At 48.8% G+C, this 72,089-nt stretch overlaps 1 protein-coding gene across 1 annotated transcript; it reads left to right on the forward strand.

Moving 5' to 3' along the window:
• The first annotated feature begins 20,390 nt into the window (after nt 1–20,390).
• LOC141058145 (uncharacterized) lies at nt 20,391–50,105 on the forward strand. Its single transcript, XM_073554300.1, has 3 exons — nt 20,391–20,560; nt 20,671–21,723; nt 50,060–50,105. Exons 2-3 carry the CDS (start codon nt 20,906–20,908, stop codon nt 50,103–50,105), a joined length of 864 nt encoding a protein of 287 aa, XP_073410401.1. The 5' UTR covers nt 20,391–20,560; nt 20,671–20,905.
• The last annotated feature ends 21,984 nt before the right edge of the window (nt 50,106–72,089 follow it).

A 72,089-nucleotide genomic window follows, 5' to 3' on the forward strand; every position in this document is an offset into this window, starting at 1 on the left:
TGTTCAGCCAGCCCTGGTTGGGACTGGCTAAACTCCATTTTTTATTTCTGATCAGTTGATCTCTTTGCTCTGTTTTCAGAATATACCTGAGTGCTGATATAGTGATTTTGAAGTCTAGTGACTTCAGGGCCTTTTCTATCAGACGTGTTGGACATTATTTTTGGCAGGGTTTTTGCGTGATTGCAGACAGTTGCTATTCTTTCCTGTCCTATCTAGTTAGTGAGGCCTCCATCGTTTGCTCAGCCTGTCTTTCTGTCTGTGTTTGTGTTTTCATCTGTTTTCACCGTCAATACATGTTGGGGGCTGTCTATTGCTTTGGGGTCTGCTCTGGGGCAGTTTAGATTTCCTCTTTCTTTCTTTAGGTTTATTTAGTTCTCCGGCTGTGAATGAGGTGTCTAGGTCCACCGTAGGAACACCCCATGGCTACTGTTAGTTGTTGTGAATAGGATCAGGGGTCTGCAATCCGCTAGCTACCAACCTCTCCGGTTTTCTGAACTTAGCTTGTATTTTTGTTTTTTCTCCTCCAGTGACTCATTCATAACACCGTCGCACGCGACTATCTTCTGATAACGTCGACCGGCTTACTTTTCTGAAAATGAACAAGGCCTGGATCTCTCCAGAATTTGCCAGTCCTCTTCCCGACTAAATAATTGGTTGGCAACTTTATCCAGGTCTCCTGGTTTGTTCATATTTCTACCACCTGAACTATAATCCCTGGGCTTCAACACAGCCAGTTGTCGCTCAGATGTATCATCTGCACAGAGAAAAAACACACTAGCTCCTGTGTTAGTGGGGATCAGTAACGACAGCTGCTCCCCTGCTGTGTGGACAGCAAAGTCTTCTGCTCCATCCACATTAAAACTCCTACTGATTTTTAACCGTGCTCCACTTAGGCCTCTGGCTCCACTGTCTCTAGTATTTCCCCTGGCCTCCAACCCCACCTGTTACAGCTCTGAAGTGGCGTCTGCACAATCCACACTTGTTCCTGTGTTACTTGGGCTCAGTCACGTCAGTTGATCCCCTGATGTGTGTCCGGCAAGGTCTTCTGCTCTGTCCACAATCCCACTAGTAGTGTAAATGAGGACAGAGCAGGAGACCTTGCCAGACACACATCAGGGAATCATCTGACGGGACTGAGCCCCAGTAACACAGGGACAAGTGTGGATTGTGCTGACGCCACTTCAGAGCTGTAACTGGCGGGGTTGGAGGCCAGGGGAAATACTAGAGACAGTGGAGCCAGAGGTCTAAGTGGAGCACGGTTACAATCAGTTGTAGACTACAACCTCTAGAAAACCAGCTGCAAGTTGGCCTCCGCCTGCTGGATGCCTCATGCTGAGCTCCAACAACGCCTGTTGGTGTTCAGAAGTGCCATCTTCACAGAGAAAAACACACTAGCTCCTGTGTTAGTGGGGTTCAGTAATGCCAGCTGTTCCCCTGCTGTGTAGACGGCAATGTCTCCTGCTGCCTCCACATGCCAACAACATCAGGCCTCAGCCTGCTCCATGCCTCATCCTGGGCTCCAACAACGCCAGTTCATGTTCAGAAGTGCCGTCTTCACAGAGAAAAACACAGTAGCTCATGTGTTAGTGGGGTTCAGTAACGCCAGCTGCTCCCCTGCTGTGTAGACGGCAATGTCTCATGCTGACTCCACATGCCCAAAACATCAGGCCTCAGCCTGCTCCCTGCCTCAACCTGGGCCCCAACAATGCCAGTTGGTGTTCAGAAGTGTCATCTTCCCAGAGAAAAACACACTAGCTCCTGTGTTAGTGGGGTTCAGTAACACCAGCTGTTCCCCTGCTGTGTAGACGGCAATGTCTCCTGCTGACTCCACATGCCCAAAACATCAGGCCTCAGGCTGCTCCATGCTTCAACTTGGGCTTCAGCAACGCCAGTTGGTGTTCAGAAGTGTCGTCTTCCCAGAGAAAAACACACTAGCTCCTGTCTTAATGGGGTTCAGTAATGCCAGCTGTTCCCCTGCTGTGTAGATGGCAAAGTCTCCTGCTGCCTCCACATGCCAACAACATCAGGCCTCAGCCTGCTCCATGATTCATCCTGGGCTCCAACAACACCAGTTGGTGTTCAGAAGTGCCGTCTTCACAGAGAAAAACACACTAGCTCCTGTGTTAGTGGGGTTCAGTAATGCCAGCTGTTCCCCTGCTGTGTAGAAGGCAAAGTCTCCTGCTGCCTCCACATGCCAACAACATCAGGCCTCAGCCTGCTCCATGTCTCATACTGGGCTCCAACAACGCCAGTTGGTGTTCAGAAGTGCCATCTTCACAGAGAACAACACACTAGCTCTTGTGTAAGTGGGGTTCAGTAATGCCAGCTGTTCCCCTGCTGTGTAGACGGCAATGTCTCCTGTTGCCTCCACATGCCAACAACATCAGGCCTCAGCCTGCTCCATGCCTCATCCTGGGCTCCAACAATGTCAATTGGTGTTCAGAAGTGCCGTCTTCACAGAGAAAAACACACTAGCTCCTGTGTTAGTGGGGTTCAGTAACGCCAGCTGCTCCCCTGCTGTGTAGATGGCAAAGTCTCCTGCTGCCTCCACATGCCAACAACATCAGGCCTCAGCCTGCTCCATGATTCATCCTGGGCTCCAACAACGCCAGTTGGTGTTCAGAAGTGCCGTCTTCCCAGAGAAAACCACACTAGCTCCTGTGTTAGTGGGGTTTAGTAACGCCAGCTGCTCCCCTGCTGTGTAGACGGAAATGTCTCATGCTGACTCCACATGCCCAAAAAATCAGGCCTCAGCCTGCTCCCTGCCTCAACCTGGGCCCCAACAACGCCAGTTGGTGTTCAGAAGTGTCATCTTCCCAGAGACAAACACACTAGCTCCTGTGTTAGTGGGGTTCAGTAACACCAGCTGTTCCCCTGCTGTGTAGACGGCAATGTCTCCTGCTGACTCCACATGCCCAAAACATCAGGCCTCAGCCTGCTCCATGCCTCAACCTGGGATTCAGCAACGCCAGTTGGTGTTCAGAAGTGTCGTCTTCCCAGAGAAAAACACACTAGCTCCTGTCTTAGTGGGGTTCAGTAATGCCAGCTGTTCCCCTGCTGTGTAGACGGCAAAGTCTCCTGCTGCCTCCACATGCCAACAACATCAGGCCTCAGCCTGCTCCATGATTCATCCTGGGCTCCAACAACGCCAGTTGGTGTTCAGAAGTGCCATCTTCACAGAGAAAAACACACTAGCTCCTGTGTTAGTGGGGTTCAGTAATGCCAGCTGTTCCCCTGCTGTGTAGACGGCAAAGTCTCCTGCTGCCTCCACATGCCAACAACATCAGGCCTCAGCCTGCTCCATGTCTCATACTGGGCTCCAACAACGCCTGTTGGTGTTCAGAAGTGCCATCTTCACAGAGAACAACACACTAGCTCCTGTGTAAGTGGGGTTCAGTAATGCCAGCTGTTCCCCTGCTGTGTAGACGGCAATGTCTCCTGTTGCCTCCACATGCCAACAACATCAGGCCTCAGCCTGCTCCATGCCTCATCCTGGGCTCCAACAACGCCAGTTGGTGTTCAGAAGTGCCGTCTTCCCAGAGAAAAACACACTAGCTCCTGTGTTAGTGGGGTTCAGTAACGCCAGCTGCTCCCCTGCTGTGTAGACGGCAATGTCTCATGCTGACTCCACATGCCCAAAACATCAGGCCTCAGCCTGCTCCCTGCCTCAACCTGGGCCACAACAACGCCAGTTGGTGTTCAGAAGTGTCATTTTCCCAGAGAAAAACACACTAGCTCCTGTGTTAGTGGGGTTCAGTAACACCAGCTGTTCCCCTGCTGTGTAGACGGAAAAGTCTCCTGCTGCCTCCACATGCCAACAACATCAGGCCTCAGCCTGCTCCATGTCTCATACTGGGCTCCAACAACGCCAGTTGGTGTTCAGAAGTGCCATCTTCACAGAGAACAACACACTAGCTCCTGTGTAAGTGGGGTTCAGTAATGCCAGCTGTTCCCCTGCTGTGTAGACGGCAAAGTCTCCTGCTGCCTCCACATGCCAACAACATCAGGCCTCAGCCTGCTCCATGTCTCATACTGGGCTCCAACAACGCCAGTTGGTGTTCAGAAGTGCCATCTTCACAGAGAACAACACACTAGCTCCTGTGTAAGTGGGGTTCAGTAATGCCAGCTGTTCCCCTGCTGTGTAGACGGCAATGTCTCCTGTTGCCTCCACATGCCAACAACATCAGGCCTCAGCCTGCTCCATGCCTCATCCTGGGCTCCAACAACGCCAGTTGGTGTTCAGAAGTGCAGTCTTCCCAGAGAAAAACACACTAGCTCCTGTGTTAGTGGGGTTTAGTAACGCCAGCTGCTCCCCTGCTGTGTAGACGGCAATGTCTAATGCTGACTCCACATGCCCAAAACATCAGGCCTCAGCCTGCTCCCTGCCTCAACCTGTGCCCCAACAACGCCAGTTGGTGTTCAGAAGTGTCATCTTCCCAGAGAAAAACACACTAGCTCCTGTGTTAGTGGGGTTCAGTAACACCAGCTGTTCCCCTGCTGTGTAGACGGAAAAGTCTCCTGCTGCCTCCACATGCCAACAACATCAGGCCTCAGCCTGCTCCATGTCTCATACTGGGCTCCAACAACGCCAGTTGGTGTTCAGAAGTGCCATCTTCACAGAGAACAACACACTAGCTCCTGTGTAAGTGGGGCTCAGTAATGCCAGCTGTTCCCCTGCTGTGTAGACGGCAATGTCTCCTGTTGCCTCCACATGCCAACAACATCAGGCCTCAGCCTGCTCCATGCCTCATCCTGGGCTCCAACAACGCCAGTTGGTGTTCAGAAGTGCAGTCTTCCCAGAGAAAAACACACTAGCTCCTGTGTTAGTGGGGTTTAGTAACGCCAGCTGCTCCCCTGCTGTGTAGACGGCAATGTCTCATGCTGACTCCACATGCCCAAAACATCAGGCCTCAGCCTGCTCCCTGCCTCAACCTGTGCCCCAACAACGCCAGTTGGTGTTCAGAAGTGTCATCTTCCCAGAGAAAAACACACTAGCTCCTGTGTTAGTGGGGTTCAGTAACACCAGCTGTTCCCCTGCTGTGTAGACGGAAAAGTCTCCTGCTGCCTCCACATGCCAACAACATCAGGCCTCAGCCTGCTCCATGTCTCATACTGGGCTCCAACAACGCCAGTTGGTGTTCAGAAGTGCCATCTTCACAGAGAACAACACACTAGCCCCTGTGTAAGTGGGGTTCAGTAATGCCAGCTGTTCCCCTGCTGTGTAGACGGCAAAGTCTCCTGCTGCCTCCACATGCCAACAACATCAGGCCTCAGCCTGCTCCATGTCTCATACTGGGCTCCAACAACGCCAGTTGGTGTTCAGAAGTGCCATCTTCACAGAGAACAACACACTAGCTCCTGTGTAAGTGGGGCTCAGTAATGCCAGCTGTTCCCCTGCTGTGTAGACGGCAATGTCTCCTGTTGCCTCCACATGCCAACAACATCAGGCCTCAGCCTGCTCCATGCCTCATCCTGGGCTCCAACAACGCCAGTTGGTGTTCAGAAGTGCAGTCTTCCCAGAGAAAAACACACTAGCTCCTGTGTTAGTGGGGTTTAGTAACGCCAGCTGCTCCCCTGCTGTGTAGACGGCAATGTCTCATGCTGACTCCACATGCCCAAAACATCAGGCCTCAGCCTGCTCCCTGCCTCAACCTGTGCCCCAACAACGCCAGTTGGTGTTCAGAAGTGTCATCTTCCCAGAGAAAAACACACTAGCTCCTGTGTTAGTGGGGTTCAGTAACACCAGCTGTTCCCCTGCTGTGTAGACGGCAATGTCTCCTGCTGACTCCACATGCCCAAAACATCAGGCCTCAGCCTGCTCCATGCTTCAACCTGGGCTTCAGCAACGCCAGTTGGTGTTCAGAAGTGTCGTCTTCACAGAGAAAAACACACTAGCTCCTGTCTTAGTGGGGTTCAGTAATGCCAGCTGTTCCCCTGCTGTGTAGATGGCAAAGTCTCCTGCTGCCTCCACATGCCAACAACATCAGGCCTCAGCCTGCTCCATGATTCATCCTGGGCTCCAACAACGCCAGTTGGTGTTCAGAAGTGCCGTCTTCCCAGAGAAAAACACACTAGCTCCTGTGTTAGTGGGGTTTAGTAACGCCAGCTGCTCCCCTGCTGTGTAGACGGAAATGTCTCATGCTGACTCCACATGCCCAAAAAATCAGGCCTCAGCCTGTTCCCTGCCTCAACCTGGGCCCCAACAACGCCAGTTGGTGTTCAGAAGTGTCATCTTCCCAGAGAAAAACACACTAGCTCCTGTGTTAGTGGGGTTCAGTAACACCAGCTGTTCCCCTGCTGTGTAGACGGCAATGTCTCCTGCTGACTCCACATGCCCAAAACATCAGGCCTCAGCCTGCTCCATGCCTCAACCTGGGCTTCAGCAACGCCAGTTGGTGTTCAGAAGTGTCGTCTTCCCAGAGAAAAACACACTAGCTCCTGTCTTAGTGGGGTTCAGTAATGCCAGCTGTTCCCCTGCTGTGTAGACGGCAAAGTCTCCTGCTGCCTCCACATGCCAACAACATCAGGCCTCAGCCTGCTCCATGATTCATCCTGGGCTCCAACAACGCCAGTTGGTGTTCAGAAGTGCCGTCTTCACAGAGAAAAACACACTAGCTCCTGTTAGTGGGGTTCAGTAATGCCAGCTGTTCCCCTGCTGTGTAGACGGCAAAGTCTCCTGCTGCCTCCACATGCCAACAACATCAGGCCTCAGCCTGCTCCATGTCTCATACTGGGCTCCAACAACGCCTGTTGGTGTTCAGAAGTGCCATCTTCACAGAGAACAACACACTAGCTCCTGTGTAAGTGGGGTTCAGTAATGCCAGCTGTTCCCCTGCTGTGTAGACGGCAATGTCTCCTGTTGCCTCCACATGCCAACAACATCAGGCCTCAGCCTGCTCCATGCCTCATCCTGGGCTCCAACAACGCCAGTTGGTGTTCAGAAGTGCCGTCTTCCCAGAGAAAAACACACTAGCTCCTGTGTTAGTGGGGTTCAGTAACGCCAGCTGCTCCCCTGCTGTGTAGACGGCAATGTCTCATGCTGACTCCACATGCCCAAAACATCAGGCCTCAGCCTGCTCCCTGCCTCAACCTGGGCCCCAACAACGCCAGTTGGTGTTCAGAAGTGTCATCTTCCCAGAGAAAAACACACTAGCTCCTGTGTTAGTGGGGTTCAGTAACACCAGCTGTTCCCCTGCTGTGTAGACGTAAAAGTCTCCTGCTGCCTCCACATGCCAACAACATCAGGCCTCAGCCTGCTCCATGTCTCATACTGGGCTCCAACAACGCCAGTTGGTGTTCAGAAGTGCCATCTTCACAGAGAACAACACACTAGCTCCTGTGTAAGTGGGGTTCAGTAATGCCAGCTGTTCCCCTGCTGTGTAGACGGCAAAGTCTCCTGCTGCCTCCACATGCCAACAACATCAGGCCTCAGCCTGCTCCATGTCTCATACTGGGCTCCAACAACGCCAGTTGGTGTTCAGAAGTGCCATCTTCACAGAGAACAACACACTAGCTCCTGTGTAAGTGGGGTTCAGTAATGCCAGCTGTTCCCCTGCTGTGTAGACGCCAATGTCTCCTGTTGCCTCCACATGCCAACAACATCAGGCCTCAGCCTGCTCCATGCCTCATCCTGGGCTCCAACAATGCCAGTTGGTGTTCAGAAGTGCAGTCTTCCCAGAGAAAAACACACTAGCTCCTGTGTTAGTGGGGTTCAGTAACGCCAGCTGCTCCCCTGCTGTGTAGACGGCAATGTCTCCTGCTGACTCCACATGCCCAAAACATCAGGCCTCAGCCTGCTCCCTGCCTCAACCTGGGCTCCAACAACGCCAGTTGGTGTTTAGAAGTGCCGTCTTCACAGAGAAAAACACACTAGCTCCTGTGTTAGTGGGGTTCAGTAATGCCAGCTGTTCCCCTGCTGTGTAGACGGCAAAGTCTCTTGCTGCCTCCACATGCCAACAACATCAGGCCTCAACCTGCTCCATGCCTCATCCTGGGCTCCAACAACGCCAGTTGGTGTTCAGAAGTGCCGTCTTCCCAGAGAAAAACACACTAGCTCCTGTGTTAGTGGGGTTCAGTAACGCCAGCTGGTCCCCTGCTGTGTAGACGGCAAAGTCTCCTGCTCCATCCACATTCAAACTACTATTGATTTTTAACCATGCTCCACTTAGGCCTCTGGCTCCACTGTCTCTAGTTTTTCCCCCGGCCTCCAACCCCGCCAGTTGCTGCTCTGAAGTGGCGCCTGCACAATCCACACTTGTTCCTGAGTTACTGGAGCTCAGTCACGTCAGTTGATCCCCTGATGTGTGTCTGGCAAGGTCTCCTGCTCTGTCCATATTCCCATTACTAGTAGTGTGAATGAGGACTGAGCTGGAAACCTTGCCAGACACACATCAGGGGATCAACTGACGTGACTGAGCCACAGTAACACAAAAGCAAGTGTGGATTGTGCAGACGCCACTTCAGAGCTGTAACTGGCGGGGTTTGAGGCCAGGGGAAATACTAGAGACAGTGGAGCCAGAGGCCATAGTGGAGCAAGGTTACAATCAGTAGTAGTCTACAACCTCTATAAAACCAGCTGCAAGTTGGCCTCTGCCTGCTGCATGCTTCATCCTGGGCTCCAACACAGCCAGTTGTAGCTTGGAAGTGTCGTCTGCACAGATAGAAACGCTCGCTCCTGTGTCTGTGGGGTTCAGTAACGCCAGCTGTTCCCCTGCTGTGTGGATGGCAAAGTCTCCTGCTGCCTCCAAAATCACGCAACATCTTATTTTCTACTTGCTCCAAGTATGCCTCAGCCTGCTCGGAGCATTGATCCTGGGCTCCAACACAGCCAGTTGTAGCTTGGAAGTGCTGTCCGCACAGACAGAAACACTCGCTCCTGTGTCTGTGGGGTTCAGTAACGCCAGCTGTTCCCCTGCTGTGCGGATGGCAAAGTCTCCTGCTGCCTCCAAAATCACGCAACATCTTACTTTCTACTTGCTCCAAGTAGGCCTCAGCCTGCTCGGAGCATTGATCCTGGGCTCCAACACAGCCAGTTGTAGCTTGGAAGTGCCGTTCGCACAGATAGAAACACTCGCTCCTGTGTCTGTGGGGTTCAGTAACGCCAGCTGTTCCCCTGCTGTGCGGATGGCAAAGTCTCCTGCTGCCTCCAAAATCACGCAACATCTTACTTTCTACTTGCTCCAAGTAGGCCTCAGCCTGCTCGGAGCATTGATCCTGGGCTCCAACACAGCCAGTTGTAGATTGGAAGTGCCGTCCGCACAGATAGAAACACTCGCTCCAGTGTCTGTGGGGTTCAGTAACGCCAGCTGCTCCCCTGCTGTGTGAATGGCCAAGTCTCCGCTGATTTTTAACCATGGTCCACTTCGGCCTCTTGCTCTACTGTCTCTAGTATTTCCCCTGGCCTTCAACCCCGCCAGTCGCTGCTCTGAAGTGTCGTCTGCACAATCCACAGTTGTTCCTGTGTTACTGGGGCTCAGTCACGTCAGTTGATCCCCTGATTTGTGTCCAGCAATGTCTCCTGCTCTGTCCCCATTCCCATTACTAGTAGTGGGAATGTGGACAGAGCAGGAGACCTTGCCGGACACACATCATGGAATCAACTGACGTGACTGAACCCCTGTAACCCAGGAACAAGTGTGGATTGTGCAGATGACACTTCAGAGCAGCAACTGGCGGGGTTGGAGGCCAGGGGAAATACTAGAGACAGTAGAGCCAAAGGCCGAAGTGGAGCACGGTTACAATCAGTAGTTGTGTACAACCAATATAAAACTCGCTCCAAGTATGCCTCACCCTGCTGCATGATTGACCCCTGGGCTCCAACATCGCCAGTTGCTGCTCTGAAGTGTCTTTGGCACGGGTACTCCCTCCTGCCCAGCCTGTTTCCAGCACGCCTGCTGTTTCCGGGTAGTGTCAACGTCACTTTGCCACCGATACGTTGTCCTGTCGTGTTGCGGTCGGGTTAGCCGAGTCTATGGTGCCTGTAGATTCGGTGCTTCCTATGTGGGCTGCGGGTTCTGGTACTAAAGGCTGGTTCCATAGTGCCAATAGGACAAGCACCCCCTGTTGGACTATGGGATTCGGTAACTGCGTCCTGCTCGCGGCCTTGCAACTGTCACGTCCGCCATGTCTGTTTGTCTCAAGAACTCCTGGAGCGATGTGCATGCGCATGTTTTGTCTGCTGTCCTGCATGTTCCCTAGAGCAGTGTGCAGACTCACCTCATGTCTGAGCTGCAGGATGCCTGCGTTTCTGCTCTGCCTTCTGTGATCTTCTCGTCATGTCTGGAGTCCTTGATCATGTGACGTTTCTTAAGATCCTGCACTGTCTGGTTCTGCAATCATCTCGTCATGTCTAGAATCCCGGATCATGTGTTCTTCCTAGGATCCTGCACTGGTTGGTTCGGTGATCATCTCGTCATGTCTGAAACCCTGATCATGTGATGTTTCCTAAGATCCTGCACTGTCTGGTTCTGCTATCATCTCATCATGTCTAGAATCCCGGAAGTGCTCCCCTGGTCCTGACCTGGAGGAGGAGGTGCTATGCCCTATATCAGGCCGCCTCTTCCTATGCTCAGGGCCTGATTATTGTGTTGCTTCCCTGCAAGGCTCTGGGTCTGTGGGGTTGCTCCCTCTATTCTGTGCCCTTGCACTTTGCTCTGTAGTGCGTCTCTGCACACGCTCCGTGCTCGTATTCCGCCTCTTGTCTTGTGTTGTCTCTCGTGCCATGTTTGTCTTTGCCTTGCTTTGCCTTGTAGTCCTTCTGCTGTTCTTTGTCTTAGTCTGTTTTGCTATGTCTCGCCTTAGCTATGCTTTGACTTGTAGTCCTTCCTGTGTTCTCTGCCTCGCCTGTTTTGCCATGTCTTGCTTTTGCTATGCTTTGACTTGTAGTCCTCCCTGTGTTCTCTTCCTTGCTATTCCTTGCTTTGTGTTTCTCCCTATGGTCTCAGTCTTTGCTTGCTCTGCTTCGCTCTCTCCTATGGTGCTCTGTAGTGCTCCCTGGCACACGCACCATTTCTCCTCTCCTTAGTGCTCGTTTCTATGTCTAGTCCCAAGGTCTTCCCTTGGCCCGGCTTTGGGCTTCTGCCTACGCTCCGCTGCTAGACTCTGTCCTCGCTCTGACCTGGCTCTGTTTCTGCTTGTGTTCCTTGCCTTGCTCAATTGGTGTTCAGAAGTGCTGTCTTCCCAGAGAAAAACACACTAGCTCCTGTGTTAGTGGGGTTTAGTAACGCCAGCTGCTCCCCTGCTGTGTAGACGGAAATGTCTCATGCTGACTCCACATGCCCAAAAAATCAGGCCTCAGCCTGCTCCCTGCCTCAACCTGGGCCCCAACAACGCCAGTTGGTGTTCAGAAGTGTCATCTTCCCAGAGAAAAACACACTAGCTCCTGTGTTAGTGGGGTTCAGTAACACCAGCTGTTCCCCTGCTGTGTAGACTGCAATGTCTCCTGCTGACTCCACATGCCCAAAACATCAGGCCTCAGCCTGCTCCATGCCTCAACCTGGGCTTCAGCAACGCCAGTTGGTGTTCAGAAGTGTCGTCTTCCCAGAGAAAAACACACTAGCTCCTGTCTTAGTGGGGTTCAGTAATGCCAGCTGTTCCCCTGCTGTGTAGACGGCAAAGTCTCCTGCTGCTCCACATGCCAACAACATCAGGCCTCAGTCTGCTCCATGATTCATCCTGGGCTCCAACAACGCCAGTTGGTGTTCAGAAGTGCCGTCTTCACAGAGAAAAACACACTAGCTCCTGTGTTAGTGGGGTTCAGTAATGCCAGCTGTTCCCCTGCTGTGTAGACGGCAAAGTCTCCTGCTGCCTCCACATGCCAACAACATCAGGCCTCAGCCTGCTCCATGTCTCATACTGGGCTCCAACAACGCCTGTTGGTGTTCAGAAGTGCCATCTTCACAGAGAAAAACACACTAGCTCCTGTGTTAGTGGGGTTCAGTAACACCAGCTGTTCCCCTGCTGTGTAGACGGAAAAGTCTCCTGCTGCCTCCACATGCCAACAACATCAGGCCTCAGCCTGCTCCATGTCTCATACTGGGCTCCAACAACGCCAGTTGGTGTTCAGAAGTGCCATCTTCACAGAGAACAACACACTAGCTCCTGTGTAAGTGGGGTTCAGTAATGCCAGCTGTTCCCCTGCTGTGTAGACGGCAAAGTCTCCTGCTGCCTCCACATGCCAACAACATCAGGCCTCAGCCTGCTCCATGTCTCATACTGGGCTCCAACAACGCCAGTTGATGTTCAGAAGTGCCATCTTCACAGAGAACAACACACTAGCTCCTGTGTAAGTGGGGTTCAGTAATGCCAGCTGTTCCCCTGCTGTGTAGACGGCAATGTCTCCTGTTGCCTCCACATGCCAACAACATCAGGCCTCAGCCTGCTCCATGCCTCATCCTGGGCTCCAACAACGCCAGTTGGTGTTCAGAAGTGCAGTCTTCCCAGAGAAAAACACACTAGCTCCTGTGTTAGTGGGGTTCAGTAACGCCAGCTGCTCCCCTGCTGTGTAGACGGCAATGTCTCATGCTGACTCCACATGCCCAAAACATCAGGCCTCAGCCTGCTCCCTGCCTCAACCTGGGCCCCAACAACGCCAGTTGGTGTTCAGAAGTGTCATCTTCCCAGAGAAAAACACACTAGCTCCTGTGTTAGTGGGGTTCAGTAACACCAGCTGTACCCCTGCTGTGTAGACGGCAATGTCTCCTGCTGACTCCACATGCCCAAAACATCAGGCCTCAGCCTGCTCCATGCCTCAACCTGGGCTTCAGCAACGCCAGTTGGTGTTCAGAAGTGTCGTCTTCACAGAGAAAAACACACTAGCTCCTGTCTTAGTGGGGTTCAGTAATGCCAGCTGTTCCCCTGCTGTGTAGATGGCAAAGTCTCCTGCTGCCTCCACATGCCAACAACATCAGGCCTCAGCCTGCTCCATGATTCATCCTGGGCTCCAACAACGCCAGTTGGTGTTCAGAAGTGCCGTCTTCCCAGAGAAAAACACACTAGCTCCTGTGTTAGTGGGGTTTAGTAACGCCAGCTGGTCCCCTGCTGTGTAGACGGAAATGTCTCATGCTGACTCCACATGCCCAAAAAATCAGGCCTCAGCCTGCTCCCTGCCTCAACCTGGGCCCCAACAACGCCAGTTGGTGTTCAGAAGTGTCATCTTCCCAGAGAAAAACACACTAGCTCCTGTGTTAGTGGGGTTCAGTAACACCAGCTGTTCCCCTGCTGTGTAGACGGCAATGTCTCCTGCTGACTCCACATGCCCAAAACATCAGGCCTCAGCCAGCTCCATGCCTCAACCTGGGCTTCAGCAACGCCAGTTGGTGTTCAGAAGTGTCGTCTTCCCAGAGAAAAACACACTAGCTCCTGTCTTAGTGGGGTTCAGTAATGCCAGCTGTTCCCCTGCTGTGTAGACGGCAAAGTCTCCTGCTGCCTCCACATGCCAACAACATCAGGCCTCAGCCTGCTCCATGATTCATCCTGGGCTCCAACAACGCCAGTTGGTGTTCAGAAGTGCCGTCTTCACAGAGAAAAACACACTAGCTCCTGTGTTAGTGGGGTTCAGTAATGCCAGCTGTTCCCCTGCTGTGTAGACGGCAAAGTCTCCTGCTGCCTCCACATGCCAACAACATCAGGCCTCAGCCTGCTCCATGTCTCATACTGGGCTCCAACAATGCCTGTTGGTGTTCAGAAGTGCCATCTTCACAGAGAACAACACACTAGCTCCTGTGTAAGTGGGGTTCAGTAATGCCAGCTGTTCCCCTGCTGTGTAGACGGCAATGTCTCATGCTGACTCCACATGCCCAAAACATCAGGCCTCAGCCTGCTCCCTGCCTCAACCTGGGCCCCAACAACGCCAGTTGGTGTTCAGAAGTGTCATCTTCCCAGAGAAAAACACACTAGCTCCTGTGTTAGTGGGGTTCAGTAACACCAGCTGTTCCCCTGCTGTGTAGACGGCAAAGTCTCCTGCTGCCTCCACATGCCAACAACATCAGGCCTCAGCCTGCTCCATGTCTTATACTGGGCTCCAACAACGCCAGTTGGTGTTCAGAAGTGCCATCTTCACAGAGAACAACACACTAGCTCCTGTGTGAGTGGGGTTCAGTAATGCCAGCTGTTCCCCTGCTGTGTAGACGGCAAAGTCTCCTGCTGCCTCCACATGCCAACAACATCAGGCCTCAGCCTGCTCCATGTCTCATACTGGGCTCCAACAACGCCAGTTGGTGTTCAGAAGTGCCATCTTCACAGAGAACAACACACTAGCTCCTGTGTAAGTGGGGTTCAGTAATGCCAGCTGTTCCCCTGCTGTGTAGACGCCAATGTCTCCTGTTGCCTCCACATGCCAACAACATCAGGCCTCAGCCTGCTCCATGCCTCATCCTGGGCTCCAACAATGCCAGTTGGTGTTCAGAAGTGCAGTCTTCCCAGAGAAAAACACACTAGCTCCTGTGTTAGTGGGGTTCAGTAACGCCAGCTGCTCCCCTGCTGTGTAGACGGCAATGTCTCCTGCTGACTCCACATGTCCAAAACATCAGGCCTCAGCCTGCTCCATGCCTCAACCTGGGCTCCAACAATGCCAGTTGGTGTTCAGTAGTGTCGTCTTCCCAGAGAAAAACACACTAGCTCCTGTGTTAGTGGGGTTCAGTAATGCCAGCTGTTCCCCTGCTGTGTAGACGGCAAAGTCTCCTGCTGCCTCCACATGCCAACAACATCAGGCCTCAGCCTGCTCCATGATTCATCCTGGGCTCCAACAACGCCAGTTGGTGTTCCGAAGTGCCGTCTTCACAGAGAAAAACACACTAGCTCCTGTGTTAGTGGGGTTCAGTAATGCCAGCTGTTCCCCTGCTGTGTAGACGGCAAAGTCTCCTGCTGCCTCCACATGCCAACAACATCAGGCCTCAGCCTGCTCCATGCCTCATACTGGGCTCCAACAACGCCAGTTGGTGTTCAGAAGTGCCATCTTCACAGAGAAAAACACACTAGCTCCTGTGTAAGTGGGGTTCAGTAATGCCAGCTGTTCCCCTGCTGTGTAGACGGCAATGTCTCTTGCTGCCTCCACATGCCAACAACATCAGGCCTCAGCCTGCTCGATGAATCATCCTGGGCTCCAACAACGCCAGTTGGTGTTCAGAAGTGCCGTCTTCTCAGAGAAAAACACACTAGCTCCTGTGTTAGTGGGGTTCAGTAACGCCAGCTGCTCCCCTGCTGTGTAGACGGCAATGTCTCCTGCTGACTCCACATGCCCAAAACATCAGGCCTCAGCCTGCTCCCTGCCTCAACCTGGGCCCCAACAACGCCAGTTGGTGTTCAGAAGTGCCGTCTTCCCAGAGAAAAACACACTAGCTCCTGTGTTAGTGGGGTTCAGTAACGCCAGCTGGTCCCCTGGTGTGTAGACGGCAAAGTCTCCTGCTCCATCCACATTCAAACTACTATTGATTTTTAACCATGCTCCACTTAGGCCTCTGGCTCCACTGTCTCTAGTTTTTCCCCCGGCCTCCAACCCCGCCAGTTGCTGCTCTGAAGTGGCGCCTGCACAATCCACACTTGTTCCTGAGTTACTGGAGCTCAGTCACGTCAGTTGATCCCCTGATGTGTGTCTGGCAAGGTCTCCTGCTCTGTCCATATTCCCATTACTAGTAGTGTGAATGAGGACTGAGCTGGAAACCTTGCCAGACACACATCAGGGGATCAACTGACGTGACTGAGCCACAGTAACACAAAAGCAAGTGTGGATTGTGCAGACGCCACTTCAGAGCTGTAACTGGCGGGGTTTGAGGCCAGGGGAAATACTAGAGACAGTGGAGCCAGAGGCCATAGTGGAGCAAGGTTACAATCAGTAGTAGTCTACAACCTCTATAAAACCAGCTGCAAGTTGGCCTCTGCCTGCTGCATGCTTCATCCTGGGCTCCAACACAGCCAGTTGTAGCTTGGAAGTGTCGTCTGCACAGATAGAAACGCTCGCTCCTGTGTCTGTGGGGTTCAGTAACGCCAGCTGTTCCCCTGCTGTGTGGATGGCAAAGTCTCCTGCTGCCTCCAAAATCACGCAACATCTTATTTTCTACTTGCTCCAAGTATGCCTCAGCCTGCTCGGAGCATTGATCCTGGGCTCCAACACAGCCAGTTGTAGCTTGGAAGTGCCGTTCGCACAGATAGAAACACTCGCTTCTGTGTCTGTGGGGTTCAGTAACGCCAGCTGTTCCCCTGCTGTGCGGATGGCAAAGTCTCCTGCTGCCTCCAAAATCACGCAACATCTTATTTTCTACTTGCTCCAAGTAGGCCTCAGCCTGCTCGGAGCATTGATCCTGGGCTCCAACACAGCCAGTTGTAGCTTGGAAGTGCCGTCCGCACAGATAGAAACACTCGCTCCAGTGTCTGTGGGGTTCAGTAATGCCAGCTGCTCCCCTGCTGTGTGAATGGCAAAGTCTCCTGCTGCCTACACCGTCACACTACTGCTGATTTTTAACCGTGGTCCACTTCGGCCTCTTGCTCTACTGTCTCTAGTATTTCCCCTGGCCTTCAACCCCGCCAGTCGCTGCTCTGAAGTGTCGTCTGCACAATCCACAGTTGTTCCTGTGTTACTGGGGCTCAGTCACGTCAGTTGATCCCCTGATTTGTGTCCAGCAATGTCTCCTGCTCTGTCCCCATTCCCATTACTAGTAGTGGGAATGTGGACAGAGCAGGAGACCTTGCCGGACACACATCATGGAATCAACTGACGTGACTGAACCCCTGTAACCCAGGAACAAGTGTGGATTGTGCAGATGACACTTCAGAGCAGCAACTGGCGGGGTTGGAGGCCAGGGGAAATACTAGAGACAGTAGAGCCAAAGGCCGAAGTGGAGCACGGTTACAATCAGTAGTTGTCTACAACCAATATAAAACTTGCTCCAAGTATGCCTCACCCTGCTGCATGATTGACCCCTGGGCTCCAACATCGCCAGTTGCTGCTCTGAAGTGTCTTTGGCACGGGTACTCCCTCCTGCCCAGCCTGTTTCCAGCACGCCTGCTGTTTCCGGGTAGTGTCAACGTCACTTTGCCACCGATACGTTGTCCTGTCGTGTTGCGGTCGGGTTAGCCGAGTCTATGGTGCCTGTAGATTCGGTGCTTCCTATGTGGGCTGCGGGTTCTGGTACTAAAGGCTGGTTCCATAGTGCCAATAGGACAAGCACCCCCTGTTGGACTATGGGATTCGGTAACTGCGTCCTGCTCGCGGCCTTGCAACTGTCACGTCCACCATGTCTGTTTGTCTCAAGAACTCCTGGAGCGATGTGCATGCGCATGTTTTGTCTGCTGTCCTGCATGTTCCCTAGAGCAGTGTGCAGACTCACCTCATGTCTGAGCTGCAGGATGCCTGCGTTTCTGCTCTGCCTTCTGTGATCTTCTCGTCATGTCTGGAGTCCTTGATCATGTGACGTTTCTTAAGATCCTGCACTGTCTGGTTCTGCAATCATCTCGTCATGTCTAGAATCCCGGATCATGTGTTCTTCCTAGGATCCTGCACTGGTTGGTTCGGTGATCATCTCGTCATGTCTGAAACCCTGATCATGTGATGTTTCCTAAGATCCTGCACTGTCTGGTTCTGCTATCATCTCGTCATGTCTAGAATCCCGGAAGTGCTCCCCTGGTCCTGACCTGGAGGAGGAGGTGCTATGCCCTATATCAGGCCGCCTCTTCCTATGCTCAGGGCCTGATTATTGTGTTGCTTCCCTGCAAGGCTCTGGGTCTGTGGGGTTGCTCCCTCTATTCTGTGCCCTTGCATTTTGCTCTGTAGTGCGTCTCTGCACACGCTCCGTGCTCGTATTCCGCCTCTTGTCTTGTGTTGTCTCTCGTGCCATGTTTGTCTTTGCCTTGCTTTGCCTTGTAGTCCTTCTGCTGTTCTTTGTCTTAGTCTGTTTTGCTATGTCTCGCCTTAGCTATGCTTTGACTTGTAGTCCTTCCTGTGTTCTCTGCCTCGCCTGTTTTGCCATGTCTTGCTTTTGCTATGCTTTGACTTGTAGTCCTCCCTGTGTTCTCTTCCTTGCTATTCCTTGCTTTGTGTTCCTCCCTATGGTCTCAGTCTTTGCTTGCTCTGCTTCACTCTCTCCTATGGTGCTCTGTAGTGCTCCCTGGCACACGCACCATTTCTCCTCTCCTTAGGCTGGTTTCACATTTGCGTTTTTTAGCGCTGGAAAAAAACGCATACGTGCGCATGCGATTTTTTTCCCCTATATTTAACATGGGTGCGCATACATGCGCGCTTGTAAGCGCATGTATGCGATTTTCATGCGCTGCGTTTTTTGGGGGTGTGCGTTGGTATTTTCCAGACGCTGCATGTTGCATTTTTTGGCCCTGGAAAAAAGCGCATGCGCACGTATGCGCACGTTTTGCGCTAAAAATGGCCATTATAGCCTATGGATGCGCATACGTGCGCACTGGCATGCGCAGGTATGCGATTTTTTAGCGCTGCGTTTTTTGGGTGGTGTCCACTTTTTATCCTAGTTAGAATCTTCTAAAGTCAAAAAAAAAAAGTCTATATAAAGGAGGTGCCTGCCAAAACTCTGCCACTACTACACTGAGAGATTGAAGAGCAGACAGTCAACCAAGAACCCATTATATCAGCGAAGAATGTGAGTATATTACATTATATGCCTGTCCTTTTAAATTATGTATGTACTAATTATTTTTATTATTTTTACATGCAGTATGTCTTCAGAATCCGAGTATTCCCCATCACGGCAGGAATTGGCGCAAGCAGACCGTGAGGTGATTATTTTCGTGCATCTGGTAAGTATATCTGCTGCTTCTCCAAATCTCTTACGTTTTTTTCAACTTTCTTAAGACATCGTCATCATCATCTGCGGACGGCACTAGTGAGGGCGAAGAGCAGGAGCAGCGAAGCCAAGTCCCGGTGGTGATACGGAATGTAAGTATCAAATGATTTGTAATGTTCTTTATTTTTTATCTTCTATTTTTACTCATTTTTTTGTTTCTTTTTTTGTAACTTTTTATTCAATTTAAATTTGATTATTCTAATGAATGTGTTTTGTCTAGGTTCCACAACGGGATGAAGATGTCTACCTGGATAATGAGCAGCTCATCAGCCTGGTCCAGGAGCGTTCGCCGTTGTGGGACAGCCGTGACCGGCTGTACAAGGACAATGTGGTGACCCGGCGGCTATGGAATGAGGTGGCCGCAGCGTTGATGGATGGCTGGGACAGCGCCACAGCATCCTCCAAAAAGGCGTTTAGTGAGTATTTCCCTGCTCTGTACTGTGCCGCAGTGACTGTTGTCCTTGACGGCACTGTTGGGTTTCGTGCTAGGCGTATTCTAGCAGGAAACCCAACAGTGTCATCGGGGTCTACAGTGACTGCTTTGAGTATTGTATTGCTACATTGTGCCGCAGTGACTGTTGTCCTTGACGGCACTGTTGGGTTTCGGGCTAGGCGTATTCTAGCAGGAAACCCAACAGTGTCATCGGTGTCTACAGTGACTGCTTTGAGTATTGTATTGCTACATTGTGCCGCAGTGACTGTTGTCCTTGACGGCACTGTTGGGTTTCGTGCTAGGCGTATTCTAGCAGGAAACCCAACAGTTTCATCGGGGTCTACAGTGACTGCTTTGAGTATTGTATTGCTACATTGTGCCGCAGTGACTGTTGTCCTTGACGGCACTGTTGGGTTTCGTGCTAGGCGTATTCTAGCAGGAAACCCAACATTTTCATCGGGGTCTACAGTGACTGCTTTGAGTATTGTATTGCTACATTGTGCCGCAGTGACTGTTGTCCTTGACGGCACTGTTGGGTTTCGTGCTAGGCGTATTCTAGCAGGAAACCCAACAGTGTCATCGGTGTCTACAGTGACTGCTTTGAGTATTGTATTGCTACATTGTGCCGCAGTGACTGTTGTCCTTGACGGCACTGTTGGGTTTCGTGCTAGGCGTATTCTAGCAGGAAACCCAACAGTTTCATCGGGGTCTACAGTGACTGCTTTGAGTATTGTATTGCTACATTGTGCCGCAGTGACTGTTGTCCTTGACGGCACTGTTGGGTTTCGTGCTAGGCGTATTCTAGCAGGAAACCCAACATTTTCATCGGGGTCTACAGTGACTGCTTTGAGTATTGTATTGCTACATTGTGCCGCAGTGACTGTTGTCCTTGACGGCACTGTTGGGTTTCGTGCTAGGCGTATTCTAGCAGGAAACCCAACAGTGTCATCGGTGTCTACAGTGACTGCTTTGAGTATTGTATTGCTACATTGTGCCGCAGTGACTGTTGTCCTTGACGGCACTGTTGGGTTTCGTGCTAGGCGTATTCTAGCAGGAAACCCAACATTTTCATCGGGGTCTACAGTGACTGCTTTGAGTATTGTATTGCTACATTGTGCCGCAGTGACTCTTGTCCTTGACGGCACTGTTTTTTTTTATCAACAGTGGACAAAGTCCGAACACGTTGGCGTTCGATCAAGGACCGCTTCAACAGTGATGTTCGTGCTGAGGGCCAGGTTCGCAGTGGATCTGCGTCAAGGACCAGAACTAGATACCGTCACTATCATGCGTTGCAGTTCCTAAGACCGGTCCTTGCCACAAGATCGTAAGTATTATACATTTTGGGTTTTTATTTTTATTAATCTGTGTTTTTCTAATCCACAGCTGATGCTTCTTGTAAAGGCATGGTAGTAATGATTTTCCTTTCTTCCACAGCACCTGGAGCAGCACCCTGCAACCTGGCCCTGGAGCGGTCCTTCCTCGGACGTCCTCTGACCCGTCCCAGCCATCCGACAGCCAGGAAGCACCTTGCAGGTCAACCACACACACAGCTGGTGACCAGGAAGCTGGGCCATCAGGTGTTCCCCTGTCCCAGGTCTCTGCCACTGGTTATGCGGGCACTACCCGCCAGCGGCAGAGGGCCTTGGACAGGAATGTCTTGCCCGAGTTTATGCATTTGAGCGAGACATTTAATTCCAGCCTCAAGTCACTGTCCGACAGAGTTGAAAGCGGTTTTGCCCTCATGGAACGTGGTTTTAACCACTTTGAACACCGCTTCAATTCTGTAGAACAGCGCCTTGACCGTCTGGAGGCCGACCTCAACAGACCAGCACACCATTTTTTTAGTAAGATTGAAAAGGGCATGGCGGAACACCTTAGTCCTGATCAACAGCTGAATGTGCTGCAGGCCTGCAACAATGCTTTCTTGCAGGCTATGCAGCATAATCGGTACGGTCAGCAGTCAGTGGTGTCCTTTCCACCTGTGCCACCATTGACTCGCTTCACCTCACTACCGACTTGTGCTGCATACCACTGCACGGACACCTCTATTCAAAGCCAGGACACCCACCGTTACACCACCACAAGTCTGAGTGCAGCTGGTCACTTCACCGACACCACCATGGCAAGCGCTGCTCCTGTCTGGAGCACCACCGCCAATCCCATGCATGCGTGGAGCTCAGCCACCACTAGGCAAACATGGAACAGCCCTGCCGCTACAACAACATGTAGTAGCCCTGCCACCACCACTCTGCAAACCTGGGCCATCACTGCCGCCACCAGTCCTCCTGCAAGGACGAGCACTGACAACGAAGAGCAGCAGCAGCCACCTCAGCAGCAGCAGCAGCCACCTCAGCAGCAGCAGCCACCTCAGCAGCAGCAGCAACCACCTCAGCAGCAGCAGCAGCAGCAACCACCTCAGCAGCAGCAGCAGAAGCAACCACCTCAGCAGCAGCAGCAGCAGCAACCACCTCAGCAGCAGCAGCAGCAGCAACCACCTCAGCAGCAGCAGCAGCAGCAACCACCTCAGCAGCAGCAGCAGCAGCAACCACCTCAGCAGCAGCAGCAGCAACCACCTCAGCAGCAGCAGCAGCAACCACCTCAGCAGCAGCAGCAGCAACCACCTCAGCAGCAGCAGCAGCAACCACCTCAGCAGCAGCAGCAGCAACCACCTCAGCAGCAGCAGCAGCAACCACCTCAGCAGCAGCAGCAGCAACCACCTCAGCAGCAGCAGCAACCACCTCAGCAGCAGCAGCAACCACCTCAGCAGCAGCAGCAACCACCTCAGCAGCAGCAGCAACCACCTCAGCAGCAGCAGCAACCACCTCAGCAGCAGCAGCAACCACCTCAGCAGCAGCAGCAACCACCTCAGCAGCCGCCACCTCTGCAGCAGCAGCCGCCACCTCTGCAGCAGCAGCCGCCACCTCAGCAGCAGCAGCCATACCAGCAGACGGGGGACCTACATTCCATATTTGCCCCTACTTCAAGGCGAAATCAATCAAGGCGGGCATTGGGCCAAAGTCGGTCCAGGCACACAAGCCTACGGCGACATGCCTTTACAACTAATGTAACTGAACAGATTTCCTCTCCTACAAGTGTTCCAAGTTTAATTCCCTTAACTGGACTACCTTCCCCCACAAGTTTTGTTGCCCCTTCCCCTCAAACACCGTCTTCAACTGCAAGTGTTGCATATTCCCTGCACACCCCCAAATTGAAACCATCTGCCCCCAAACGCCGTAAAAAATAATTTTTAGTTTTTTTTTTGTGATAAAAAATAAATTTACATTTGTGGTTCACCATTAATAAGTTTCATTAATGTTGTTTGCGCCGCTCACACACACTGATGGGTAAATACATGTTAAAAACCAACCCAAGGGCTAGTATAGTCATATGTGAAATAACATGGACTAGTATAGTCATTCCAAGGCCTAGTGTAATAACTCTAGTTTTACCAAATAGAATCTGGTTTCATGAAAAACAAACTGTTGAAACTTGTCTAAAAAATAAGTTTCTTTCTAGTTTCACCAGTTTGTTTTTTGTGAAACAAGATGCTAGTTGTTAAAAATCGAGTTATTACAGTAGGCCTTGGTATGACTATACTAGGCCGTGGTATTTCACTTATTACTATACTACTAGCCCCAAGGCCTACTATACTCATATTTGAAATACCACAGCCTAGTATAGTCATTCCAAGGCCTAGTGTAATAACTCTAGTTTTAACAAATAGAATCTGGTTTCATGAAAAACAAATTGTTGAAACTTGTCTAAAAAATAAGTTTCTTTCTAGTTTCACCACTTTGTTTTTTGTGAAACAAGATGCTAGTTGTTAAAAATCTAGTTATTACAGTAGGCCTTGGTATGACTATACTAGGCCGTGGTATTTCACATATTACTATACTACTAGCCCCAAGGCCTACTGTACTCATATTTGAAATACCACGGCCTAGTATAGTCATTCCAAGGCCTAGTGTAATAACTCTAGTTTTACCAACTAGAATCTATTTTCAAACTGTTGAAACTTGTCAAGTTTCACAAAAAGATACTAGTTGGCCAAAATCGAGTAGGCCTTGTTATGACTATACTAGGCCGTGGTATTTCACATATTACTATACTACTAGCCCCAAGGCCTACTATACTCATATTTGAAATACCACGGCCTAGTATAGTCATTCCAAGGCCTAGTGTAATAACTTGTAATGGAGCAGATTACATGAGCAGATTACATTCATCCACTCAATGCTGACTTGTATTCCCCATGGACTTTCATTGGGGTTGGGTTTTGAGGGTTGTGTTTTGAGAAAATCACATACTTTGTTTTAAACTAGTTGCACAATTTTCTCTTGAAAAAAAATGGTTTCCTGATTCATGGCCTGCAGCTTTGCTCATTCCAATATATTTCACGCAGACTAGCAATGCTGCATTTTAACTCGTATGTGTATTTACCTGCCCAGGTGTGTGAACATAACAAAATTCAGTTATACATGGGAAGTTTTTTAATTAATTGGAGTTTAAAAAATATAGTGCACTCAGTAATGGTATCAAATAAGGATTTTTATTACCATAAACAACAACATTACACCATTTCATCTTGCCAGTGCACCCGTCCTACATCAGAAATAAAGTAGGCCGCAAATTTGTCCCTCATTTGGCCAACTTCAACGGATGACCTGAGAGTGTGCTGAGTGAATTCAGGCAATGGGTTAGGAGCATCATCGTCCAGTTCAAAGGTCGGGTGCTCTTTAGCCATCACAAAGTTATGTAGAACCACACAGGCCTTCACCACCTCATCGACTGTTTCAAGTTTAAGATTAATGGCCGTGCCCAGAATTCGCCATCTGGAAACAAGAATCCCAAAAGCACACTCGACAGTTCTTCTGGCCCTGGTCAGCCTGTAATTAAAAATTTTTTTGGTGTGGTCCAAGTCCCGGCTGGAGTAGGGTTTCAGTAAGTTTCCGCACATTTGAAAAGCCTCATCGCCAACCATTACAAAGGGCAGTGGCGGAGCTTCGGTGTGAGGAAGAGGCCGTGGCATAGGGAAATTAAATTGGTTGCCATACAACCTCCGGCCCATGTCTGAGTTTTTAAAAGCCTGCGAGTCATTACCACGGCCAAATGCTCCAATGTCCACTGCTACAAACATACATCCGGCATCCGCAATTGCAATGAGTACTATTGAAAAGTACTTTTTGTAATTATAGTACTCAGATCCCGTTCTTTGGGGTTTGATGATCCATATGTGTTTCCCATCAACAGCTCCCAAACAGTTGGGAAAATTGCATACTGTCCAGAATTTGTCAGCAATTTCCATCCACTTTTCAGCGGTGGGCAGGGGCATAAATTCTGGGCAAAGAACATTCCAGAGAGCCCGGCAGGTGTCAGCAACAATTCCAGACAAGGTAGAGATTCCAATACGGTACTGGAAGTGTAGTGAGGATAGGGTTTCTCCAGTCGCCAGGAATCTGTGAACAGACAAAGAAGTAAAATTAATATTTATGTATATTATTTTTAAAAACTATAAAAAAAAATATTAGTACATTCACGAAAACTAATTACCCAAGGTTTTGAATACTTAATTTACAAAAAAAAACATCAGACCACACCCCTTTGTTTTTAAAACATACCGTAATGTCACCAGTAGCCGTTCCTCAGGAGGAATCGCACGACGGAGCTGTGTGTCCTGTCTCCGGATGGATTGTTGGACACGAGCAAGCAAATCCATGAAACTTTCGTGGGACATCCGGATATAATCAGTAAATTTCTCCGGGTTTGCACGTAGCTCGCTGTAGAGGGTGTGGTATGCCCCACGGCTCTCCCGGAGTTCAACAATCGGATGTATCCACATACGCCGCCGTCTTCGCTGCCTCTCTCTCTTCCTTTGTTCATGGCAAGCAACTGCATACGCCTGAGCCATCGCGATGTCCAAATCCAAGTTGAAGTGAAAACTCTTCCAGCGCAGATCCATGGTCACGAGAAGAATCAAGCAAATGTGAAGAATACTGTAGACAGGGTCTATATATATTAACATACCACACCCACAATGAAGTCCCATTGGTCTTGTGTGTTGTTGAATGGTTGTTTTTTCTTTTTTGTGGGGTTTTTCAAAAATCTGTAAAAAAACGCAAACGCACAAAAAACGCATACAAACGCGCAAAAACGCTGCGTTTTTTTCCTGCATGCGCATTAAAATGCTGGAAAAAAACGCAGCGTTTGTATGCATTTGTATGCGTTTTTTTAATGCGTTTTTTTGCGGGAAAAACGCGCTGCAAAAAAAAGCAAGTGTGAAACTAGCCTTAGTGCTCGTTTCTATGTCTAGTCCCAAGGTCTTCCCTTGGCCCGGCTTTGGGCTTCTGCCTACGCTCCGCTGCTAGACTCTGTCCTCGCTCTGACCTGGCTCTGTTTCTGCTTGTGTTCCTTGCCTTGCTCCCTGCCTTGTCCTTGCATTGAACCCCGGTATGGGTTCCCCTTGGCCGTCTCCTGTGCCGTGGTAAGTGCCACGTGTTTGTGTACAGCCGTGTGCACTGGCCAGTGTGGCTTGCCCCCTGCGTGGCTCCTAGCACGCAGCCCTTCCTTGTGCCCTGGCATGGCTCCTAGCACGCACCCTGCCTTGAACCCTGGCGTGGCTCCTAGCACGCACCCTGCCCTGAACCTGGCGTGGTTCCTAGCACGAAGGTTCCTTTGCCCGCCTCCTGTGCCTTAGTCATGCCTCGTGCTGGCGTTACAGCCGTGTGCATTGGCCAGTGAGGTGTGCGTCTCTGCGTGGCTCCTAGCACGCAGCCCTGCCTTGAACCCTGGCGTGGCTCTTAGCACGCACCCTGCCTTGAACCTTGGCATGTCTCTACACGCACTCTGTCTTGTACCTTGGACCCTGGCGTGGCTCTACACACGCACCCTGTCTTGTGCCTTGGCGTGTCTCTACACGCACTCTGTCTTGTACCTTGTGCCTTGGCGTGTCTCTACACGCACTCTTTCTTATCCTATGCTTTGGTGTGGCTCTACACACGCACCCTGTCTCGTTTTTGAACCTTGGCGTGTCCCCTACACACGCACCTCGCTTTGAACCCTGGCGTGTCCCCTACACACGCACCTTGCCTTGCACCTAGCCTTGAACCCTGGCGTGTCCCCTACACACGCACTTAGCCTTGAACCCTGGCGTGTCCCCTACACACGCACCTAGCCTTGGACCTTGGCGTGTTCCCTAAACACGCACCCTGCTTGGATATCTGTCGTGCCTCCTTGCCTGAACACTGGTTTGCCTGCCGGATGCCCGGAACCTGCCGACCGTTGCCAGAGGTCCGGAACCAGATGACTACGGCCTGATGTCCGGAGCTGACGTCCGCAGCCTGATTCCTGGACCCTGTCGGTTTGCCAGCAGTCCGGAGTCCGATGCCATCATGCCATTACCTGTACCTAGGCGTGCCACCTGGCACGTACCATGTTATGGACCTTGGCGAGCCCACGCGCGCACCTTGCACGTTTTGCTTGTTTACTCTGTATGTGATCCTGTGTTATTCTAATGAAGATACCTTGCACCTACGTCTAGTCTCGTCTTGCTTCCTGCTCGTCCTTGTCGTCAGACACTAGTCTAGTGTCCCCTGAGCTGGCCGTCTGGTCCCAGCAGTCGTGGTGGCTCACCCCCTTGGTCTTGCCCCTGACACTCCCTGTATAGGGGGTGGATTCTCACAAGGTCAGCTCGCTCTCAGTGGGTGGGTGCCACGACCCAGAGGGTCCACTCAAAAAATGGGCTCAGCTGGAGCTGAGTCCGTCACAGCAACTTTGTTGATTATGGGTACCTTCTGCTACCCATCCGGGTTCCAGCACCATCAGCTGGTTCTCGGCAATGTCTTTGGCATGGGTACTCCCTCCTGCCCAGCCGGGTTCCAGCACCGTCAGCTGTTTCTCGGCAGAGCCTTTGGCCAAGGTGCCTCCTTCTCGGTGTCCGAGTTCCAGCAACGTCTGCTGGTTCTTGGTAGTGCTTTAACGCACTGGTACCTCCTGCTTAGAAACCGTGTTCCAGCACCGGCAGCTGGTCCACAGTTGTGCCATTGGCTCTTGTTCCTTCTGCTACCCATCCGGGTTCCAGCACCGCCAGCTGGTTCTCGGCAGTGTCTTTGGCACGGGTACTCCCTCCTGCCCAGCCTGGTTCCAGCACGCCTGCTGTTTCTGGGTAGTGTCAATGTCACTTTGCCACCAATACGTTGTCCTGTCGTGTTGCAGTTGGGTTAGCCGAGTCTATGGTGCCTGCAGTTTCGGTGCTTCCTTTGTGGGCTGCGAGTTCTGGTACTAAAGGCTGGTTCCGTAGTGCCAATAGGACAAGCACCTCCTGTTGGACTGTGGGATTCGGTAACTGCATCCTGCTCGTGGCCTTGCAACTTTGTTGATTATGGGTACCTTCTGCTACCCATCCGGGTTCCAGCACCATCAGCTGGTTCTCGGCAGAGCCTTTGGCCTAGGTGCCTCCTTCTTGGTATCCGAGTTCCAGCAACGTCTGCTGGTCCTTGGTAGTGCTTTGTAGCACAGGTACCTCCTGCTTAGTAACCGTGTTCCAGCACCGTCAGCTGGTCCACAGTTGTGCCATTGGCTCTTGTTCCTTCTTCTGCCCCTCCGGGTTCCAGCACTGTCAACTGGTCCTCGCTAGTTTCATTTGCTATTGTTCCTTCTGCTACCCATCCGGGTTCCATTACCGTCAGCTGGTTCTCGGCAGTTCCTCAGCCTTCTTGTACCTTCTGCTACTTTTCCAAGTTCAAGCTTTTGGAAATGGTTTTTGATTCTCACTCTGGTTCTCCCTGACAATGACCCTGAAGACGATGACCCTGAAGACCACACAGAAGAATACCGAAAAGATGACCCTGAAGAAGATGACCAAGAGGACAAAGAACTTAAAGACAACCACCAAGATGCAGAACAACAAGAGACAGAAGAACAAGAAGCATAAAAACCAAAAGCAGAAGAACATTAAGCATAAGATTAAAAATCTGAGCAAATGATATCTAATTTATAAGCAGAAGACTAAGCAGTGTATAGGGGTGAGTCCGTTCCTCCTCGTTTTGCCCCTGGAAAAGGCCTGCTGCTGCAGGCCAAACTGAACGCGGACAAATCCTGTTGTAAATCTTTTGTGACAGGCTGAACGGAAGGTGTAATCTTCAAACTTTTATAGATTATAACTACAGGAATGCCTGACACAAATAAGAATATGATGAAGAAGAATAGGAAGAAGATGAAGAAGTAGAATATGAAGAAGAATAATAGTTGAATAAGAAGAATATGAAGAATGTAAAAAAAAAAAAAAAAAAAAGAAGGTGAAGAAGAAGAAGAAGATGAATAAGGTGAAGAAGAAGTTGATGAAAAAGATGCTGCTGAGGATGATGAAGGAGAAAGTGTGGGAGAAGTAAAAAAGAAGGTGAAGAGCATGGAAGTAGTGAAACATACATATCTGACAAAATATTAAAGACTTTAACATAGTCAATATCTTTGTAACTACGAACGTCTTTAAAAAAAAAAAAAATTACTGCTATTCCATTTGATTGGGCTAAACCTCTATGGCTTTAATATCTCCTACACCTCCCACAATACATTCTACATTATTATTAGTTGTTTTTCTTCATGTAGAATTAACCTACAGGGAAAAAAAGGGTTTTTTTATTCCGATATTTCTGTTCCATTGACTTGAATGGGACTTCCGGGATCGGAATCGGCGATACTCTATACTTTTTTTAGATCGGCCGATCCATTCCGATCCGATATTTTTCAGTATCGGGTGGTATCGCTCAACACTAGTTAAGAGGCACACTGAGATTCTGTCACCCTGGGCCCAGGAAAACCTAGAGCCGGCACTGTTACGACTATCAGTGATCAATGAGGAGGAAAAGTTGTTATCCTAAGAAGGCTGAAAAAGCAATGAATAAACTGTGTGTGACAGGATCCTAACTTTATAATCCATGGGATCCACTGGTATTTATTTGCTTTTTTAGCCTTTATTGGTTTAAAGAGTTGTTGTACAGCTGTTTTGTGATGACAATTGTATGGACTTGTTTTTAATTATTTTATTTTTGAATTTATGCTTTTAAAATAACTTAGAACAAGTTTGCTGTATGGCGCAATATGAGGGGCTCATTATTCTATATTGAGCACTATGTGGTGCCCATGGTACTGTAAGGAGGAATATATGGGGCTCATTATTCTGTCTGAAGAACTGTGTGGTGTCCTTAATACTGTATGGAGAAATATATGGAGCTCATTATACTGTATGGAGCACTACGTCGTGGCCATAATATTGTATGGATGACTATACTGTCCGATTTCAGAGCTATTGTAGAATTTACAATAGATATCACTCATGTAATAAAAGAAGTGAAATCTTTGGCATTGTACTATACCTATATTTCTTTGACGTATCTGTACATCATGCATTATAGTATAGGTTTAAGGGGCCCACTGAGACTCTGTCGTGCTGGGCCCACGAAAACCTAGAGCCGGCACTGTTACGACTAAAGTGATCAATGAGGAGGAAAAGTTGTATCCTAAAAGCACTGAAAAAGCGATGAATAAACTGTGTGTCACAGGATCCTAACTTAATAATCCATGGGATCCACTGGTATTTATTAGCTTTTTTTAGCCTTCATTGGTTTAAAGAGTTGTTGTACAGTTGTTTTTCATGGACTTTAGCTCAGCGTTCAATACCATTGATCCGAATTTACTTCATAAGAAAATGGTAGCTCTTGGAGTCCCTCTCAACTTATGCTTGTGGATTTATAACTTCCTGACAGCCAGGATACATAGTGTAAAAGTTGGACCATTCACTTTGGACACCTTGGTCACAAACATCGGGGCACCTCAGGGGTGTGTTTTGTCACCGTTACTGTTTTCTCTCTATACGAATGATTGCATCTCTTCAGCAGACTCAGTAAAAATCTTGAAATTTGCCGATGATATGACACTGATTGGTTTCATCAGGGGAAATGCTGAAGACTTGTATCGGAGAGAGGTGGAAAGAATATGTGACTGGTGTAAAGCCAATAATCTTGTACTCAACACTAAAAAAACTGCTGAGATGGTTGTGAATTTTAGGAAAGATCAACATGAGATACTTCCAATCTACATCCATGACGAAGTGGTTCTTAGGGTCACAGAGACCAAATTCCTTGGTGTTATCATGTCTCATGATCTTAAATGGGGGAAAAACGTGGATGCTGTTTTAAGAAAAGCACAACAGAGGATGTTCTTCCTGTGTCAGCTGAAAAGATATGGTTTGTCTAAGAATTTGCTGATCTTATTCTTTAATGCTGTCATCAGATCTGTGATTTGTTCCTCTCTGATAGTCTGGTATGGGGGAGCCACTGCGCATGACAAACTCCGCTTACAAAGGACTTTCAGAACAGCAGAGAGAATTATAGGTTCCCCCCTGCCTAAAATCCAGGATCTTTATGATAAGAGTATTCGATCCCACGCATTGAAAATGTCATCCGATCCCTCTCACCCGGGACACTCCTCATTCCAACTACTCCCTTCAGGACGTCGCTTCAGAGTCCCCAAATGCAGCACCAACCGCCATATGAACAGCTTCTATCCACTCTCTGTTCAACAATTAAATCGTCATGTGTAGACTATATACTGTATCTGTCTTGTTAGATGTTACTTGTTGTATCTGTTGTTATATATTATGTTGCCTCTTTGCCACAAAGAATTCCTTGTATATATGTAATATGTACTTGGCGATAATAAATAAATTTGATTGAATTTGATTTGATTTGATTGTTTTGTGATGACAACTGTATGGACTTGTTTTTAATTATTTTATTTTTTAATTTATGCTTTTAAAAGAACTTAGAAAAAGTTTGCTTTGTGGTGTAATTTGCTGGACTCCATTTTTTTATATTTCTGCAGATACACCTACAATTGTACTCAAAAGTTTACATACCCCAGCAGAATTTTTGCTTTCTTGTCCTTTTTTCAGAGAATATGAATGCTAAGACCAAAACTTTTTCTCCACCCATGGTTAGTGGATAGGTGATGCCATTTATTGTCAAACTTCTGTGTTTTCTCTTTTAAAATCATAATGACAACCCAAGACATACAAATGACCCTGTTCAAAAGTTTACATACCCCATTCCTTAATACCATGTATTGCCCCCTCTAACATCAATGACAGCTTGAAGTCTTTTGTGGTAGTTGTGGACAAGGTTCTTTATTTTCTCAGATGGTAAAGCTGTCCACTCTTCTTAGCAAAAAGCCTCCAGTTCCTGTAAATTCCTGGGCTGTCTAGCATGAACTGCGTGCTTGAGATCTTCCCAGAGTGGCTCAATTGATACTTAGGTCAGGAAACTGAGAAGGCCACTCCAGAACCTTCTATCACGATCCATTTTTGGATCTGTGTCGGTTTGGGCTGCCCACATAAAAACTTTTTTCCTTTCAGGCCATTGGGGGTTAATATTATTTTTTCCCCCGGTGGCCACTGGTGTTACTACATGTTTAGTTAGTCTGTGTGTGCTGGTGGTGACCAATCCCACCTTCCTATATCTTCCTATATAAGGTCACCTGGTGCATCAGCTGACTGTTGGTTATGACAGGTCCTTTAGGGATACCAACCGTGGTGAAGACTGGAACTACCTGGTGCAGTGGTGGTTCAGCTTATCTGGAGCATTGGTGATACTGCTGAAAGCTGAGTTCAGGAGCCTTACTCTGCTGCTTGGAGCATTGGCAGCAGAGAAAGCTAAGTGTTTTTTTTTAGCCCTGTCTGTATCTCCCCTTGGTGTTTATTAGTGCAGTGGTGGGACCAGTGTCTGCACTTACCAATTCCTTAGTGAGGGATAGGTGCAGGTTAAGTGAGGGACAAGGTATCCTGCTTGGCGACAGGTTAAAAGAACCTGTATAGGGATGCTAGTAAGAGCAGGGCACATGCTCAGGAGATTACAGGAGGTGTCAATTTCCCCATTTCGTATCGCAGGGCCCACCATTGTAATTGTTTCCCCAGTGTCCCCTTGTTTGTCCAGTTGTTTTGGTGACTGACCGATCTTTGGGTCGCGTCACGCAGGGCCAGTCACATATCGTGACATTATATCCAAACGCCCATTTTTTCTGGTGAGCCATGGCCCAAATGCAGACCTTTGTCCAATTGCTTCAGACCCTCACTGAGGAGAGCGGGGTGCTGCGTGGTGTGGTGGAGTAGCAGCTGCAGCAGTTGGTGGGGTTCGGGGCCTCAGCTCAGGTTCAGGCTCAACCAGAACCCAAGTTATCTCTCCCAGACAGATTTTCTGGGGGGGAGAGATAATTTTCTGGTTTTTCAGGAGGCCTGCAAGCTAAACTTCAGGCTCCCCCTCGTTCTTCAGGGAGTGTGGAACAGCGGGTGGGATTCATCATATCCCTTCTTAAGGGTGATCCCCAATCCTGGGCCTTCTCCCTGCCATCCGATTCACCAACTCTACGGTCGGTGGACGAGTTTTTTGCGGCTTTGGCTAATATGACCCATGTAGTTCTTGCTAGGGAGGAGGACACACTGTTGTAGGCGGACAAGCCCAGGCAGTTGGGAGAAGTTGGTTCACCAGCGGTGTTGCCTGCGGTTCGTCGTGGTTTGGGGGCATTGGGGGCATGTTTTTGCTGTGGGCAGACTGGTCATTTTTTTATGGTCTGCCCGGCTCGCGCCAAAACTTCTGTATCACCAAAGAAGCCACGTTCCCCTGATGGTGTGGAGGGAGGCGACCAGGGAGTGTATATTTCCTCCATTTTATTCTCTCAATGTACTATATCAGCAGAAGTGGTTGTTGGCAGGGTACCTGAGGGCATACTGGTGTTTGTGGACAGTGGAGTGGGAGTCAATCTGGTGGACGCTCACTTTGTCCAGACCCATGGCCTGAGGTATAGGATGCTGGCCAAACCCCTAAGTGTCCAGGCCATTGACTCTGTCCCACTGAGCCAGGGGAGGCTGACCCAAGTCGTAGAAAATATACATCTGCATATAGGGACTCATCATGAAGAGTCCCTGTCATGCTACGTCTTGGGGGCTATGCCACCACCTATCATTTTAGGCCTCCCTTGGCTGGAAAGACACAACCTGGTAATAGATTGGCGGTCTAGGGAAGTAGTCAGCTGGGATCAGTCATGTGAGGGCTGTTGCCCGGGGGCTACTATCTCTGCCGCCTTTCTATAACCGTCCCTTTCTTCTCCAGTGGGGGCAGCAGCAGTGCTGCCAGGGAATAGGGGAATGTCTCAACTCTCACCATTAGCCAACCCTGAGAGGCAGAGTCCTCAAGGAGGAGGGGTCGGAGGAGGGTGGTGGTTCCCTCTCAGAATTGTGGGGGTGTGAGTGTTGTGACACAGGAGGACACCTCTGTTGTCAGTTCCTTAAAGAGTTTACCTTCTTGTGGAAAACGTGTGCATGGCAATAAACGTTCCGGTCCGGACTTGTGTGTAAATGAGTATGTATGGGTGTCCACCAAAAACATCCAGTGGAAGTGTGCTGCTGGGGTCTGGAGTTCTCGGGTGATCAGGCCGTATCAGGTGTCAGCCATCCTTGGCCAGGGGACTTAGCAACTGGAGTTACCCCCAGTAATGCCCATACTCAACTCATTCCCCAGGTCGGTGCTCGGGAGATTTGCGGTGCCTCCAGAGCATACGTTGTCACCTCTATCAGCTCACGTTTGCCATGAACCTGAGAGTCAGGTGGTTGCTGAGGTGAACTCTGCTGGATTTAGGAGTCCTCTCTGTAGGTGGTTTTCCGATGAGGTGTGCTAGTTTGGACTGCTCCCATATAAACTTTATTTCCTTTCATGCCATCGGGGGTTAATGTTAGTTTTTCTCCCCGGTGGCCGCTGGTGTTACTACATGTTTAGTTAGTCTGCGTTTGCTGGTGGTGACCACTTCCACCTTCCTATATAAGGTTACCTGGTACATTGGCTGACTTGGTTATGACAGGTCCTTTAGGGATACCAACTGTGGTGAAGACTGGAACTACCTAGTGCAGTGGTGGTTCAGCTTATCTGGAGCAGTGGTGATACTGCTGAAAGCTGAGTTCAGGAGCCTTACTTTGTTGCTTGAAGCATTGGTAGTAGAGAAAGATAAGTGTTGTTTTGTTTAACCCTGCCTTTTGTATCTCCCCTTGGTGTTTATTAGTGCAGTGGTGGGACCAGTGTCTGCACTTACCAATTCCCTAGTGAGGGACAGGTGCAGGGTAAGTGAGGGACAAGGTATCCTGCTCGGCGACAGGTTGAAAGACCCTGTATAGGGACGCTAGTAAGAGCAGGGCACATGCTCAGGAGAGTGCAGGAGGTGTCCTTTTCCCCATTCCCTATGACAGGCCCACCATTGTAATTGTCTCCCTGGTGTCCCCTTGTTTGTCCAGTTGTTATGGTGATGGACCGATCGTCAGGTCGTGTCACGCAGGGCCAGTCACATATTGTGACACCTTCACTGTGGTCTGCTGTAGCCTATGACAGGTCAACTTGGCCTTGTGTTTTAGATCCTTGTCATGTTAGAATGTCCAAGTACGTCCCATGCGCAGCTTCCGGACAGATGATTACAAATTTGCTGATAATGTGCTTCATTCATCTGTCCTTCAATTTTGACCAAGGTAATGATTATACAAAGTAGTCAAGTGCTATGTATATTCTTCTGTATTATAAAGATCCATAAAATAAAGCGCAGATACACATGATATACCCTGACTTCATTAATAACTTTATTCAAGTTGGATAATGTGAAAGTTTCCATTAAAAGTCAGGACAATAGTCTTAAATGTGGCCCTGATGATGATGGGCCCTTGACTCATGAAGAGTCATCCTTTAACAGGAGAGGAAAAACCCCCAGTGGAGGAAACCTCTAGGGAACCATGGTTAAAGGAGTGCCCTTCCCTTGGGCTGCGAATAGGTGAGAGCAGAGACCGAGCCCGGAATCTGCCTCTTCTTACAGCCTGTACCTCACCTGTGTCGTGAGTACACTTGGCTGCTGAAAGTCTAGTAAATGTCATATCCATAGGTGAGAGCAGTCCAAGCCTGGAATCTGCCTCTTCATGCAGCAGGTAAGTCACTTGTCTGTGAATACGTTTGACTACGGAAAGTCCGGTAAGTGTCATATCCATAGGTGAGAGCAGTCCAAGCCTGGAATCTGCCTCTTCATGCAGCAGGTAAGTCACTTGTCTGTGAACACGTCTGACTGCGGAAAGTCCGGTAAGTGTCATATCCATAGGTGAGAGCAGTCCAAGCCTGGAATCTGCCTTTTCATGCAGCAGGTAAGTCACTTGTCTGTGAACACGTCTGACTGCGGAAAGTCCGGTAAGTGTCATATCCATAGGTGAGAGCAGTCCAAGCCTGGAATCTGCCTCTTTATGCAGCAGGTAAGTCACTTGTCTGTGAACACGTCTGACTGCGGAAAGTCCGTTAAGTTTCATATCCATGGGTGAGAGCAGAGACCGAGCCCGGAATCTGTCTCTTTTTGCTTAATCTCGGGTTGCCTGATCCTCACATGGTAGCCACCATGTAAGGGATTTGTAGTGGAGTCATCGTCTCCTGCTAGATACCTTGAGTTCTTTTCTCAGTCTGTTTGCTATTCTGACTTCTGCCACGTATGGTACTGTGTGGATTTCAGCATACAGCTAATCCTTATCCACTTCCCCCGTAAACAGACTGTATCTATGCTTACGACTGTATTTAGGAAGGTGATCATGTGAATGATGACGGTGGGCAATCACAGACCATAATCGACGATGTGGTCGATTTTGTGGCTGATCTTGTGACGGACGATATAGTGGAGAACGGGTGAAAACTACAAGGGAATAAACAGCGCATCAGTAGTGGCAGATAACAGAGACAACAGCATGATACAGAGTGCAATTACATCAGTAACTAACATAAAAGAGGCTGCACAGTAACATTACAACACAGCTATGGCAACGTTCATGCTCTAACACTATCTTGCTCTATTCAGAGATGCAACCTATCTGTAATCAGTGTAAAGCATTAACTAAACTAAGAGATACAGACTACACAGAGGCTGTTTAACACAAACACATAAATGAATTCTAGTCTCACCGGAATCCGCTGGTCAGAAACAATGCTTTGTAGGGAGTTTAAAGTGAAGCGAGACAGCCAGGATACTAGTGTAAGAAAAGCCCAGGAAAGATGTGTACATTTCTCTTTCTACCTGGGAAAACTAAGGAGGCATTCTATGCATAACACACTATTCCTTAAAGGAGAATTCTCTCTTGTACACAGAAACAAGATAAATGAGTTTAAAATAACTTCTAAAGGCTGTAACTGGTAATACACTATGAATTTTAGCTTGCTGCACATGAATGGGCAGAATACTCCCCGCTTGGCATCAGCCTGGAAATTCGCCAAAATGTTGTGACGTTTCAAAGCTTGATCCGTAACAATACTGATGTAAAAGTTTTGATAATCGGGGCCCTAAGCACTTTTGTAAGAAATTAAAGATGGTCTTTTGATAAACTTTGAGCTGACATATGAAAATCACTCACTTCTTTTAAGGCCTTGTTTGAATCGTAAATATCTCGTTTGATGTCCAGGTTGTGAGGACTTAGAATCATATGTATAATCATTTAAGTCTGGATCAATCTTCGACTCTTTCACCTCCAATATACCGGCCTTGTGTGGCATTGTAATGTCGCCAGAAGGACAGGAAATGTCAAATTCTCCTGTAACACAAAATATTGAAATTAGATTTAATAAAATGCAAGATTCTATGTGATTAAGATTATTGTTAACATTTACAGGTTATTATAACTTCTAAATAGAACATTAGACTGAAAGGGACCCAAGGGACCCAATCTCCAGAGAAATGCTCCAGCGTTCAGAGAAAACATAGTTTTCTGCTGAACCATGTGACTGTAAATCGGACTGGATATCACAATGTCTTTCTTATGTGAAGACTGGAAGTTGCTTTCTCATTATAAGTATATGAAACCTCGCCCTGATTCTCATAGGCTGACATTGGGGAAAGCGCTACCGCACCACACATAAGACATATTAATGTAAAGTCCTTGTTGGTGTAACTCTCCTATAATAATAGGTGCGCACTCCCGAAAATTAATGAAGTAATTGATAATAATCTAGGGGCCAATTTCACCTTAGATAAAGGCAGTGGCTACATTACAGTACAGATACATTTAAAATAAATTTATTTTATTAATGACGTTGGGAAACAAAGTAAAGTTAAAATTAAGAACGGTGTACCTAGGTTATTATCAGTTACCACACATAAGACGCCGTGTGAGCCGACAAAGCTGAATCGTGGTCACATGGTTCAGAAGACGACCAGAATGGCTCTGGAAACCAGAGAAGACGGCAAATGGTAAGTATTTTACCGCATGTACACTACACTACTGATATATCTAGAAGGGGTTAGACAATACATATGGAGCTGGAGAGCTTCTGTGATGTCAGATTTATCCGGCTGTAGTTACCATTTAGTTTGGTGTTGCTCTCTGTAAAGTCGTCGGCACAATATTGGCTTTCAGCATCTTGCATTGGCTTTTTCTTTTTCAGACAACTATAAGAATTGCAAAAATAAAAGTCACATTGTATATCACAAAGTAAAACATCTGTATTCTGCAGAATGCGAGAATGAAACATTTTATCTAGTCCTATCTGTAGAGAGATCACCAGTCAGTCATTTTGATGTCTTTGACAATCAGCAATTTAGTTTAGTAAAGTATATACAAGTTGTAGTAGAGCCAGGTAGGAAAGGGTTAAGTCCGAGCTTTGCAGGATTTGATAAGAAGCCCCTATAACTTTTTGCTGAAACCAGGGCCTGTGTTCACCAGATGTTTCAGTCTACTGGATGGAGCTTGTGAGCTGGAGTTTTATGAAAGGAATAAAGCTGCACCGGTCTGGACCAAACCTCATTGACTGTGTGAACGCTGCGTAATCCCTGCCTGAGAGCGTGAATCCCTACAAAGTCTAATATGTACCCATCAGTTACCCACAGGGCACAGCCCTAGGGGTGACGAGTGTGTGAACCACAAGAGGCCTACATAAAATATTCCCATTACTGGAGTAACCTGAAGATGTGACATTTCCTCTACAGACTCCTGTGTAGCCCATAAATCATGACTTACTATACTTACCAATAGAAGATAGCAATGGTGCCAATGATTACTGCGAGGACGAAGACAGTGACGGCAGCAGGTATAACAATCCTACAGACTGGATCCTCAGATGTTTTTGGAGGCACGGTGACATTCTCTAAAAAGCGAAAGAACATAAGTGATCAGGTGACCAGAGCTGGAATGTGTTCAGAAGTGGAAACCAAATACATGGACTGGGCGGACTGAGGAACCAAGTATGACTATTAAAAGAGGGGAATTTAGTTTGGAAAAATGATGGATTATTTTTCTGTCATGTCAATATATAATGGACAATACAGAGATCTGTTCTTTTATATCCACATGATGGGAGATGTCACCTGAAATTACAAGTAACACATGAAAAATCCTCCATTCCACTCGTATTATGTGACGTCATATAAATCCCCAGTCACAGAAGAGAAGTTACAGAACCCCTAATGACACGGAGAAGACGCTCATAAACTGGGCCCTAATAATGGATCCTAATAGTTTCTGGGGCCGGAGGTGAAATGTTACATGTGAAGGACATATCTGATTTCTGAGCTGCTTATTGCCTGTCTCTTGTGGGCGCCTTCTGCTACATGTAGGAGTCAGTGCATCCAGCAAGGAGAGAGCAGTATTAATGCTCGGTGTCTCCTCTATGGGTTATTAGATTGGACACTGGAACCCAAACTGCATCTTTCCCCAATTTCACATTGAATGGTAAAATGAATGGTGTCATTCAAAACTACAACTCGTCCCGCAAAAAGATAAACAATCCTCATACGGCCATATGAAGGGAAAAAGTTATAGCTTTTGGAAGAAGTAGAGGAGGAAAAAGCCCAAAAATTAAAATTCGCTGAGGCGGGAAGGGGTTAACTCCATAGTCAGTGTATATGTGATAATGCCCTTACCTGCATAGATCCTGTCCTGCGCTCGTCTTGATAGATGGTTGAGCATAAAGATAGGAGCACCCTCTGCAGGTGCTAATAGCACGCTGAGAACTAGAAGTAGTCTAAACAGCATTGGAGCCTGGAGGAACATCGCTTACTGTGTACGGCACAATCAGCTTCTCCAGACAAAGGATCTCACTGCAAAATCGCTGATTATAGCCAAGGATTCCGTGACATCACAATTGGAACCTAATTGTGACATCACGGGAGGCGGGGCTACACATGAGTGACATCATGGGGGCGGGGCTACACATGAGTGATGTCACAATTGGCGCTCATCCACAGGTGAGCAAATAAACTGACAATACAGAAACCTTCTCATATTCAGCAAGAGAGCACGATATCAAGATATTACATTGTATGAGCTGCAGGACGACCTTAGTCATTTATCTTACAACTTGCCCTTGTGGTCTGATTTATGCTCACATAAAAACGTAGGAATTGAGAATCCGGATCCTTGAACACATGAAGGATATTAAGGCGGCAGAAAAGATGCCACAGGAAGACTTGGGTGCGAATGTAAAATTTAACCCTTTAGCCAAATATTTTTGAGACTTCCATCAGTGGCACTTACTCTGCTTGTGGGGAATTGATTGTCTTTATCCAGGTAATAGACGAGGTGACATGACCCAGAAATTGGCCCAATTAGAAAGCAAATGGATCACATCATTAAATGCATGAAGCCAAGGGGTTCAATGAACAATGGGGCTTTGGGAGTTTCCTATAAAATATTGATCTCGTGTCTGTTACTATATACAGGTCAGATATTTATCCTTGGCTCTTATGTCTTTTCTTTCCCAATTTTACATATACTGTAAATACTTTTTCTGGCAGTGAATACTTACTTTTTGCCATTTTTAGTTGTCTGGATGGCGTGTTATCAATTATAATAAAATAATTTTCTTTTTGTATTTTTTCTAGGCTGTAGGATATAACACACATATGTCATCTTATATATTTATATATATCCTTGTTGTCACTTGGAATTTATCTTTTTGTTCCCTTAAAATTTATATATTTATTGTCTATTTTTTGTCAACAGATATTCTGATTTTTTTTTTATTAATTTGTTATCACACATTTATGTTTATATATTGCCTGCATTTATACATATTTATTTCTCAAAGCTTATCATGCAATACCCAGATCTGATTCCAGTAGGACACGTCCCTTTCCCCTCCCGTTTTTATATATATATTTTAATAATGTCTCTTGTTTCATGTTGTCCTTACTAATAAAGTTGATAATTTGCCGTCTTTTGAATACATTTCTTTGGGGTGTACATATATTTCGGTGAGAAATTACACATCACATTCAATGTGTATACCTTAAAGTGATATACACATTATCCCTTCCTTTGTGGATTGGATGGATTGTTGCTGATATTTATTGAGAATTTCATGTCAATAGCACTTTTAAAAATATATTAGCTTAGAAAATTGGTGACGTGTTTAATACTACTTTCTCTGACACACAAGCCTTGGTTTAACGGGTAGAAGAATAAATAATGAGAAATATGACTTCAGCACCTTCCCATCACTGGAATCTTTGGATTATTCACTGACTGTGACTACTACTCCCATTTTCTATGTGCCTCAGCACTGCAATATTACACCACAATCAGTTTTAGGAATTTTTCAATCCCCATGGGTAATGAGCTGCGTGCTCGGACCTCTTATCATATGATCTCTCTGAGAAAGCTACCTAGCGAAACGTACGTCAGAGTTCTGGGGTTTTCCATTCATGTGTTGGTCTCTTTATGGTTTGTGTCATTACTGCATAGCCACTAAGATTTAGGCTGTGTGCAGACGGACTTTTTGGCCCTGCGGATTTTTCCGCGCAGAATGGAAGAAATCCGCAGGTCAAATGACCTGCATTTTTCTTGCGGATTTCTTCCATTTTTCATGCGGTTTTCATGCGTTTTTTGTGCGGTTTTCCATCGCGGTTTTCCCCCTGCGGATTTGGTGACAGGGGAGATGGAAAACCGCACAAAAGAAGTAACATGCTGCGGATTTTGTACCGAGGAATGCACACGGCTGGTAAGCGCAGACGACGCCATCCTAAGCATGAGCATCCCACTTATGCGTCTGCTCATGCAAACTTTGACGCACCTTAAGGAGCAGGCGTCTGCAGCCAATGTTGACGAGGAGGAAGAGGTGGAGGGAATCCTTGATGACATTCAGCCATTGTCTGCTCAGGGACCTCTCCTGGACAAGTTGGAGGAAGAAGAGGAGGATGATGATGGGGATGATTACTTAGGGGAGGAGGATGCATCTCGTGGGGCAAGTGAACATGTTGGCGTGGCAAGGTCTGGTACAGGGTTTGTGCGTGACTGGAGGGATGTGGATTTGCCAGAAAGTGCTCCTCCAACCAGCACTCGCAGTGCATCATTGACACCGGGAACATTGGCCCACATGTCAGATTATGCCTTGCGGATCCTAAAAAGGTACCCCCGCATTGCCAAAATGATGAACGATGACGACTACTGGTTGGCCAGCATCCTGGATCCACGCTATAAAGGCAAATTACAAAACATCATGCCACAGGAGAACCTTGACCTAATATTGGCTAATAAACAAGCAACTCTGGTAAATCGGTTGCTTGAGGCATTCCCAGCACACAGCAGCGGTGATGGTTCTCACACGAGCCGTACGGGCCGGGCGCAGCTTGGCAGAGGTGTTCATGGTGCACACAGCAGAAGTGGCGTTGGAGACAGGGGTTTCATGACAATGTTGTGGACTGATTTTTCAAGTACCGCTCACACAACTGGTAATACAGCATCGATGGAAAGTGACAGGAGACAGCAGTTGTCAACTATGGTTACAAACTACTTTTCCTCCCATATCGATGTTCTCCCACGCAGGTCATTCCCCTTTGACTATTGGGCTGCTAAACTGGACACCTGGCCTGAATTGGCACAATATGCCTTACAGGAGCTCGCTTGCCCAGCTGCAAGTGTGCTATCGGAATGAGTCTTCAGTGCAGCTGCATCAATCCTGACAGAAAAAAGGACCCGTCTGTCAACCCAAAATGTGGATGATCTAACCTTCATTAAAATGAACCATGCATGGGTTTCCAAGGATTTTGCCCCACCTTCCCCTGATGACACATAGGGTGACAGAAAAATGGCTTGCTTTGGTCCACCTCTTCCTGGGACTTGACCTATTTCGCCTTTTGCATCAGCTGAATGTCCAACATCAGCATATGCCACTTTCTAAAACTCCCTAACTGTGCTGCCTCCCCCCCCATGGCCGGGGTCACCACCTAGCGCACGACACCGTGCGAGTGCCGTTGCCCTGGACAGGTGGGTAGGCCGACTCTTGGGCGCGGGCACTGGCACAGGGTCCCTCATAGTGCAATCAAGTGTCTCTGACGGTGGTGGTGCACACCCGCCGTCAGACACACCGCCGTACTATGAGGGGCCCAGTGCCAGTACCGACGCCCACGAGTGGGCCCCCCTTGCTTTGGCAGGGCCCCAGCATTTGCAATCTTTACCTCTCCCTGCTCCTCCGCTGTGTAGTCTGGGCCGTCAAATCCATACTGTGCCTGACACCGTCTGAGCCTGCCTCCTGGTGTATTGACATATATTTTGAATGTGTACGCTATCCATACATGTTATCCGGGGATACGGTACCCTTTCTCACCTTTGTGCAATCACGTGCAATCCATACTGGGGCTAACACCGTCTGAGCCTGCCTCCTGATGTATAGACATATATTTTGAATGTGTACGCTATCCATACATGTTATCCGGGGATACGGTACCCTTTCTCACCTTTGTGCAATCACTTGCAAGCCATACTGTGCCTGACACCGTCTGAGCCTGCCTCCTGATGTATAGACACATCTTTTGAATGTGTACGCTATCCATACATGTTATCCGGTGATACGGTACCCTTTCTCACCTTTGTGCAATCACGTGCAAGCCATACTGGGCCTAACACCGTCTGAGCCTGCCTCCTGATGTATAGACATATCTTTTGAATGTGTACGCTATCCATACATGTTATCCGGGGGACGGTACCCTTTCTCACCTTTGTGCAATCACTTGCAAGCCATACTGTGCCTGACACCGTCTGAGCCTGCCTCCTGATGTATAGACATATCTTTTGAATGTATACGCTATCCATACATGTTATCCGGGGATACGGTACCCTTTCTCACCTTTGTGCAATCACGTGCAATCCATACTGGGCCTAACACCATCTGAGCCTGCCTCCTGATGTATAGACATATATTTTGAATGTGTACGCTATCCATACATGTTATCCAGGGATACGGTACCCTTTCTCACCTTTGTGCAATCACGTGCAATCCATACTGGGACTAACACCGTCTGAGCCTGCCTCCTGATGTATAGACATATCTTTTGAATGTGTACGCTATCCATACATGTTATCCGGGGATACGGTACCCTTTCTCACCTTTGTGCAATCACTTGCAAGCCATACTGTGCCTGACACCGTCTGATCCTGCCTCCTGATGTATAGACATATCTTTTGAATGTGTACGCTATCCATACATGTTATCGGGGATACGGTACCCTTTCTCACCTTTGTGCAATCACGTGCAAGCCATACTGGGCCTAACACCGTCTGAGCCTGCCTCCTGATGTATAGACATATATTTTGAATGTGTACGCTATCCATACATGTTATCCGGGGATACGGTACCCTTTCTCACCTTTGTGCAATCACTTGCAAGCCATACTGTGCCTGACACCATCTGAGCCTGCCTCCTGATGTATAGACATATATTTTGAATGTGTACGCTATCCATACATGTTATCCGGGGATACGGTACCCTTTCTCACCTTTGTGCAATCCATACTGGGCCTAACACCGTCTGAGCCTGCCTCCTGATGTATAGACATATATTTTGAATGTGTACGCTATCCATACATGTTATCCGGGGATACGGTACCCTTTCTCACCTTTGTGCATTCACTTGCAAGCCATACTGGGCCTTACACCGTCTGAGCCTGCCTCCTGATGTATAGACATATATTTTGAATGTGTACGCTATCCATACATGTTATCCGGGGATACGGTACCCTTTCTCACCTTTGTGCAATCACTTGCAAGCCATACTGTGCCTGACACCGTCTGAGCCTGCCTCCTGATGTATAGACATATCTTTTGAATGTGTACGCTATCCATACATGTTATCCGGGGATACGGTACCCTTTCTCACCTTTGTGCAATCACGTGTAACCCATTCTGGTCGTGAGAACGACTGGCGAGCTGTTAAGCAAGCTACAGCACCTGTGGTTTGCACACGTAAGTTTTTCATTTTTTTCAGGAATGACGGTTAGGCCTAATTCCGGAACTGCGGTTGACCTGCACTTACTGGGAAATCATCGTTTGCAAGTAATAATTGTAATCAATGATCCCCATCACTATCGTTGTTCAGCGGGTTATCTGCACCTGTAAGCGACAAACGCTGGCCTTTTCAGTGTAGCGCACATGCAGCCACGGACATGTAAGGGCATGACACACCAGTTATTGGCCAATCTCATGTGCCAGAGCCTCACATGTCCCTCTAGTAAGCCAGACTCAGACCGCGGGGCATGACGGAGTCTCGTTCGTTAACGGAATTAAGCTTGCAATGTGTGCATCTGTTCTGTAGCTGGCATGGTTGAAGTTGCCCGTGTTGAGTCAAATTACGCCGTAGGCTCCACTCCTGGTGGTGCCCTTCTGGACATTCCTTTAAGGTTCAGGTTTGCAACCATACTGCCCACGTAAAACAAACACTTTGCCTTCATGAACGCTGTTTGGAGGGTCATGACTCGTGGGAATAACGCCGCCCAATCAGTTAACCTGCAAGAGAGATCCTTCGTTGTTCCCAAGCATGACATCACACTCCCTAGGAGGAAGGTAATGCCACTGTGGGGACCGTACTCCTGGGGGCGACACAAGTGCACTGATGCCCAGCCACTGCTCGATGAATCTGCTGGTACATTGACCCAGACCACTACATTCCCCTCGCACGCTACCCGGCCTGAATCTGACCCTGATGAAACTCAGGTTACTCTTCCCATATACAGTTCCATCTTACACGGTGACAAAGAGGAAGCTGCAGATGAAAGTGCAGGTTCAGCCCACCCGCCATCAGACACACCACCGTACTATCAGGGGCCCTGTGCCAGTGCCGTCGCCAACGAGTGGGCCCCCCCTGCTTGCTCAGGATCACAGCACTTGCAAGGTTGAACTACTGTGCAGTGAGATGGAAGATGGGGACGACGACGAGTCCAGACTAGTACAGGGATTCCCTAGCGAGGAGACTTATTTGATTGTTTTCAATGTTGGGACAGCAATTTTTGGGGAGCACTATACTCTGGAGAATGATAGATGGGGCCCTCCATACACTGGACCATTCCAAAGGTGGACATCAGACACTGGAGCAGCATTTACAGGGCCCATTATACACTAGAGCATTAGAAATGGGGCCCATTATGTTTGGAGCATTATTTGGGCCCATAAGACAGTGGAGCTTCATCCATGGGGACCAACATATACTGTAGCATTATGTGGAGCTCATCATATACTGTTTCAAACATTATATGGGACCAATGATTCTGTATGGAGAAATAGATGGGCCTCGTCATGAGATGTAAAAAGTGAAGTACTTTTCATTGTACTATACCGCTATTTCTCTGCCGTATCGGAGCATGATGAGTTGTGGTATTATGTGTTAAAGGGGCGCTCTTTCGCCCAGGGCACATGAAAACCTGGAGCCAGCCCTACCCCCCCACAACTTTAGCCAAATAACCCCCATTTTTCAGTGCGTAACTTGTATTATGAAGTTAATTAAGGTTGACCAGCTTAAGTAAGAAGAATTGATGCTTTTGGCATTCAAATGAGCACTGTAGGTGTGTTTCCTGTCCTCCTCTCACTGTCGACTTTTATTCCCCATTGACTTACATTGGGTTTCGTGTTTCGGGACGACCCAGACTTTTCCCTATAATCGGCCGATCTTGCTCGACCCGACTTTTGGAAAAGTCGGGTTTCACGAAACGAAACTCGACCATAAAAAACCAAAAGTCGCTCAACTCTAATGATGACGACTGCGCGGAACCCAGTCTTACTGGAAGATAGTCACAGTACCTAGGTCCCATCCAATTTGCTGATCTCTGGTGTACAGAACCCAGTACAGTGTAATGATAATAATGAATCTGACTAGTGCAAATAACCCATTCCAGGATGGTGACGAAGACAGGTGTACAGAGCCCAGTCCAGTGTGGTGATGATGATGATGATGACTGGGGCACAGAACCCAGTCAGTGTGGTGGTGGTGATGATGAAGATGACTGGTGCACAGAGCCCAGTACAGTGTGGTGATGGTTGATGACTGGTGCACAGAACCCAGTCCAGTGTGGTGATGGTGGTGATGATAATGATAGGCGCACAGAGCCCAGTACAGTATGGTGATGATGGTGGTGGCGATGATGATGACTGGTGCACAGAGCCCAGTCCAGTGTGGTGATGGTGGTGATGATGATAATGAATGGTGCACAGAGCCCAGTATAGTGTGGTGATGGTGATGATGATGACTGGTACACAGAGCCCAGTCCAGTGTGGTGATGGTGGTGATGATAATGATTGGTGCACAGAGCCCAGTACAGTGTGGTGATGATAATGACTGGTGCACAGAGTCCAGTACAGTGTGGTGATGGTGGTGGTGATGATAATGACTGGTGCACAGAGCCCAGTACAGTGTGGTGATGGTGATGATGATGACTGGTGCACAGAGCCCAGTCGAGTGTGGTGATGGTGGTGATGATAATGATTGGTGCACAGAGCCCCGTACAGTGTGGTGATGGTGATGATGATAATGACTGGTGCACAGAGCCCCGTACAGTGTGGTGATGGTGGTGGTGATGATAATGACTGGTGCATAGAGCCAAGTACAGTGTGGTGGTGGAGATGATGACTGGTGCACAGAGCCCAGTACAGTGTGGTGACGGTGATGATGATGACTGGTGCACAGAGCCCAGTCCAGTGTGGTGATGGTGGTGATGATAATGATTGGTGCAGAGCCCAATACAGTATGGTGATGGTGGTGATGATAATGACTGGTGCACAGAGTCCAGTACAGTGTGGTGATGGTGATGATGATGACTGGTGCACAGATCCCAGTACAGTGTGGTGATGATGATGACTGGTGCACAGAGCCCAGTACAGTGTGTGATGATGGTGGTGATGATAATGACTGGTGCACAGAGCCCAGTACAGTATGGTGATGGTGGTGGTGATGATAATGACTGGTGCACAGAGCCCAGTACAGTATGGTGATGGTGGTGGTGATGATAATGACTGGTGCACAGAGCCCAGTACAGTATGGTGATGGTGGTGGTGATGATAATGATTGGTGCACAGAGTCCAGTACAGTGTGGTGATGGGGGTGGTGATGATAATGACTGGTGCACAGAGCCCAGTACAGTGTGGTGATGGTGGTGATGATAATGATTGGTGCACAGAGCCCAGTACAGTGTGGTGATGGTGGTGATGATAATTATTGGTGCACAGAGCCCAGTACAGTATGGTGATGGTGGTGGTGGTGATGATGATGACTGGTGCACAGAGCCCAGTACAGTGTGGTGATGGTGATGATAATGACTGGTGCACAGAGCCCAGTCCAGTGTGGTGATTGTGGTGATGATAATGATTGGCGCACAGAGCCCAGTACAGTGTGGTAATGGTGGTGATGATAATGATTGGTGCACAGAGCCCAGTACAGTGTGGTGATGGTGGTGATGATAATGATTGGTGCACAAAGCCCAGTACAGTATGGTGATGGTGGTGGTGATGATGATGACTGGTGCACAGAGCCCAGTCCAGTGTGGTGATAATGGTGGTGGTCATGATGATGATGACTGGTGAACAGAGCCCAGTCCAGTGTAGTGATGGTGGTGGTAATGATAATGACTGGTGCACAGAGTCCAGTACAGTGTGGTGATGGTGATGATGATGACTGGTGCACAGATCCCAGTACAGTGTGGTGATGATGATGACTGGTGCACAGAGCCCAGTACAGTGTGTGATGATGGTGGTGATGATAATGACTGGTGCACAGAGCCCAGTACAGTATGGTGATGGTGGTGGTGATGATAATGACTGGTGCACAGAACCCAGTACAGTATGGTGATGGTGGTGGTGATGATAATGACTGGTGCACAGAGCCCAGTACAGTATGGTGATGGTGGTGGTGATGATAATGACTGGTGCACAGAGCCCAGTACAGTATGGTGATGGTGGTGGTGATGATAATGATTGGTGCACAGAGTCCAGTACAGTGTGGTGATGGGGGTGGTGATGATAATGACTGGTGCACAGAGCCCAGTACAGTGTGGTGATGGTGGTGATGATAATGATTGGTGCACAGAGCCCAGTCCAGTGTGGTGATTGTGCTGATGATAATTATTGGTGCACAGAGCCCAGTACAGTATGGTGATGGTGGTGGTGGTGATGATGATGACTGGTGCACAGAGCCCAGTACAGTGTGGTGATGGTGATGATAATGACTGGTGCACAGAGCCCAGTACAGTGTGGTGATGGTGGTGATGATAATGATTGGTGCACAGAGCCCAGTACAGTGTGGTGATGGTGGTGATGATAATGATTGGTGCACAGAGCCCAGTACAGTGTGGTGATGGTGGTGATGATAATGATTGGTGCACAGAGCCCAGTACAGTATGGTGATGGTGGTGGTGATGATGATGACTGGTGCACAGAGCCCAGTCCAGTGTGGTGATAATGGTGGTGGTGATGATGATGATGACTGGTGAACAGAGCCCAGTCCAGTGTAGTGATGGTGGTGGTAATGATAATGACTGGTGCACAGAGTCCAGTACAGTGTGGTGATGGTGGTGGTGATGATAATGACTGGTGCACAGAGCCCAGTACAGTGTGGTGATGGTGGTGGTGGTGATATTGACTGGTGCACAGAGCCCAGTACAGTGTGGTGATGGTGGTGGTGGTGATGATGATGACTGGTGCACAGAGCCCAGTACAGTGTGGTGATGGTGATGATGATGACTGGTGCACAGAGCCCAGTCCCCAGCATGGTGTTGGTGGTGGTGATGATGATGACTGGTGCATAGAGCCCAATACAGTGTGGTGGTGATGATGATGACTGGTGTACAGAGCCCAGTACAGTGTGGTGATGACTGTTGTGGATCTTTTATTCCATGACCGTGTGAGAAGACAGGCGTTTAGCACCATAAGGCTGGTTTCACATTAGCGCTTTTTAAGAGCACGCACGGCCGGGGGTAGCTCCGCCCCCGAGCCGGCTCTCTGCCCGGCGTGCCCGCCCATTGCTTGTAGCGCCGCCATCTAGCGCACAGCGGCGCCTGCGATCGGCGCACCCTATCTTTAGCATAGGGTGCGCAGATCGTGCGCCGGCCGTGCGCTAGTTGCGCTTTGACCTGCGCTGCGCACTTTTGACGGTGCGCCGTGCGCGCCAAAATCAAGCTTTTCGGATTTTGGCGCGCACGGCGCACCGTCAAGAGTGCGCAGCGCAGGTCAAAGCGCAACTAGCGCACGGCCTGCGCACGATCTGCGCACCCTATGCTAAAGATAGGGTGCGCCGATCGCAGGCGCCGCTGTGCGCTAGGAGGCGGCGCTACAAGCAAGGGGCGGGCACGCCGGGCAGAGAGCCGGCTCGGGGGCGGAGCTACCCCCGGCCGTGCGTGCGCTTAAAAAGCGCTAATGTGAAACCAGCCTTATACGTTTTCTCTGGCACCTGGGAAATCTAGATAACGCCATGTGTCTGTGGTGCCTGGTATGATGTGTACATGGCGCCCACTTGCATTTGCCATTTTACAGGTTCTCTGTCTTCTGTGCCAGTGAGACCCCCTTCTCTGGAGCATGACAGCACCAGGCCGGACCCTGTAAGCACCCCACCTATCTGTACTTATTTCTTGGCAGTGAATTAGGAATTGGAAACTTGGCACCATGTTGTGTTTGGCAGGGGGGCATATCCGGAGCCTGGTCATGCTTCCCTATGGTTTGCTGGATGGTATTTTCGGTGCGTGCACAGAGGAGTGGTCAATTTATTGAAAATTGGTGAACCTTGCTTGGAATGAGCACAGGTTTGAAGCCACTAGTGACGAATGAGCGTTCTCAGGTGTTATTGTGGCGTCCCTTAGGCTCAGTCGCCAGAGAGGTACTGCACCTCCTCCTGAGGTGTGGTGCCCCACCATCCAGGTAAGGTGGGAAGCTCCTGACCACGCTCCAACACCTGCACCCCACACGACAAAGTAGTGTAGCAAAGCACCTTCGGCGGCTCCATGCTTGGAGTATAGCAAAGCACCCATTGGTGGCTCCCTGCTTGGAACACGAAACGTGCTGGGAGGTGGGTGGAGTTGAGTTTACATTAAAAGAGCGGGAAGAGTTTAGGAGTGATTCAGTCATTCAGTCTTTCAGTCAGCCACTGAGAGTGAGTGAGGATGCAGAAGATCCCCGTGAGAGGGATGGATGAAGGAAGTGCTGCAGCAGGCCACAGTGACCTGGGTCTGCTGGCACAGGAAAGAGACATAGAAAGGAAACCTGATTTTTCCATAGAGAGAAAGGATTAGTACGGAACGTGAGGAGTAAAAGAGAGAACAGAGGACGTGGGTTAGAGGACAACCCTGCCTAGGAGTTCTAAGCACAAGGCCGGGGCCCGGTCCCCGAGGTTGTATGGATACTAATGGTCCTGCAGCAGACACCAGAGGGAATAGAAGTTAACCATACTTTATTCCCACATTAGATTTGGGGGCACAACAGCAACATTGATAGTGAGCCGGGACTAGGAAGCAAGGAGTCCCCGAAGCAGGCTACAGCTGTCTGCCGTACAAGGAAAGTTCATAAGAACATTGGACAGGAGGAACTCCAGTGTAACTCATTACTGGGAGTACTTCATTTATAGGCGCTATAAGAGGAGACGTTCAGAAAGGCACATGTTGGCGGAGTGTTGGAAAGGAGTGTTCCACCTGGCCTGGAGGTTGACTGAGTCCCTGACCCGGAGGACACGGCACAGAGGCAGGCACCTGTTTGCACAACAGACTGTGAGTAAAGCTTTGGAACAACATGCCCTGGTGTCCTCCACTTATTCCTGTGCCAACACATCTACACTGCCCTGGGACTACAGCTTCACCTGTGCGGAGCTTTTACATCTTTGCTGCACCATACCATCAGTCCCAGAGGATCTGCATGCAACGTCGGCTTAACACCTTCCTTGCCGAACACCACAGGTGGCGTCACAAACTATTCATTTAATCAACTACATTCCACCATTCAATCTCCCTTTTACTTGGGCGCCCAGGGCCACGGACCGGGTCACCGCTGCTGTGACACCTTCCCCCTGAGTGACCGGCCCAGTACCGAGTACCCCACAGCCCTGGGAGGGCGACCCATTATCAGAGTATGGCTGGTTTTACATTTACCTTGTTCTTGTGGGCCGATTTTGCGGCCTCAGTAGATTTCTATGGGGCCGCAAAATCGGGCCGGAAAAAAAGTCCACTGTGTGCCGTAAGGCTGTGATGGCCTTTTTAGCGGCTGTGATAAAAGATCTAGCTTGCTCAATTCTTTTATATGGCGTACGGACACGGCCCCCATTGTAACCAATGGGGCCACAAAAACAAACGGAAGATTTTTTGTATGGCGCTCTGTGACTTCGGGTTTTGCAGAACACGTTTTTTTTTCCCCAATACTATTTCCATAGTATTGGAAAATTGAAAAACAGCGATCACAAACTTTTTTGCAGTCCATTATTGCGGCAGACCACAAAAAATGCGGCGAAAAGGGCAGCAATAACGGGCTGCAAAAAAGCGGCAAGTGTAAAAGCAGCCTATGTCCTGTGTGCTCCAATAGTACGTTCAGTCCCTGCGGCTGCATGTTAGACAGTCACAACACATCTGGGATATTGCCTAACAAACAGGAATCCCCACATGTGTTGCTGCTGTCTAACAGCCGAGAGACCTGCAGCCGCGGGGACTGAACATACTAATCGGGCACGCCGAGGACACTCCGATACCACCTTACCTGAGCACGCTCGCTCATCAGTAGAAGCCACTTTATGGTTGATCAGCACAGGGAGTAAAACAAATGTAGAAAATCTGCGACTAATCTGCTGCAAAATCTGCGTGAGACTCTGTTCTGGAGGGCAATTTGTGTTTAGATTCTGTGTGGAATTTTTTTGCAGCGCGTGGGAGAGATTTGGTACAATCACATCCACTTTGTTACTGTTACACCCAGCAGACTTTTCACCTAGAGTATCGGATGTAAAAAGTGTACAGATCGGAAACCGCACAATGCCGCGCACTGTATAGAGCAGCTCCGCTTTACTGAAGTGAATAGGAGCTGATCTGCAGTACCTGAGAACGGCCACTACACAGTGTGAGGCGCTGTGCTGTTCTGCCTCTGCACGCTGTTTACAGCTGATTGGTGGGGAGTGTTGGCTTTCAGATCACCACCGATCTCATATTGATGACCTACCCACAGGACAATTGTTATATCTGAGTACCAAAAAACCCCTTTATTACCAGGAGAATCAAAATACTGTTTTTTTATGTCACTTACTGTAGAAATAAATCCAAAAATGAACTTGGCTTCTAGAATGTGTCCATCTGACTATTGTAGGAGGATCTTTACCTGTCACAAGAAGGATTCAGGAGTAAATCTGGGCAACGATGAGGAAGCAAAATACAGCCGCCATGTCCTGCCGTCTGTAATCTGTCCCCTCAGTGTTGCTGTATATTGCCCCCCACTGAATCTGACCTTCACTGGTGAGTTCAGACCTATGTGGTGCGCAATATAAGGACTGACCAGAACCTGACATCCTCCTAGGAGTATATGATGTGTTCAGGTCAGGAGACCCGCGGCCGGTCCATGCGGTCAGTCCGTGCATCGTGGTCCGGACGCTGTCTGTGGTACGCTCTTTAGGGCTCTCGCTGCCATATGTTGTGGTTATGCAATGAATTTTATTGAGTCTGGCTGAAAGAACAATAAATCCTTGGTCAGCCAGCAGTAGTGACTCTAGGCCGCTAATCCTTGACGGACACTTGCTCAGTAGTGACCAGTAGATGCTGTCGTGCGCACTTAGGCCTCTTCCACATATCAGTTTTTTGTCATCAGTCACAATCCGTCGAATTTTGAAAAAAACGGATCTGGTGACTGATGCCGCTGGATCTGTTTTTTCTCATAGACTTGTATTAGCGACAGATGGCCACACGTTTCATCCGTCGTTCAACGGATCTGTCGAAAATTCTTTGTCCGTCGGCCGGAGACAACGAACATAGGAAGATTTTTTGTCACCGTCGAAAAATGGGACAGCTGTCCGGTATTTGCTAGAATGGAAGCCTATGGGCGACGCATCCGTCGCTGTCCGACAAATGATGGAATCCGGCAACGGATTCCATTTTTTTTTTAACTGTGCATGTGCTGACACTGTGCCTGTATGGTGTGTGCGGGCTGTGTGTGTGTGCCTGTGTGACGGGGGGTATGCGTGTATGTGTGTATGCGTGCAGGCATCGTCCGATGGGACTACAAGTCCCATCCGGGCTCTGCCTTCCACAGTGACAGTGATTGACTTCTGCCCAGTTGCTTGCCAGCAGCATGGATGCTTCTCTAAATCAGGTCTCATAAAGTCATTCCAACATTTCAGGTTACCACAGGCAAGGTGATAACTTGTGGATTCGTGCAGCTCTGAGCTCTACCCACTATACACCGCTGTCTCTGGCAGTGCCATAGAGAATGAATAGAGCAGACGCCCCTTGTGACATTTCACAAGCCCGATCGCCGGATCTGTTGGGATCCCAGCGGCTGGATAGCTGATACCATTTGAAATGTTGAAAATAACCCTTTAAAGCAACTTTCCACTCTGGGACTGAGAAATATTCACTTCACATGTATAGTCACCATCCTAGTGCCCTCTGTTTGCTTCCCGATGCCTCTTTCTCTGAGGCCAGCATTCCTTTCCTTCCAAGATGGCCGCCTCAGCGGCATAAGGAGTGAAGTAATCGCTCTAAGTCACCCCTGCTATTCCTATTCCATGTAACAAGGATGGTAAGGGAGGTGGCTTAGTGTCACGTCCGCCATGTCTGTTTGTCTCAAGAACTCCTGGAGCGATGTGCATGCGCATGTTTTGTCTGCTGTCCTGCATTTTCGCTAGAGCTGTGTGCAGACTCACCTCATGTCTGAGCTGCAGGATCCCTGCGTTTCTGCTCTGCCTTCTGTGATCTTCTCGTCATGTCTGGAGTCCTTGATCATGTGATGTTTCTTAAGATCCTGCACTGTCTGGTTCTGCAATCATCTCGTCATGTCTAGAATCCCGGATCATGTGTTCTTCCTAGGATCCTGCACTGGTTGGTTCGGTGATCATCTCGTCATGTCTGAAACCCTAATCATGTGACGTTTCCTAAGATCCTGCACTGTCTGGTTCTGCTATCATCTCGTCATGTCTAGAATCCCGGAAGTGCTCCCCTGGTCCTGACCTGGAGGAGGAGGTGCTATGCCCTATATCAGGCCGCCTCTTCCTATGCTCAGGGCCTGATTATTGTGTTGCTTCCCTGCAAGCCTCTGGTTCTGTGGGGTTGTTCCCTCTATTCTGTGCCCCTGCACTTTGCTCTGTAGTGCGTCTCTGCACACGCTCCGTGCTCGTATTCCGCCTCTTGTCTTGTGTTGTCTCTCGTGCCATGTTTGTCTTTGCCTTGTAGTCCTTCTGCTGTTCTTTGTCTTAGTCTGTTTTGCTATGTCTCGCCTTAGCTATGCCTTGACTTGTAGCCCTTCCTGTGTTCTCTGCCTCGCCTGTTTTGCCATGTCTTGCTTTTGCTATGCTTTGACTTGTAGTCCTCCCTGTGTTCTCTGCCTTGCTATTCCTTGCTTTGTGTTCCTCCCTATGGTCTCAGTCTTTGCTTGCTCTGCCTCGCTCTCTCCTATGGTGCTCTGTAGTGCTCCCTGGCACACGCACCATTTCTCCTCTCCTTAGTGCTTGTTTCTTTGTCTAGTCCCAAGGTCTTCCCTTGGCCCGGCTCTGGGCTTCTGCCTACGCTCCGCTGCTAGACTCTGTCCTCTCTCTGACCTGGCTCTGTTTCTGCCTGTATTCCTTGCCTTGTCCTTGCATTGAACCCCGGCGTGGGTTCCCCTTGGCCGTCTCCTGTGCCGTGGTAAGTGCCACGTGTTTGTGTACAGCCGTGTGTACTGGCCAGTGTGGCGTGCCCCCTAGCACGCACCCTGCCTCGAACCCTGGCGTGGCTCCTAGCACGCACCCTGCCTTGAACCCTGGCGTGGCTCCTAGCACGCACCCTGCCTTGAACCCTGGCGTGGCTCCTAGCACGCACCCTGCCTTGAACCCTGGCGTGGCTCCTAGCACGCACCCTGCCTTGAACCCTGGCGTGGCTCCTAGCACGCACCCTGCCTTGAACCCTGGCGTGGCTCCTAGCACGCACCCTGCCTTGAACCCTGGCGTGGCTCCTAGCACGCACCCTGCCCTGAACCTGGCGTGGCTCCTAGCACGAAGGTTCCTTTGCCCCCTCCTGTGCCTTAGTCGTGCCTCGTGCTGGCGTTACAGCCGTGTGCATTGGCCAGTGAGGTGTGCGTCCCTGCGTATCTCCTAGCACGCAGCCCGGCTCTGAACCCTGGCGTGTCTCTACACGCACTCTGTCTTGTGTCTTGTGCCTTGGCGTGTCTCTACACGCACTCTGTCTTGTGTCTTGTACCTTGGCGTGTCTCTACACGCACTCTGTCTTGTGTCTTGTACCTTGGCGTGTCTCTACACGCACTCTGTCTTGTGTCTTGTACCTTGGCGTGTCTCTACACGCACTTTGTCTTGTACCTTGGCGTGTCTCTACACGCACTTTGTCTTGTACCTTGGCGTGTCTCTACACGCACTCTGTCTTGTACCTTGGCGTGTCTCTACACGCACTTTGTCTTATCCTATGCTTTGGCGTGGCTCTACACACGCACCCTGTCTCGTTTGTGAACCTTGGCGTGTCCCCTACACACTCACCTAGCCTTGGACTTTGGCGTGTTCCCTAAACACGCACCCTGCTTGGATATCTGTCGTGCCTCCTTGCCTGAACCCTAGTTTGCCTGCCGGATGCCCGGAACCTGCCGACCGTTGCCAGAGGTCCGGAACCAGATGACTGCGGCCTGATGTCCGGAGCTGACGTCCTCAGCCTGATCCCTGGACCCTGTCGGTTTGCCAGCAGTCCGGAGTCCGATGCCATCATGCCATTACCTGTGCCTAGGCGTGCCATCTGACACGTACCATGTTATGGACCTTGGCGTGCCCACGCGCGCACCTTGCACGTTTTGCTTGTTTTCTCTGTATGTGATCTTGTTATTCTAATGAAGATACCTTGCACCTACGTCTAGTCTCGTCTTGCTTCCTGCTCGTCCTTGTCGTCAGACACTCGTCTAGTGTCCCCTGAGCCGGCCGTCTGGTCCCAGCAGTCGTGGTGGCTCACCCCCTTGGTCTTGCCCCTGACACTCCCTGTATAGGGGGTGGATTCTCACAAGGTCAGCTCGCCCTCGGTGGGTGGGTGCCACGACCCAGAGGGTCCACTCAAAAAATGGGCTCAGCAGGAGCTGAGTCCATCACACTTAGACTTATTGATGCACTTCTCAAGCCAATTTTGCAACCATTTTGCATATGGGAGGAAAGCAACACTGGCCTCAGAGAATGGGGCATCGCCAGCCAAACGGAGGGCACCAAGCTGTGACTAAACTGTGAAGTGTATCGTCCCTTTCCAGTCACAGTTTTAACATCTTGACAGAATATACTATATTATATTCATGAAGAGAGAGATTGCTGTCCGCGCGGCAGGCGGTGGCCGTGCAGGCGGTGGCCGTGGAGCGCGGCAGGCGGTGGCCGTGGAGCGCGGCAGGCGATTATATTATAATCAAAAGAATTGACCAAAAAATACATCTAAATAAAGTGCAGTGCATATATAAAGCGATTTCTAGTCAAAAAAGTACATATCAGTAAAAAATAAATCCCACACCCCAACGCGCGTTTCACACGTTGCTTCCTCAGGGAATTGTTCTTTAATATTTAAATTTATTATGGGATTTATTTCTTACTGATATGTACTTTTTTGGCTAGAAATCACTTTATATATGCACTGCACTTTATTTAGATGTATTTTTTGTTCAATACTTTTGATTATAACTTATTAAATTGGATTGCTACTATATGGAATATATGTGCTGCTTCACTTCCCCCTCTTTTTGCTTTTTTATTGTCTTTTTGTGTTGGGATTTTAATGTGTCCCATGGTGTCCTTAATAAAAGTATTTATATTGATTTCAATATTGTAATTGTGTAATTGGCTCTTTTTGGATAGGTGGCTTTTTTTTGTTTTATCATACCCAAACATGTGTGGATCCTAAGGGTGCGTGCACAAGCTGCGGATTCTGCTGCGGATTTGGCCCTGCGGCTCCCCAGTAGAATCCGCTGCATTATACAGCAACATTAGGCTATGTACACACGCTGCAGATTTGGCCCTGCGGCTCCCCAGCAGAATCCGCTGCATTGTACAGCAACATTAGGCTATGTACACACGCTGCAGATTTGGCTCTGCGGCTCCGCTGCGTTGTACAGCACCATTAGGCTATGTACACACGCTGCAGATTTGGCCCTGCGGCTCCCCTGCAGAATCCGCTGCATTGTACAGCACCATTAGGCTATGTACACACGCTGCAGATTTGGCCCTGCGGCTCCCCAGCAGAATCCGCTGCGTTGTACAGCACCATTAGGCTATGTACACACGCTGCAGATTTGGCCTCAGCCGATCCGCAGTAGTTAAGCAGGGTACAGTACAAGGTGAGTCTATGTGACTTACACTCCGCGGTGCCCACGCAGCGGATTTTTAACTGTGGAAAAGCTGCGGTTTTGAATCCGCAGAATTGACGTCAATTCTTTCTGCGGATTCCGCTGCGGTTTGCCATCTATTCCATCGTCCAGGTGGCAAACCGCAGGGGAAAAGCACAGGCCAATCCGCAGGTCATTTGAGCTGCGGATTTATCTGTGGATCCGCAGATACAAACCCGCGGGTGAATCCGCAGCGTGTGCACATGGCCTTATAATGAATGGAAAATGGAAATCGCAAGGGGGCGTGGCTTGAGCTGGCTATGGAGTAGCAAGCACAGCTCAGGAGCTCTGAGGAGGCATCCTCCAAATCTACGATTGTGCCCTCCAAAAGTGCCAGTGTGCCTGCATTTAGGCACAATCCCCGGTTCTGTGTGGTGCCGCGGGGGTTAGAACGAAGGCGGAGGGATCTAAAGCTCCTCAGCGTCCTCTCTCTTGAGCGCTACCTTCCCTGCATCTAGGAGACGTGAGGCGGAAGGACACAAAATAATCCTAAACTTGTACACTCTTACTTGCGTTGGGCCCGCCTACCGCCTAAAAAAGAATTGTCATTTTTCCTGGTTGGTCCCCACCTGTACCGGGCCCCTTGTGGGTCGCTGGGCGCTAGCATTCAGCCCTGCTGTGAATTGTGCGGCGCTGTGGGAAATAGAACAGGGCGGAAGACTCTACTCCCCCAAGCTGTGTGGAATATTGGCCGTCGGCCTGTCATAGCCGCACGGCGGAAGGACACAAAATAGTGCCAAAGTTGAGCTCTTCCTAGTGACGGACTTACTTGTTGCTTAATTAAAGGTCTTTAATTAATTCTGGAGGGACCCCCCACCTGTACCGGGGCTATCATTAGTTGCGGTGTTCCTGCATTTAGCCTCACTCCTCTCCATTACTGAGCGGTGCTGCGGCTCACAACAGAGGTGGAGGAATCTGCATCTCATTAGCTGCACTATTTTCGCTGGGCGGAAGGACACTAATTACTAGTTTACGGCGGTTTCTCCTTACACATAAAAAGGAAGAATTGTAAGCTTCTCTGGGAAGTCCTCCGCCCGCCGGGCCTTCTGAAAGGGCAAGAGTGCTTTCATTTAGCCCCATTCTACGCTTGTACTGAGCGGTGAGTCATAGGAGTGACAGAGGGGGCGGAGGGATCTGCCTTATTCTGTCAGCGCCGTGCTCCTGCTCCCAGCTTGTGTGCTGCTGATTCCTCACTGACCGCTGCGGCCGCAGCTGTTATACAGTAGTGGTGGGAAGTTCGGCTCTTTTTGGTGATTCGGCTCCGCTCACCATAAAGAACCGGCTCTTTTGGCTCCTTAAACGGCTCTTTTTTTTTAATAGAAATCCGTTTTCCCCAGTCCTGGTTCTAGGTCTTTGCCTGTGCAGTGAGGGCCTCATTCTCCCCCGTGTGACGCGGTGCAGACTGTTACTCAGCATTGCTGCTTCCTCAGATTGTCAGCTCTTGTGATCAGGCCCCGGCTCCTCCTCGGTTGTAGTCTTACCCTGTATTGTGGCATTTTTTGTTCATGTCCTTTGTGAATTAGTAAGTGCTGTGATATGTGTCGGTGCACCTGATGGATCGTGAGGCAACCGCAGCTCCGTGCGTCCCTATGTTCAGTATAGGGATCTAATCTGGATCAGGAGGCATCAGGATTGCTGCACATCCCAACGCACCACACCAAAACACTAGTGGGCTGTATCCTACCATGCTGGGGGTGCTATATACCATGCTGGGGGGGGCTATATACCATGCTGGGCTGTATTATACCATGCTGGGGGCTATATACCATGCTGTGCTGTATTATACCATGCTGGGGGGGGCTATATACCATGCTGGGGGGGCTATATACCATGCTGGGGGGGGCTATATATTATACCATGCTGGGGGGGGCTATATATTATACCATGCTGGGGGGGGCTATATACCATGCTGGGGGGGCTATATACCATGCTGGGGGGGCTGTATTATACCATGCTGGGCTGTATCCTACCATGCTGGGGGGGGCTGTATTATACCATGCTGGGGGGGCTGTATTATACCATGCTGGCGGGGGCTATATACCATGCTGGGCTGTATCCTACCATGCTGGGGGGGGCTATATACCATGCTGGGGGGGGCTATATACCATGCTTGGGGGGGCTATATACCATGCTTGGGGGGGCTATATACCATGCTTGGGGGGGCAATATACCATGCTGGGGGGGGCTATATACCATGCTGGGCTGTATCCTACCATGCTGGGGGGCTATATACCATGCTGGGGGGGGGGGCTATATACCATGCTGGGGGGGCTATATACCATGCTGGGCTGTATCCTACCATGCTGGGGGGGGCTATATACCATGCTGGGGGGGGCTATATACCATGCTGGGGGGCTATATACCATGCTGGGGGGGCTATATACCATGCTGGGGGGGGCTATATACCATGCTGGGCTGTATCCTACCATGCTGGGGGGGGCTATATACCATGCTGGGGGGGCTATATACCATGCTGGGGGGGCTATATACCATGCTGGGGGGTGCTATATACCATGCTGGGCTGTATCCTACCATGCTGGGGGGCTATATACCATGCTGGGGGGGGCTATATACCATGCTGGGGGGAGCTATATACCATGCTGGGCCGTATTATACCATGCTGGGCCGTATTATACCATGCTGGGCTGTATTATACCATGCTGGGGGTGCTATATACCATGCTGGGCTGTATTATACCATGCTGGGCTGTATTATACCATGCTGGGGGTGCTATATACCATGCTGGGCTGTATTATGCCATGCTGGGGGGGCTATATACCATGCTGGGCTGTATTATACCATGCTGTGCTGTATTATACCATTCTGGGGGGGCCATATACCATGCTGGGTTGTATTATACCATTCTGGGGGGCCATATACCATGCTGGGCTGTATTATACCATGGTGGGTTATATACCATGTGTTGCTGGGCTATACACTATGCGGGTGTGTTATATACCATGGTGGTACATGATATACTATAAGGGGAGTCTGTGTTATATAATATAGGGGGGGGCTACATTATATTCTATGGGGAGGTGGGCTGTATTATATTCTATTTGGGGGCTACATTATATTCTATAGGGGGCTGTATTATATTTATTATATTCTATGGGGGTTGCATTATATTCTATGGAGGGGCTACATTACACTATATAAGGGGCTGCATTATATCCTATGAGGGGGTTGCCATATATTCTATGGAGGGGCTGCATTATACTATATGGGGGGGACTGCATTATATTCTATGGGGGGGTTACATTATATTCTATACAGATATTATATGCAGCCCTGCATAGACTCAATATTAGATAACAAATAACTTTGTTGCCCTATGAAGGGCGGGCCCGAAAAATTTCTTGCACAGGGGCCCACTACAGTCTATGTCTGCCCCTGCACTAGTGTGAACGCAGCCCCACTCATGCAGCCCCTAACCAGGACCCCCATACATGCTCCCAATACATTTAATTATCATTACCACAGCACAGGGCACAAGCCTTTCTAGTGAGGCAGGAAAGATCACTGTATGACAGAGCAGCATGCGGACATAGTCTATATTATGTCTGCAGACTGATCCCATACAGCTAGGGCCGGCGTCAGCACCCGGCGTACCCAGGCAAGTGCCTGGGCACTGGCGAGACGGGGGGGCCCACTCGGCATCTGAACAAGTTTTTTTTTTTTTTTTATTGATATGTCCGCTCATACTGACCACTATCTTTTTTCCTGTGTGTGAGAGCATGCGACCAACATGTTACCGCTCATTAAGGTCTTGAATTTGGATGCCACTCCTCTCCCACAGGCGTGGCGCCCATATTCATGACCTTAATGAGCGGTACCACGTGACCGCGCGCTAGCCTCTCACAGGAAAAGGTTACCGGCGCCTGGACTCAGGTGAGCGGCATTGCCGTGTTGAGAATGAGCGGCGGCGGGGCCAGGGGGAGAATGAGCAGGGGGGGCCCAGCCCCCAGGGAAAATGAGCGAGCCGGGGGGAGATGAGAATGAGGGGCAGGAGATGTATGAAGCATTATATGGGGCCCATTATCCTGTATGAAGCATTATATGGGGCCCATTATCCTGTATGAAGCATTATATGGGGCCCATTATCCTGTATGAAGCATTATATGGGGCCCATTATCCTGTATGAAGCATTATATGGGGCCCATTATCCTGTATGAAGCATTATATGGGGCCCATTATCCTGTATGGAGCATTATATGGGGCCATTATCCTGTATGGAGCATTATATTGGGCCCATTATTCTATATGGAGCATTATATGGTTTCCATTATTCTGTATGGAACACTACAGTGGGGCAAAAAAGTATTTAGTCAGTCAGCAATAGTGCAAGTTCCACCACTTAAAAAGATGAGAGGCGTCTGTAATTTACATCATAGGTAGACCTCAACTATGGGAGACAAACTGAGAAAAAAAAATCCAGAAAATCACATTGTCTGTTTTTGTTTCATTTTATTTGCATATTATGGTGGAAAATAAGTATTTGGTCAGAAACAAAATTTCATCTCAATTTCATCTCCGGGGGGGGCGCCGCTGATCGCGGTCGGGTGTCAGCTGATTATCACAGCTGACACCCGGCACTATGTGTCAGGGGTAGTCATGGACCATCCCCGACATGTTAACCCCTGGCACATTGCCATCAAACATGATGGCAGTGTACCAGGGGTTTAGAGAAGCATCGGCAGGGAGGGGGCTCCCTCCGTGCTTCTCTGAGACCCCCAGCACAGCACGATGTGCTGCGCTGCGCTGAGGCCTCCTTCCCTGCAGGTCCCCGGATCCAATATGGTGGCGGGGACCTTCAAGGGCCTGCAGGGAGGCGGCTTCCTCATTGCCTGCAGAGAGCAGGCATGAGGAATCCTCCTGCGCTGCCTGTCACATGGCTGATTTGTCACAGCGCTGTGTGATGTGTCAGATCAGCAATCTGACATATAACAGTGATGTCCGCCCCGGCACAATGTAATAAAGTAAAAAAAGAAAAAAATAGTGTAAAAATAATTTATAAAAAATCTTTAAATATAAAAAAAATGTTCCCTAATAAATTCATTTTTTGGAAATAAAAAAAACAAACAATAAAAGTACACATATTTAGTATTGCCGCGTCCGTAATGACCCGCCCTATAAAACTGTACGATTAGTTAACCCCTTTAGCGAACCCCTTAAAAAATAAAAATAAGAAACAAAGCAAAAACAATGCTTTATTATCATACCGCCGAACAAAAAGTGCAATAACGCACGATCAAAAAGACGGATATAAATAACCATGGTACCGCTGAAAACGTCATCTTGTCCCGCAAAAATGAGCCGCCATACAGCATCATCAGTGAAAAAATAAAAAGTTATAGCTCGAAGAATAAAGCGATGCAAAAATAATTATTTTCTATATAAAATTGTTTTCATCGCATAAAAGCGCCAAAACATAGAAAAAGACATAAATGAGGTATCGGTGTAATCATACTGACCCGAAGAATAAAACCACTTTTACCGGATGCGGAATGTTGTAAACTCACCCCCCAAAAGAAATTCATGAATTGATGGTTTTTGTTCATTCTGCGTCCCAAAAATCGAAATAAAAAGCGATCAAAAAATGTCACGTGACCGAAATTGGTACCAATGAAAACATCAACTCATCCTGCAAAAAATAAGACCTCACATGAGTCGGTGGGTCAAAATATGGAAAAAGTATAGCTCTCAAAATGTGGTGGTGCAAAAACTATTTTTACAATAAAAAGCATCTATTAGCTTGTGACAGCTGCCAAACATAAAAACCCACCATAAATAGTAAATCAAACTCCCCTTTATTACCCCCTTAGTTAGGGAAAAATAATAAAATTAAAAAAATGTATTTATTTCCATTTTCCCATTAGGGCTAGCTTTAGGGCTAGGGTTAGGGCTGAGATTAGGGTTAGGGGTGTGTTGGGGTTAGGGATGGAGTTAGAATTGGGGAGTTTCAACAGTTTAGGCACATCAGAGGTTCTCCAAACGCGACATGACACCCGCAGACAATTCCATCAAAGTCTGCATTCCAAAATGTCACTACTTCCCTTCAGAGCCACGACATGTGCCCATACAGTAGTTTTCTCCCACATATGGGGTATCAGCGTGCTCAGTAAAAATTGGACAACAACTTTTGTTGTCCAATTTCTCCTTTTACCCTTGGGAAAATAAAAAAATTGGGGACTAAAAGATTTCCATTTTCCAATTAGGGCTAGGGTTAGGGCTAGAGTTAGGGATGAGATTAGGGTTAGGGGTGTGTTGGGGTTAGGGTTGGAGTTAGAATTGGGGGGTTTCCACTGTTTAGGCACATAAGGTGCTCTCCAAATGCAACATGGCGTCTGATCTCAATTCCAGCCAATTCTGCGTTGAAAAAGTCAAACGGTGCTCCTTCCCTTCCAAGCTCTGCCATGCGCCCAAACAGTGTTTTACCCTCACATATGGGGTATCAGCCTACTCAGGACAAATTACAAAACAACTTTTGGGGTCCAATTTCTCCTGTTAACCTTAGGAAAACAAAAAATGGGGGCAAAAATATCATTTTTGTGGAAAAAATGATTTTTTATTTTCACACCCTGGCGTTATAAACTTCTGTGAAGCCCTTGGGGGTTCAAAGTGCTCACCACACATCTAGATAAGTTCCTTTGGGGGTCTAGTTTCCAAAATGGGGTCACTTGTGGGGGGTTTCAACAGTTTAGGCACATCAGAGGCTCTCCAAATGCAGCATGACACCCGCAGACCATTCCATCAAAATCTGCATTCCAAAACGTCACTACTTCCATTCCAAGCCCCAACGTGTGCCCATACAGTAGTTTTCTCCCACATATGGGGTATCAGTGTACTCAGGACCAATTGGACAACAACTTTTGGGTCCAATTTCTTCTGTTACCCTTGGCAAAATAAAAAATGGGGACTAAAAGATCATGTTTGTGATTTTGTGTTTTTTTTATTTTCCCGGTGTTATAAACTTCTGATTAGCCCTTAGGGGTTAAAAGTTCTCACTACATATCTAGAAAGGTTCCTTGGGGGGTCTAGTTTCCAAAATGGGGTCATTTGTGGGGTGTTTCCACTGTTTAGGTACATCTTGGGTCTCTCCAAACGTGACATGGCGTCCGATCTGAATTCCAGCCAATTTTGCACTGAAAAAGTCAAATGGTGCTCCTTCCCTTCTGAGCTCTGCTATGCGCCGAAACAGTGGTTCTCTCCCACATATCAGGTATCACCGTACTCAGTACCAATTGAACAATACCTTTTGCAGTCCAATTTCTCCTGTTACCCTTGGTAAAATAAAAAAAAATTGGACCTGAAGTAATTTTTTTGTGAAAAAAAGTTAAATGTTCATTTTTTTAAGCATTCAAAAAATTCCTGTGAAGCACCTGAAGGGTTAATAAACTTCTTGAATGTGGTTTTGAGCACCTTGAGGGGTGCAGTTTTTAGAATGGTATCACTTTGGGGTATTTTCTATCATATAGACCCCTCAAAGTGACTTCAAATGTGATGCCGTCCTTAAAAATAAAATGGTGTTGCAGAAATGAGAAATCGCTGGTCAATTTTTAACCCTTATAACTTCCTAACAAAAAAAAATTTTGGTTCCAAAATTGTGCTGATATAAAGGAAACATATGGGAAATGTTATTTATAAAGTTTTTTGTGTGCCATATCTCTGTGATTTTAGGCCATAAAAATTCAAAGTTGGAAAATTGCCAAATTTTCAAAATTTTTGCCAAATTTCCGTTTTGTTCACAAATAAACGCAAGTTATATCAATGAAATTTTACCACTAACATGAAGTACAATATGTCACGAGAAAACAATGTCAGAATCACTGGGATCCCTGGAAGCGTACCAGAGTTATTACCTCATAAAGAGACAGTGGCAGAATTGTATAAATTGGCCCGATCATGAACGTGCAAACCACCTTTGGGGGTAAAAGGGTTAAGAGTAGTGTTGAGCATTCCGATACCGCAAGTATCGGGTATCGGCCAATATTAGCTGTATCGGAATTCTGATACTGACTTGCGATACTTTTTTCATATCGGATAACGGAATCGGAAGTTCCCATAATGCTATGAGCCTGCTCGCTTTGATTCAGCCAATGGGAATCCTCAGAAGTGTGGGCACATCCTGTTAGGCATGTAGGCATGTTAACTATTGGCATGGCTGTGATTGGCTGCTGAAATGATGTGATGATGCACTATAAAAGCCACTGCTGCCGCCATTTCTGGTCACTCTGCTGTGAATTCAGTTAGGGACAGGCTGCTGTTGAAGACTGTGAGGGACAGTTAGAAATAGTGATTCTACAAAACATATTGTGCTTTAACCAGGCTACATAAACCACCACTGTAGCTTTCTTTTCCCTAGCAGCAGTGTTCACAGCTGTCTGCAAGGGCTGTGTGAGTGCAGCTCACGCTGTGGAGTGCGTCCTGTAGCCACATCTGGTTTAGGCTGCCCAGCGTGCCTCACTGCTGCCTCATACATATTTTTCTTCTTGAGCTGCTTATTTTTCAAAAATTCTATCTAGTGTGCTTCCATCCGTATCCATATACGTTGGTTGCAAACACTAGTAGTAGACAGCGGAGCCTTTCTGCAGCCTTTCAGTGCTAGTGCCCACTTAGCTGCACTGTTCACGGCTGTCTGAGAGGTCTCTGACTGTGTGTGAGTGCAGCTCACGCTGAGTAGTGTGTCCTGCAGCTACGTCTGGTTGTAGGCTGCTCAGCGTGCTTCACTGCCTCACACATATTTTTCTTTAATTGCAGCTCATTTTTTCTTCTCCTATTAGTGTGCATCCATCCGTATCCATCTACATTGGTTGGTTGCAAATTCTATATAGGAGTAGATAGAGGAGCCTTTTTTCTGGCTTGTGCCCTTCATCTGCAGCCAGATTAGTATTACCCAATTTTTTTGGAGCCTCATCTTTTGCATTGTAGGTTTCCTGCCTGCATTGTAATAGCTCCAAAAAGTTGGTGATACTATCACTTTCAAATCTTTGGTCACATCCTTTTAGGTTTTTTTTTAAAAAAAAACCAATAAAGTTCACCAAACACTACATTTGAAAGTTGTGTAGGCCACATTAGCTCCTATTAAAGTGTAGTCCACACACACACTTCATAAAATTAGTGTTTCTTCTACCTGTAACCAGCTGTTCAGGAATAAGCACACTAAGCCCCCCCTTTGTACTTTTCTGCCTATCTTTATCAGTCTAGCAAGATGAAGAAGGCAGGGAGTAAGGCACGTGGGCGTGGGCGTGGAGTTTCAGCAGGGAGAGGATGTGGGGATTCTGCAGGGAGAGGACGTGGGGATTCTGCAGGGAGAGGAAGTGGGGATTCTGTGCCTGCTGCAGGCACCAGTGAGTCAGCATCCCCCAGTTTTAGCAGGCAACAGTCCTTTATGCGCAGCTTTGTAGGACCTCGCCATACCCCACTGCTGCGGGAGGAACAAATTGAGGCCGTTGTCGGATGGATGGCAGCTAACGTATCGACTTCAATGACTTCCACATCCTCTCAGGGCCAGAGCACCGAAGAGCAACCATCTGTCTCTTCACCACCTGCCAAAGTGCCCAGGCAGTCAGAGAGCCCTGGACAGGAGCCATCACAGTCTCTACTTCTGTTCTCTGAATCTGTTGGCTTGGAAAGAGGGGGCCAGCCAAGCAGCATTCCAGAATGTGAAGAAGAGGGAGTATGCAGTGATGCGCAACTTCTTTGTCCCTCTGAATCTGAAGAGGTGGGTGGGCCAGTGCCTATGGTCAGCACACCACAGTACGCATCAGATGATGACGAGACACAGGTGCCACTTTCTGGTGCGTACGGTGCTGGCGAGACAACCCAGGAGAAGCAGGTGTTTGAAGAGGGGAGTGTAGATGATGAGGTCCTTGACCCATCATGGCGTGAGGAACAGGAAGGTGGTGGGAGCGGCTCTGAGGAAGAGATTCCCCGAACGGCCAAAACAGGAGGGAGAGGGAGGGGGCAGACTTGGTTGACTGTAGCCTCCACTTCAGCACCCGTTAGGAGCATTCCTCTTTCAAAAGCCAAAACGGGCGCTCCCAAGACTTGCAGTGCGTGGTCTGTTATGAATGAGTCACCGTAGGAGGCAAAAACAGAATTGCTAGCTAAGTCCAGAAAACCAGAGAAGTTGGCAGCTATCGGATTGCAGACCACTGAACCTAACAACAACAACTAGCAGTAGCCGTGGGGGGTTCCTACGGTGCCCTAGACCCCTCGATCACAGCCGGAGAACTACATAGCCTAAAGACAGAAAGTGAAATCTAAACTGTCCCAGAGCAGACCCCAAAGCAATAGGCAACCCCCATCATATAATGGCGGTGAAGCAAGATGAAAAAACACTCATACAGATAGAAAGATAGGCTGAGCAAATGATGGGGCCCAAGCTAACTAAATAGGACAGGATAGAAAAGCTGCTGTCTGCAATCCGCCAAAACCCTCTCAAAGCAAGAGCCAACAGACTGATAGGGAAAAAAGCCCTGAAGACGCTAGGCTTCAAAAGACTATATCAGTACTCAGGTATTTTCTGAAGACAGAGCAAAAAGGAATTCAGCTCACCCAGCAGGGAAAGGAAGAAATCCAGAAAAACAAGGCAAAACAAAACCTAAGCACAAATGCAAAAAGCAGAGAAGAAAACTTAGCTTTTGAGGAGCAGGAATCAGACTGGTCTCCAAGAATCCCTCAGAGAAATCACCCGCAAGGCAGAAGGGCGTGGGCTGCCTTATATCCAGTCAGCAATTCCAGTCACCCAGTCATCATCATTCTGCTCAGATGCTTTGTAATCAGCCTCACTACCTTCCTTCACCAGAAGAGGGAGTTCATCAGACCTCAATGGTGAAGGGGAAAATGAACTCACAACAGTGGTCCTTTTTTGACACAGTTGCAGATGACATTTGCTTTGTCAAATGCAAGCTGTGTCATCAGAGAGTCAAAAGAGGGAAAAATGTCAGCAACCTCAATACCACTAATATGTGGAAACATGTGCGGACCAAGCATGAGGTGGAGTTACACAGACACACTGAAGATGTAGGCCAACGTACAGCACCACCTACCACCTCTTCAGCTCGTGTTGGGGCCTCTTCCTCCAGCTCACACACAGCTGGTTCGGCTTCCTCACAGGATCGCCAAGGAAGAACCTCTGGCACTGTTGTCCGGAGACCCTGTGACATTCCACCCACAGCACCACGTTTCCAGTCATCCTCACACTCCCAGGCCACTCGACAGCCATCGGTAGCACAGGCATGGTATAAAAGGCGGCCATACTCGGCAAACCATCCCCGAGCGCAGGCTCTGAATGCTGGCATTGCCAAACTACTGGCACTTGAAATGCTCTCATTCAGGCTGGTGGAGACTGACACCTTCCGGGACTTCATGGCATTGGCAGTCCCACAATACACCATGCTCAGCCACTTTTATTTCAGCAGGCGAGCCGTCCCTGCCCTGCAGAAACATGTGGAGGGAAAAATAAAACATGCGCTACTAAACGCCGTTAGTAGCAATGTCCACCTGACCACTGATGCGTGGACCAGTAACCATGGACAGGGACGATACCTTTCCCTCACTGTCCATTGGGTCAATGTTGTGGAGCCGGGTACAGATCTGGAGAGTGGCGCTGAACGTGTTCTGCCAACTCCACGGATTGCAGGAATCCAGTCTGTACACATAGACTCCTCCTCCTACTCAAGTTCCTCAGAAACAGCGCAGCAGGAGCCTGTTATGACCGATATGAGCACAGCCGTGGCCAAACGTCAACAGGCCATACTCAAATTAATTTCTTTGGGGAATAGAAGCCACACAGCGCAGGAGCTCTGGAATGCCATCAAGCAGGAGAGCGACGTGTGGTTTGTGCCAGCGAATCTCCAGCCGGGCTTGGTAGTGTGTGACAATGGCCGAAATCTGGTGGCAGCTCTTGGCCTAGGCAACCTCACTCACATCCCATGTCTGGCACATGTGCTGAACTTGGTCGTGCAGAGCTTTCTGAGGGACTATCCGGATCTTGATGCACTGCTGCACAAGGTCCGCATAGAGTGCGCTCACTTGCGGCGTTCCAGCACGGCAAGATCGCGCCTTGCTGCTCTGCAGCGCCGATTCCACCTTCCAGAACATCGCATCATATGTGACCTACCCACCAGGTGGAATTCAACGTTACATAGGTTGGAGCGGTTGTGTGAGCAGCAGGCAGCAGTCATGGAGTACCAGCTGCATCAGGCGCAAACAAGTCGCACTGCGCCGGTCACACTTCAGCACCACTGAGTGGGCCTCTATGAAGGACATCTGCCTCGATTTACGTGCCTTCGATGATTCCACGCGGATGGCGAGTGCAGATGATGCACTAGTCAGCATGACTGTCCCCCTTATCTGCCTGCTTCAAAAAACACTGCAAGCACTAAGGGAGGAGGTTTTGGAAGAGGTGGAGGATGAGGAGTCCCAAATGCCATCTGCTTCTGGACAGTCTGCGCAACGTGGTTCCTCACAAAGGCCTAGGCAGGGGACACTTTGTGAGGAGGATGAGGAGGAGTCGATGGAGGAGGAAGACATCTCTCCAGAGGAGGGAGGTACACAAAGCTCTAGTCAGTATGTACAGCGAGGGTGGGGTGATGCAGAGCAGGCAGAGATCACGCCTCAAGCAGGGGACAGCGGTTCTTTGGCAGTTGGGAGTCTGCAGCACATGGTTAATTTCATGCTGCAGTGCCTGAGAAACGACCGACGCATCGCCCACATTCTCTACATGGCTGATTATTGGGTGTACACCCTCCTAGATCCTCGCTACCGGGACAACTTACAAAGCCTCATACCAACGTTGAACCGGGAGCGTAAACTGCGGGAGTACCAAGACACACTGATGCAGTCCATCATGTTTTACATTCCACCCGACAGCAGTGGTGCTAGTGCTTTACAAAGCAGCTCTGTGTGTCGAGGCAGTGGAGGAAACACGGCACAAAGAGGGAGCAGAGGCAGCGCCTCAGCACAAGGCAAGACCACCATGGCCCAAATGTGGCAAAGTTTTGTGTGTCCGCCACAATTGTCTACACCATCACAGACGGCTCCAGTCAGCAGGAGGCAACGTTTCTGTCAGATGGTGACAGATTACATGTCTTGCCCTGTCAGTGTACTACCAGATGGCTCTTCCCCCTTCAAGTTTTGGGTCTCTAAGCTGGATACATGGCCAGAGCTTAGCCAGTATGCATTGGAGGTGCTGGCTTGCCCTGCTGCCAGTGTATTATCGGAACGCGTCTTTAGTGCCGTAGGTGGTGTACTAACAGACTGTCGTGTTATGAGCTCAATTTCTCCTTCACCTTTGATGTCCGATGAACTCCCTCTGCTGGTGAAAGGAGGTAGTGAAATTGATTTGGATGGGAAAAACCTGTCATCTGAACAGGTGGAGTGTGATTGGACATCCGGAATCTCTGAGTGGATATAAGGCCGCCGACGCCCTGCTGGGTTGCTGGTGATCCTCTCTGCTCTGAGCTCTGGCCTCCAGTTTAGTCCTGTTTACTAAAGCTAAATTTGTGCTCTGCTATCGTTCCATGAGATTTTGTCTGGTTTACTTAGTTTTTGTGTTCAGCCAGCCCTGGTTGGGACTGGCTGATCTCCATTTTTTGTTTCTGATCAGTTGATCTCTTTGCTCTGTTTTCAGAATATACCTGAATGTTGATATAGTGATTTTGAAGTCTAGTGACTTCAGGGCCTTTTCTATCAGATGTGTTGGACATTATTTTTGGCAGGGTTTTTGCGTGATTGCAGACAGTTGCCTTTCTTTCCTGTCCTATCTAGTTAGTGAGGGCCCCATCATTTGCTCAGCCTGTCTTTCTGTCTGTGTTTGTGTTTTCATCTGTTTTCACCGTCAATACATGTTGGGGGCTGTCTATTGCTTTGGGGTCTGCTCTGGGGCAGTTTAGATTCCCCTTTCTTTCTTTAGGTTTATTTAGTTCTCCGGCTGTGAACGAGGTGTCTAGGACCACAATAGGAACACCCCACGGCTACTGTTAGTTGTTGTGAA

The sequence above is a fragment of the Dendrobates tinctorius genome, unplaced genomic scaffold (genome assembly GCF_039654945.1).
Source record: "Dendrobates tinctorius isolate UK_male_01 unplaced genomic scaffold, ASM3965494v1 ptg000211l, whole genome shotgun sequence".
NCBI lineage: Eukaryota > Metazoa > Chordata > Amphibia > Anura > Dendrobatidae > Dendrobates > Dendrobates tinctorius.

Excerpts from the sequence above, each read along its gene's own strand:
- LOC141058145 (XM_073554300.1), top strand. The coding sequence starts at position 20,906 with ATGCATTTGAGCGAGACATTTAATTCCAGCCTCAAGTCACTGTCCGAC. Across the intron at positions 21,724-50,059 it reads CCTCAGCAGCAGCAGCAGCA|GTTCTCTGTCTTCTGTGCCA; the intron begins GCAACCACCTCA and ends GCCATTTTACAG.